This window comes from Schistocerca gregaria, chromosome 8 (assembly GCF_023897955.1).
Source record: "Schistocerca gregaria isolate iqSchGreg1 chromosome 8, iqSchGreg1.2, whole genome shotgun sequence".
NCBI lineage: Eukaryota > Metazoa > Arthropoda > Insecta > Orthoptera > Acrididae > Schistocerca > Schistocerca gregaria.
Window position 1 is genome coordinate 288,851,688 of NC_064927.1, and position 72,089 is coordinate 288,923,776.

General features: G+C 41.9%; 1 protein-coding gene across 1 annotated transcript; it reads left to right on the forward strand.

Moving 5' to 3' along the window:
• The first annotated feature begins 4,038 nt into the window (after positions 1–4,038).
• LOC126284304 (endocuticle structural glycoprotein SgAbd-3-like) lies at positions 4,039–33,212 on the forward strand. The gene is made up of 3 exons (XM_049983136.1): positions 4,039–4,103; positions 27,070–27,191; positions 32,831–33,212. Exons 1-3 carry the CDS (start codon positions 4,089–4,091, stop codon positions 33,030–33,032), a joined length of 339 nt encoding a protein of 112 aa, XP_049839093.1. The 5' UTR covers positions 4,039–4,088; the 3' UTR covers positions 33,033–33,212.
• The last annotated feature ends 38,877 nt before the right edge of the window (positions 33,213–72,089 follow it).

Consider the following 72,089-nt stretch of genomic DNA (forward strand, 5'->3'; position numbering starts at 1 on the left):
GTACATGTACTCAAAGAGCGAGTGCGACTCTATATTGAGTCCTTGCGATTAAGCGTTGTTCACTGTTTTGGCCACCACACTTATTATGCAGTGTGAACGAACAGAGTTATACTTAAACGCTTGCGAGCGAATTTTTGAGTGGCATCGTGGTGGACTGGTTATCTGACTGGTGTACCATGCCAGTAGTTAGACTAGGGACAAATAAGAGTCCTTCACTTTGTCAAAGTGTAGGGAGAGTTTGACTGGCGAAGGTCAATCCAGACAGAACGAGAGTTACCTTATTTGTCAGCAGCAAGCGGCTCAGACAGCAGTCATCGCAGCTTACAGTATTGTGTGCTACAGCTCTTGCGAGCCCCATATTTCGTCCACAGCAGTACACTTCACTACATTTCACATGCGACATCCTCGACCGTACGTAGCAACATTCTAATGGACAATTATTCAAGATGTGCAAATGCGGCTCTCAACCATTCTGCCAAGTCAATAACAACCATAAACATTGTACAGAAATTTCATTAGCGATTCCTATCCTTAAGAGGTAACTTCACATTCCGAAAACAACCCGCAAATAACTTGTTCCGTTCATAGCTAAAAGTGGCATTGTGATTTCTCAGAATTTTTGCAAAATAAATAATAATTTTGGTTAGTTTCATATTTTTCTTACAGTAACTAGCACTACTCCAGTACCCAAGTATCCCACTACTTACATAAGAAGTTTTGTGAATTTTTGTGTCATTTCCTTACAGCAGACGGCTCCAGAAGAGGCATTTCTGTTTAGAACGTTAGGAGCGTCTGTATGACTTCTGTAGCAGGAGCCACATGGTAAAGGATACATCTTACATTAATCCGTTGCGCAGAATGACAGAATAGTACCCATACGCTCACAACCATCATCATACTAAAGCCAAACTTATAAAATATCAGAAAAACCGTAGAAGAAGGCATTACTATTCTCATCAGTTTGTGTATTGTATATTATCAAACTTAACGCTATTCATTGCTATTTTAAAGTTTTCTAGCAGATCAAGTTCCCTGACTTCCTTATTCACTCGAATCATGTCTAAGTCTTCTTCTATACCTCTCAGTGGGTGACCCGTCTCATATATAAAGGGTGACCCCTTGATAGTGACCGGTCCAAATATCTCACGAAATAAGCGTAAAGCGAAAAAACTACAAAGAAGGAAAATCGTCTAGCTTGAAGAGGGAAACCAGATGGCGCGATGGTTGCCCATGGCGCTGCGATGGGTCAAACGGATATCAAATAGGAACCTCCATTTTTAAAACATATTCATGTAGTACGTAAAGAAATATGAATGTTTTATTTGGACCACTTTTGTCTCTTTGTGACAGATGGTGCTGTAACAGTTACAAACGTATAAGTATGGGGTATCACGTAACATTCCGCCAGGTCAGACGGTATTTGCTTCGTGATACATTACCAGTGTTAAAATGGACCGTTTACCAATTGCAGAAAAGGTCGATATCGTGTTGATGTGTGGCTATTGTGATCCAAATACCCAACGGGCTTGTGATATGTATGCTGCTCGGTATCCTGGACGACATCACCCAAGTGTCCGGATCGTTCGCCGGATAGTTACGTTATTTGACGAAACATGAAGTGTTCAGCCACGTGTGAAACGTCAACCACGACCTGCAACCCAAGTAGGTGTTTTAGCTGCTGTCGCGGCTAATCCGCACATCAGTAACACACAAATTGCGCGAGATCTGGAATCTCAAAAACGTTGGTATTGAGAATGCTACATCAACATCGATTGTACCCGTACCATATTTCTAAGCACCAGGAATTGTATAGCGAGGACTTTGAACGTCCTGTACAGTTCTGCCACTGGCACAAGAGTAATTAAGGGGTGATGAGATACTTTGTGCACGCGTTCTTATCGACGAACGTAAACCGGCATAATATCCACTATTGGGCAACGGAAAATGCACGATGACTGCGACACGTGGAACATCAGCGACATTGGCGGGTTAATGTATGGTGCGACATTATGGGAGGAAAGATAATTGGCCCACATTTTATCGATGGCAATCTAAATGGTGCAATGTATGCTGGATTCCTACGTAATGTTCTACCGATGTTACTACAAGATGTTTCACTGCATGACAGAATGGCGATGTACATTCAACATCATGGATGTCCGGCACATAGCTCGCGTGCGGTTGAAGCGGTATTGAATAGCACATTTTTGATGACAGGTGGATTGGTCGTCGAAGCACCATACCATGGCCCGCACGTTCACCTGAGCTGACATCCCTGGATTTCTTTCTGTAGGAAAAGTTGAGGGATATTTTCTATCGTGATGCACCGACAACGCCTGACAAAATACGTCAGCGCATTGTCATTGCATGTGCGAACATTATGGAAAGCGAACTACTCGCTGTTGAGAGGAATGTCGTTACATGTGTTGTCAAATGCATTGAGGTTGAGGCCCATAATTTTGAGCATTTATTTCATTAATGTGGTATTTACAGGTAATAATGCTGTAACAGCGTGCGTTTCCAGAAATGATAATCTAACAAAGGTACATGTATCAGATTGAAACAACCGAAATATAATGTTCAAAACTACCTAGGTTCTGTATTTTAATTTAATTTAATAAACCTACCTGTTACCAACTGTTCGTCTAAAATTGTGAGTCATATGTTTGAGACTATTACAAGCTACACGAGTTTCATTCTTTGTAGTTTTTCGTTTGATGCTTATTTCGTTAGATATTTGGCCTGGTCACTATCAATGTATATATTTGGTAACACCGGCTTGCCGTATTTTCCGCACTTTTCAGAGAGTTACCCGTCTTATATATATATATATATATATATATATATATATATATATATATATATATATATATATATATATATATATATAGTAACCACTGGTATGCCGTAGTTGGCGTATCTTTCAGTGGGTAGTCTAAAGACTTGAGCTGCTTTGTCGACAAGTAAAAATGGTTAAAATGGCTCCAAGCACTATGGGACTTAATATCTGAGGTCATCAGTCCCCTAGACGTAGAACTACTTAAACCTAACTAACCTAAGGACATTACACACATCCATGTCCGAGGCAGGATTAAAGCTGCGATCGTAGCAGCAACGCAGTTCAGGACTGATGCGCCTAGAACCGCTCGGTCACAGAGGCCGGCTCGTCTGTTGACTGACAGAGACCGCCAACGGTTGAAGAGAGTCGTATAGCGTAATACGCGGACATGTTTCCAGACCATCACACAGAAATTCCAAACTGCATCAGACTACACTGCGATTTTACTGCATAAATAACGCAGGTGATGCGGTTGGTTAATACTACAAATTCTGAGAAATGAAGGAGTCGTCAGGTTGGCAATGGAACGAAGTGTGGAGCGTAATAGGTCCAGGTGAAAACCAAGACTTGACTACGGTACTGTAAGAAGGTTCACACGGATGCAGGCTGCATTAATCACTTAGATAAGAAGAGGGTTGCACGTGATATGCAAGCTAAGCTAGTCTTCGGACTGAAAACTACAACACAGGCATATGATTATTTTCGCACTGGCACTCATATTTACAAATAAAATACCGCATATAACACAATTTTGTCCTACTTGATTGAGATCTCTGAAAAAGGCTCTGAGCACTATGGGACATAACATCTGTGGTAATCAGTCCCCTAGGACTTAGAACTACTTAAACCTAACTAACCTAAGGACAACACACACATCCATGCCCGAGGCAGGATTCGAACCTGCGACCGTAGCGGTCGCGAGGTTCCAGACTGAAGCGCCTAGAACCGCACGGCCACTCCGGCCGGCAATTGACATCTCTCCTGAGCTCGTCTCGCAGGCATACAATGCAACAAAGCGCAGAATTATGACCTTGGATGAGTCCTTACCTGTCTGCTGGCCAATCTACAAAGTGAATTCGTGGGGCAATACTGCAGTTTCGAGAAGCAGTAGCGTTGTTTCGCCTACAACAGAGCTGCGTCACGAATACTTTCACAGAGCGATCATATAAAAGAAGCCCCGTGAACTATTGCTGCTCATACCAGTAACTGCCTCGCACACGTCGACACGTCCTGCCACGTTGCACGGATAATGAGCACTCCAGCGGTAAGCTTTCTCTTCTGCCTCTAGTTCTTATTTTGTACAAGTAATCTCGCGCATTCTCTCAGGATATTTCGGGTGCAGCCAGTGCTGCAAAGCACAGCACAAAAATACGTAACCATTAACACCACTTACGCATTGATCTTAATTCTGGTACGACTGGCCGACTGCTAGATTAGATTAGATTAGATTAGTTTTTCATTCCATAGATCCGTGTTGAGGAGAGCCTCGTGGATGTGGAACATGTCACCTTTTTTTTATTTTTTATTTTTATTTTTTAAGCTGAAATAACAATGCTAATAGTATATATATATATATATATATATATATATATATATATATATATATATATATATATATATATATATACAACATTTCATTTGTTCCTATTAAGAAATTCGTCAATGGAATAGGAGTTGGCCACTAGTAAGTATTTCAGGCTCCTTTTAAACTGATCTGCATTTGTAACTAAATTTTTTATGTTTGCTGCCAAATTATTGAAAATGAGTGTTCCTGAGTAGTGGACCCCTTTTTGAACTAAAGTAAGTGCTTTTAAGTCCTTGTGCAGATCATTGTTGTTCCTGGTATTGTATTTTGAACTGAGCTGTTTGTTGGAAAAAGAGATATATTATTTAGGACTAATTTCATTAAGGAGTAAATATACTGAGAGGCAGTAATTAGTATACCCAGTTCATTGAAGAGGTTTCTACGAGACGTCCGTGAGTTTACTCCACAAATAATACGTATTACACGCTTTTGGACTCTGAAAACTTTTGTTTGACTTGGAGAGTTACCCCAAAATATTATACCATATGACATTATGGAATGAAAGTAGGCAAAGTATACAAGCTTTTTCACTTTTATGTCGCCTATGTCTGCTAACACTCGAATTGCAAATACAGATTTGTTAAGGCGTTTCTGCAGTTCTGTGGTGTGCTCCTGCAACTGAATTTATTATCAAGTTGTAATCCCAGGAATTTAAGACTGTCAACCTCTTCTATCTGCTCTTCTTCGTACTTTATGCATATGCTGGGTGGAAAGCTCTTACAGGTTCTGAATTGCATATAGTGAGTCTTTTCGAAGTTTAATGTCAGTGAGTTGGCTTTAAACCATTTATTAATATCCATGAAAATATCATTAGCAGATCTTTCTAGAACTACACTAAACACACTATTTATTGCAATACTTGTGTCATCTGCAAACAAAACGAACTCTGCTTCTGGCAGTGTAACTGATGAGAGATCATTAATGTACACAAAAAAAGCAATGGCCCTAAGATGGAACCTTGTGGGACACCACATGTAATTTCTTCCCATTCTGATGATGACTGATGACTTAATTCACTAGTACCTTGCACTGACACCCTTTGTTTCCTGTTAGCGAGGTATGACTTGAACCATTTTGCAGCACTGTAAGGTACTGCCAGGAGCAATGTATGATCGTGTAGCATGTGGTCAAAATGTCACCATGCTCTCCAGCGGTTACAGCCAGTAAATGTGTCCTGATGATGCCCTGGTTCTTCATTCAAGCAGTTCCACATTTAGTATCAGGAGACTTAGTGGATACCATTACAGAGGTTCCTACCTCAAAGAAATGTCAGAAGATAGCGGGAATACAATCCGAGTCCTTCCATACCGAAGGCAGCAACACTAATCATTCGAATACAAAAGCAGCCAGCACAAAAACGTAAAATTAAAAGATTATTTGTTTTAATATTGTACTGAATGGCCCATTGTAATCGTTAAATTCGTTGACATAATTATTTTATGTGGAATCATCCGAATTAATCTCTCAGTGCACAATGGATCGGCTTCCAGCACTATAACTTCGCACTCACTCGAGTGCCGCCCGTAAAACGCTTAATTATTCAGCAGGTAAAATCAAAATGAGTTATACAAGAACTGTTAAAGAAATTCTGGTATTTCAAGTTGCGTTATTAGAGTCTTCATTAGTATGAAGTCGAGGCGCAAACTAAGTAAACCTAAAACGAAGACATTTAGTACTGATCGCAACGGCTGTTGTTGTCAACTTAAGTAACGCTAACAGAGACAAGAGTTCATCCTGCAAGTCTCGGCTGGTAGTTTTTGGTGCGTACTGCAGGTCCGCGAGTCGGCCCCACATGACATTAAGAGGTCTCTGCTCTAATGATGGCCACTTCTCACTGAAACCGCTTACCAAAATCAATAATAAATATTCGATGCTATCTGCATTGAATGTTTTGTTATCCTGTTAAATATGGTCGCTGTCATTCTAATAAGGCTTCAAAAATTAGAATACTTAAGAGACTATTAGAAACTTTTATTTTATTGCATGCTGTTTGAGAATTTAATCAAAAATTAACTAATAATTTAATTATACATGGGTAAATTTTGCTTACTTGTTACATTCATTTTGCTATCTTCAATTTGCCTACAAGCATGCCTCCTTATAGCTACGACGTGTAATTTTCGAAAATCTAGTAGGAATTTTTGCATGAACTTCTGCCTCTACTTGCCCTTTCTTTGTAGTATACGAGTTGCAGGCAGCGGTTTAAACGATCACTTAGAATGCCTTAATAAATCCTGTTATTTTCACTTTTTATACTCATCACTTTAAAAAATCGAAAATTGTGTGGCAAATGTAATGCAGTTTAAATAAATAGCTTAAATGCTGTGTATGAGACATTTCTTTCTGTTATTGCTTTAATAAGCTGTCTTTGTGTGTTGGCTATCACGAAATTTCGCCTGCTAGGGAGCTCACGGTAGGTTCACCCGAGGGATGCCTATAGGTCCATATTACGGTCCTGTTAGTACATACGTTTATAACCAAGTAATGCTCGCTTAAAAAGGTGTTGGTAATACTTCCTGGTAAGTTAAAACTGTGTGACGGACCGGACTAGAACCCTAGGAGGTTTACCTTTCACCGACTGAGCTAACTTTTTTTTCTTATTTTTAAGTCAATTCTTCCAAACAAAAGTGTCTGGTATGTGAAGACAGTATTTCTCCCTTCAAATAATTGTGTGTTTCCTGTAAATACGAAAAAAATAAGGAAAAGGGGTACTTTTTAGTGAGAGACGGAAGGTATCTTAAGTAAACGACCTTTCTTCTTGTTAGAGTTACAGCTTTGTCTTAAAGTAAAACAGAATTTCATCTTCAAATTAACACATCTTGTTTTCCAGTAGGACCAAATAACACCTTAAAAGTGGAAAAACTTTAAAAGGAAGCTTTCAAATTGCACAAATTTGAAAATGAAGGGAATGTTAAACTAACGTCCTTATAACATGTTTCACAACTAAACTTCTTTTTTTTTAAGCAGAAAGCTTCAGGCGATTTATCCCAGCATTACAAGAATGAAACCTAGAAATGACAACTGAATATTCAATGGTATGTTTAACTCCCATTACCAATTTTCGTGTTTTTGGGGTCTCGACCTAAAATATTTCTGAGGCTGAGTGAACTTTGTGCAAGTACTAAATGTGAAAGTCTCTTATTTTAGATAGCAGTAGAAACGAGGTTGCTTTACAATGTCTTTGTTCTTGAGGCTATATAACTGCGTATGTGCATGGTTTGTATTTTGTTCCCAGTACCGAAATTTTTTTGTATTTTCCAACTTTTCTTCCTGGACACCTTTAAATGTTGCTTCATTCTATATTGTTAAAAATGATTTGCGAACAGACAGATTCCATATTTTTAGATTACCGAAAAATTTTTGACACGGTATCGCACAGCAGACTGTTAAGGAAGGTGGCTCGAAGTAAACGGACGCATGGCGTTGTCCTCAATCGCGTGTGTTCATCAAACACAAGAATGGCGTCAGGAGTATCCCAGTGAAGTGTGACATGACCGCTGTTATTTTCTGTACACATAAATCACCTGGCGGGCAGGATGGACAGCAATTAGCGGTTGTTTCCTGATGATATTGTGGAGCACTGGAAGGTGTCACCGGCAGCTGTGTCCGAGTGATTTTAGGCGCTTCAGTCCGGAATCGCTTTGCTGCTACGGTCGCAGGTTCTAATCCTGCCTCGGACATGGATGTATGTGATGTCCTTTTGTTAGGTTTAAGTAGTTTTAAGTCTAGGGGGCTGATGACCTTAGATGTTATGTCCCATAGTGCTTGGAGCCTTTTGAACAACTTTTGGAAGGTGTCGAAGGTGAGTGACTGTAGAATGATAGAGAGGACTTAGACAAAACTTCTGGTTGTGTAATGAATGAGACATAGGTCCAAATCTAGAAAAATGCAAGGTAATGCGGATGAGTAAAAAAACAAGCCGGTGGTGTTCGAATAGTCTGTAGTGTCCAATTATTAGTGTCCTGATTAATATAATCACGTCGTTTTAAATATTTCAGCTTAACGTTGCAAAGCGATATTAAACGGAACGCAAATGTCAGGATTGTGGTAGGGGAGGCGAATGGTCGACCTCGGTTTATTGAGACATTTTTAGGAAAGGTTGATTCATCTGTAAATGATACCTCATATATGACGCTAGTACGACCTGCTCCAATGTCAGGTGTCTATACACGAGGTCAGGTTCAAGGAAGACATCGAATCAGTTGATAGGCAGACTGCTAGTTTTATTGCCGGTAGATTCGAACAATACTCAAGTGTTGCGTAGATGCTTCGAGAAATCAAATTGGAAGGAAAGAAAGTTTAAATTTGATATCGTGTCGAGAACGAGATTACCATAGACCGAGAATAAGCCTTGATTTTTTTCAAACGAACCATCTCGGCATTTGACTTGCGCGATTTAGAGAAAGCACGGAAAACTTAAATCTGGATGGTCGAACGCGAGTATGAATATCGTCCTCGCGAATGTCGGTCCAGTGTGGTAAACAGTGCGTCACCTCGATCTGTATCTCAAATAGGAATCCCTGGGAGGAAGGCGACGTGGTTTTTTGGAGGAACACTATTGAGAAAATTTAGAGAGCCGGTATTTGAAACGGATGGCACAACGATGCTAATGCCATCAACATACATTTCGCTTAAGGATCACAAGGGCAAGATAAGAGAAATTGTTGATGATTCGGAGATATATAGACATTAGTTTTTCCTTCCCTCTATCTGCGAGTAGAGCGGGAAAGGAAACGACTATATCAGTGTCACAAGGAACCCTCTCCCGTCTTGCGAATTGTGTAGGTGTGTAGGTGCTGGTGTAATGACAAATGAACCATGTTAATGTTCTCACTTTTGCCAACGGGCAAACGGAAGGGCTAAAGCGTGTAGGTGAATGAGATTCCTGTTAGGTAGATCTTGGGTCTTTCCGTATAGTAGCTGTGCACATTGTACATTTTCATATGTCTTTGGTTTCCGAAAATCCCACCAGATTGCCGTATGCCTCCTCCTACCTTCGAACTGACTTTCTCAGTTATTGGGGAACCTAATATTCCGCCTGGATACATTCTTAGGAAACAGACTAATGGCTCATGAGAGATACCAAGGATGACGACCCACCTATAATTCTGTGTGACACGAGGCGATTTATCTTAAGAAAGTGACAACATTATGGAAACAACAGCAGCTGCCACGAAGGGATGAACACGCATTTTAGAGGTACTCAACCAAGCTGAAAACAAATGCAATTACACTACCGGCTTTTAAAATTGCTACACCACGAAGATGACGTGCTACAGACGCGAAATTTAGCTGACACGAAGACGATGCTGTGGTATGCAAATGACTAGCTTTTCAGAGCATTCACGCAAGGCTGGCGCCGGTGGCGACACATATAACGTGCTGATATGAGGAAAGTTTCCAACCGATTTCTCATACACAAATAGCAGTTGACCGGCGCTGCCTGGTGAGACGTTGTTGTGATGCCTCGTGTAAGGAGGAGAAATGCGTACCATCACGTTCCCGACTTTGATAAAGGCCTTATTGTAGCCTATCGCGATTGTGGTTTATCGTATCGCGACATTGCTCCTCGCAGTGGTCGAGATTCAATGCTTGTTAGCAGAATGTGGAATCGGTGGAGTCAGGAGGGTTAGTACGGATCCCAAAGGCCTCGTATCATCTACATCTACATCTACATGAGTACTCTGCAATTCACATTTAAGTGCTTGGCAGAGGGTTCATCGAAACACAATCATACTGTCTCTCTACTATTCCACTCCCGAACAGCGAGCGGGAAAAACGAACACCTAAACCTTTCTGTTCGAGCTCTGATTTCTCTTATTTTATTTTGATGATTATTCCTACCTATGTAGATTGGGCTCAACAAAATATTTTCGCATTCGGAAGAGAAAGTTGGTGACTGAAATTTCGTAAAAAGGTCTCGCCGCGACGAAAAACGTCTATGCTGTAATGACTTCCATCCCAACTCGTGTATCATATCTGCCACACTCTCTCCCCTATAACATGATAATACAAAACGAGCTGCACTTTTTTGCACCCTTTCGATGTCCTCCGTCAATCCCACGTGGTAAGGATCCCACACCGCGCAGCAATATTCTAACAGAGGACGAACGAGTGTAGTGTAAGCTGTCTCTTTAGTGGACTTGTTGCATCTTCTAAGTGTCCTGCCAACGTAACGCAACCTTTGGCTCGCCTTCCCGACAATATTATCTATGTGGTCCTTCCAATTGAAGTTGTTCGTAATTTTAACACCCAGGTACTTGGCTGAATTGACAGCCTTAAGAATTGTACTATTTATCGAGTAATCGAATTCCAACGGAACTCATGTGGATCATCTCACACTTTTCGTTATTTAGCGTCAACTGCCACCTGACACACCATACAGCAACCTTTTCTAAATCGCTTTGCAACTGATACTGGTCTTCGGATGACCTTACTAGACGGTAAATTACAGCATCATCTGCGAACAATCTAAGAGAACTGCTCAGATAGTCACCCAGGTCATTTATATAGATCAGGAACAGCAGATGTCCCAGGACGCTTCCCTGGGGAACACCTGATTTCACTTCAGTTTTACTCGATGATTTGCCGTCTATTACTACGAACTGCGACCTTCCTGACAGGAAATCACGAATCCAGTCGCACAACTGAGACGATACCCCATAGCTCCGCAGCTTGATTAGAAGTCGCTTGTGAGGAACGGTGTCAAAATCTTTCCAGAAATCTAGAAATACGGAATCAACTTGAGATCCCCTGTCGATAGCGGCAATTACTTCGTGCGAATAAAGAGCTAGCTGCGTTGCACAAGAGCGATGTTTTCTGAAGGCATGCTGATTACGTGTCAATAGATCGTTCCCTTCGAGGTGATTCATAATGTTTGAATACAGTATATGCTCCAAAACCCTACTGCAAACCGACGTCAATGACATAGGTATGTAGTTAAATGGATTACTCCTACTACCCTTCTTGAACACTGGTGCGACCTGCGCTATTTTCCAATCTGTAGGTACAGATCTATCGGTGAGCGAGCGGTTGTATATGAGTGCTAAGTAGGGAGCTATAGTATCAGCGTAATCTGAAAGGAACCTAATCGGTATACAATCAGGACCTGAAGACTTGCCCGTATCAAGCGATTTGAGTTGCTTCGCAACCCCTAAGGTATCTACTTCTAAGAAACTCATGCTAGCAGATGTTCGTGTTTCAAATTCTGGAATATTCCATTCGTCTTCTCTGGTGAAGGAATTTCGGAAAACTGCGTTCAATAACTCCGCTTTAGCGGCACAGTCGTCGATAACAGTACCATCGGCACTGCGCAGCGAAGGTATTGACTGCGTCTTGCCTCTTGTGTACTTTACATACGACCAGAATTTCTTCGGATTTTCTACCAAATTTCGAGACAATGCTTCGTTGTGGAACCTATTAAAGGCATCTCGCATCAAAGTACGTGCCAAATTTCGCGCGTCTGTAAATTTTAGCCCATCTTCGGGATTTCGCGTTCTTCTGAACTTCGCATGCTTTTTCCGTAGCCTCTGCAACAGCGTTCGGACCTTTTTTGTGTACCACGGTGGATCCGTTCCATCTCTTACCAATTTATGAGGTATGAATATCTCAATTGCTGTTGCTACTATATCTTTGAATTTGAGCCACATCTCGTCTGCATTCGCATAGTCAGTTCGGAAAGAATGGAAATTGTCTTTTAGGAAGGCTTCTAGTGACACTTTATCCTCTTTTTTAAATAAAATTATTTTGCGTTTGTTTCTGATGGATTTGGATGAAATGGTATTGAGCCTAGCTACAACGACCTTGTGATCACTAATCCCTGTATCAGTCATGATGCTCTCTATCAGCTCTGGATTGTTTGTGGCTAAGAGGTCAAGTGTGTTTTCGCAACCATTTACAATTCGTGTGGGTTCATGGACTAACTGCACGAAATAATTTTCGGAGAAAGCATTTAGGACAATCTCGGAAGACGTTTTCTGCCTACCACCGGTTTTGAACAAGTATTTTTGCCAACATACCGAGGATAGGTTGAAGTCCCCAGCAACTATAACCGTATGAGTGGGGTATTTATTTGTTACGAGACTCAAACTTTCTCTGAACTGTTCCGCAACTGTATCATCGGAGTCACTAGCAGTAACAGTTCGTACAGCCACGTCTCGATCTCTGAGTCAACAGATGGGGACGTTTGCAAGACAACAACCATCTGGACGAACAGTTCGACGACGTTTGCAGCAGCATGGCCTATCAACTCGGAGACTATGGCTGCTGTTACCCTTGACGCTGCGTCACAGACAGGAGCGACTGCGATGGTGTACTCAACGACGAACCTGTGTACACGAATTGTAAAACATAATTATTTTCGGATGAATGGAGATTCTGTTTACAGCATCATGATGGTCACATCCGTGTTTGGCGACATCGCGGTGAACGCACTTTGGAAGCGTGTATTCCTCATCGCGATACTGGGGTATCACCCGGCGTGATGGTATGGGGTGCAATTGGTTACACGTCTCGGTCACCTCATGTTCGCATTGACGGTACTTTGAACAGTGGACGTTACGTACATATTTGGAAACATTCTAAAACGAAATCATATGTGATTTTTAACACAAACATGTTTTTTAAATCGACCTCCTATATTTTTTCTTCAGCAATCCATAGCATGATAAAGCACATACACAATGGCGTTGACTGCATCGCAATATTCCCATTACATCCCGAGATATTGAGACGCGAATTTGACGCTTGAAACACCCGACATGCGCTGCTAGCGCACGTCCTGAGGCTCAGGCGTGGCCCCTATGCTGCTCGTAATCGCGATGTGATTGACATGTGTAATCACACCTCCATACTTATGAAGAGGTCCGAAACGAATAATACGTACTGCTGCTATCAACATAGCACATTATGGTTTACCTCTTGCACTTTTTACGTATCTATGTACACAATATGAACCAGTACCGATCTGTGTGCACCCGTCAGGTTGTCTTATTAATCCTGCACACCCAAAATAAGGTTTATCTAATGCGTTATATGACGCATTGTGCCTGTCGCGCAGGGCCTGGCTCTACCTAGTCTAGTGTCCAACTTAGTTCCCACTACTACCACGGTTACCACGTCGCCTTGTTTATGATTTGCGACCCATGCAAACTCCTGTACTCCACCACCCTTCGAGCATCCTATTTGTTGTTGCTTTGGCGTGCAGTACACCGATTGCCAGTGTAGTCGTGCATCAGAGTAATCTAGTGACGGCACGGAGGTAGTACACATTGTGAATAAACGTTGTGTTGTGGAACTTATACTGTACAGTGTAATGCATACACATAAAGATATGGTACAAATGCTGCTGATCTATGAAGAATGTACGTTGACGGTAAATACGTTATGAGATTGCGTGAAGTTGGTGTGTCGAAATCAAGTGCACAGAGTATTCTTAAACGTCATAAATTTCATCCTTACCATATTCATTTCACCAGGATCTTCATGGAAATGACTTCCTCAATAGGGTAACGTTTTGTCGGTGGACTGAGCGAAAACTTCTGACTAACCCAATTTTTTTTTTTCAGATGTTATCTTTACCAACGAAGCATCATTCCCCAACAAAGGAATAGTCAATATGAGGAATATCCATTATTGGTCCGCAGACAATCCAAAATGGCTCCGTCAGGTAGAGCATCAACGTCCGTGGAAAGTTAATGTTTGGTGTGGGATTATTGGAGATACCATTATCGGACCTTTCTTTATAAATGGCATCCAAAATGGCAGACAATACTCGAGATTTGTACGACAAAATCTTACTGTTCTCTTGGACACCGTACCTCTGAAACGGAGAATGGTCATGTGGTATCAGCATGACGGACGCCCTGCACATAACGCCTTACGAGCACGACGACTTGTGAACTGTAAGTTCCCTGGTAGGTGGATTGGACGAGGTGGCCCAGTTAGGTGGCCTGCCCGATCTCCAGACTTTACACCGCTGGATTATTTTCTTTGAGGAGCAGTGAAGGGTGCTGTTTACCAACATGAACCAACAACGCCAGAGGACATGAAGCAACGCATTATTGATGCTTATACAGCCATCAAAGAGGAAACAGTAGCACGAAGTAGAGCATCCTTCATCCGCAGAGTGACCCTATGTATGCAAGCCAATGCTATCACATTGAGCATGAGATGTGAACGCTATGTTTAGTATGTAGTGCTGGTATCACAGTGGAAATTTCTACAAAGGGCCATTTTACCCAGTGATGTTGCAACAATTTGTCATTTAACGCATTAGATAAACATAACATTGATAATTATGTGATAAGAAAATTAATTGGTTAAACATGTTTACATTCATCTTCTATGTCCTACCTGAACTTCCCAAATCAAAACATTTTTCCCTAAACAACGGTAAAACTTTTAGTCCACTTGCTCGTTACACTAAAACCATCAACATGAATTTTACTATTACGAGTTTATGATTAACTGTCACTTGCGCTAGATCTACAGTGAAGTAATGTTTTAACGTTAAACGGCATTACCTTTTTAATGACGGATTAACGATAGGCGAAGTTAACTTTGTGACTAACGTTGCGGTACACAGATATGTTACAGAACCGCATCACCCTTAGCCTATGGGATAAATACCTGCTGGAATGTACGACGTTAATGCAGACTGGCAGCAGACCGTATTATTCGTTTCGGACCTCTTGATAAGTATGGAAGTGTGATTACGCATGTCAATCACATCGCGATTACGAGCAGCATAGGGGCCACGCCTGTGCCTCAGGACGTGCGCTAGCAGCGCATGTCGGTTGTTTCAAGCGTCAACTTCGCGTCTCAATATCTCGGGATGTATTGGGAAAATTGCGATGCAATCAACTCCATTGTGTATGTGCTTTGTCATGCTCTGGATTGCTGAAGAAAAAATATAGGAGGTCCATTTAAAAAAACATAAGTTTGTGTTAAAAACACATATGCTTTCGTTTTAGAATGTTTCCAAACATATACATTCATTGATACCGGTGAAAGTCGTTTTCCAATAGCTGTTATTGTTCCAGAGATATTTTGGTTGGACAAGATAGCTGGGACATCCTATATATAACGCTATCTTTTGATTTCATAGGATAACACAGGAGCCGCCATTACTTCATAGAATTTCATGATTTTGGGTACTTTATGGCCCAATGTTCTGCTATTGGTCCTACTGACAGCTTGGAATTTACGTATTTTGTTGTCAATATCAGAGTCGAAATTAAAACTGTATATTTTTCCAATGAATACCCGTTCATCATCTGCATTTCTTCTTGGTGTAGCAGTTTTAATGACCAATAGAGTAGATTTTCATTGAGAATTCCTGTATTCTAAATCAGCACAATTATTAAAGCTAGATTTAGTTTAACATTAATGTAAGAAATAATTACATAATATGTTTTATCTTGCCACATTTCCACTGAGAAAATTCTACAAATTTGTACAAACAATTACGTGTCCTACATCGCAGCCACAAGCTACGCGTTGCTAAAACATGTTGACGATCTGCTCAATGTGTTGTTGGTCCACCTCTGGAGATGAACACAGTGGTCATTCGGTATGGCATCGATACAGGAAGTCCTTGGTAGCAGCGACGGCTCATGCAAAATTATACCAATGTCCTGTAATGTAGCGGCTGTAGTCCTTTGACTTTTTGGTTCGGGTTCGCATTCGAATTGAAATGGCGTAATATTAGTAAGACATTCACAGTGAGCCGTAGCAGGTTAGCCTCTGGTAACCGGCCATCGCTGCCTCGTCAGTTTCTGGTGTATGTGGCACCAGAAGTCTATGTGCACGTACGGCAATTATCTTATAGTAGAGGTCCGCGCCTTCAGTGCGCAGAGCTGGTGGCCAGTAGAGTCCCAGAAAGGTTCCAACCGGCAAGTACTGTGAGAATTTCGCTGCCAAGTACTTTATTCAGTTCATTATAATTCTCTTCGAAAACCAGTGTAGCAGTTCTACTTCTTGGTGTTTCAGATAGCACCTTGTTAGTGATATCAGAAAGTTTGGTAAAGTAGCTACTTACATACGAATTGATGAGTAGATAGTTTTTTATGTTTGGTCTGGATATACCACGAAGCTAAACAATTTTCGTGTGACTATAACATGTGTTTCAAATCGTTAAAAACTCACTTACCCATTCCATCACCGAACCACGCGTCGCAGTTCGCGTAAGGCGAGTACTACACAATTTGTGACCCATATCTGTGTGATTCTCAGTGCAGCTCGTAAATTGCTCCTATCCATTAGCGCCTTTGTGGAGCAGTGCATGTTTCAGCCACCTGTTCCCCTGCATGTCGGTATGTGCCCATAGAAAACATACCTGATGTAACCGGAAACGTGTTTCATCTGACCTGGTGACGCGTTTCTGTTGAACTACGATACAATATCGACAATTTCACACACACTGGAATGATAAATGTGGACATCGTTGGACCAACATGGAAAACCCTAGACGTAGTCGGATGTCAAATCCAGAGTTGTACATTGTGCACTAGACGTTTGCTCTGGAACACGTGTGTGTGCGTCAACACTGCACTCTATGATCATATCTGCCACAGATCGTCACCCATCCTACTATATGCAGAGGACAAGCATACAATCTCCAAGTTCTGCCTTGCCAACTCATCGTTTAATCGCCCTTCAATCATTTTCCGGAGCTGTTCACACCGATAGCGCACAAGAAACCGACCAGCCATTCCTGATGCCCATTCATTGTCCTTACACATGGGAGCCATGTTAAAGTCACGTGTGTAAGTGAACTTCCCCATCTACGGCCCGTATCCTCGTTAGAATGACTCCCCACTCTCCCCTGTTCAGGATGTGTACTGGGTGGTTATAATTATAGCTCCAGTTTCAAAACTTTGTGAAAAACAAACTACTGCTCAGACTGACGTCACGTTTGAACTGAAAATTATCGAAGAAGGGAAAATAGTTATGGAAACAAAAAACGTAACGAAAATATCCCACTAGTTGATGCTGTAACCGTCGTAACGAAAATGGGTTCCGCTAAAAATGACAGGTGAATCGCAACACGACGGCTATGGTGTGAGTTGGGCATTAACCCAACCATACTGTGCAATGTGCATCATCTCTCATGTTTGACAATTAACAATTGCGCACTGATACGTAGATGAGACCATCCACCACGACTAGGCGGTACAAATATCGGAAGGGAAAAATTGGGTTTTGATTGTTATGAGGCCAAAAACCACATAAAAAGCAACAATGACAACGATGTTTAACTTTCGAGACAATGGCGCAAAATACACTCCTGGAAATGGAAAAAAGAACACATTGACACCGGTGTGTCAGACCCACCATACTTGCTCCGGACACTGCGAGGGGGCTGTACAAGCAATGATCACACGCACGGCACAGCGGACACACCAGGAACCGCGGTGTTGGCCGTCGAATGGCGCTAGCTGCGCAGCATTTGTGCACCGCCGCCGTCAGTGTCAGCCAGTTTGCCGTGGCATACGGAGCTCCATCGCAGTCTTTAACACTGGTAGCATGCCGCGACAGCGTGGACGTGAACCGTATGTGCAGTTGACGGACTTTGAGCGAGGGCGTATAGTGGGCATGCGGGAGGCCGGGTGGACGTACCGCCGAATTGCTCAACACGTGGGGCGTGAGGTCTCCACAGTACATCGATGTTGTCGCCAGTGGTCGGCGGAAGGTGCACGTGCCCGTCGACCTGGGACCGGAACGCAGCGACACACGGATGCACGCCAAGACCATAGGATCCTACGCAGTGCCGTACGGAACCGCACCGCCACTTCCCAGCAAATTAGGGACACTGTTGCTCCTGGGGTATCGGCGTGGGCCATTCGCAACCGTCTCCATGAAGCTGGGCTACGGTCCCGCACACCGTTAGGCCGTCTTCCGCTCACGCCCCAACATCGTGCAGCCCGCCTCCAGTGGTGTCGCGACAAGCGTGAATGGAGAGACGAATGGAGACGTGTTGTCTTCAGCGATGAGAGTCGCTTCTGCCTTGGTGCCAATGATTGTCGTATGCGTGTTTAGCGCCGTCCAGGTGAGCGCCACAATCAGGACTGCATACGACCGAGGCACACAGGGCCAACACCCGGCATCACGGTGTGGGGAGCGATCTCCTACAGTGGCTGTACACCTCTGCTGATCGTCGAGGGGACACTGAATAGTGCACGGTACATCCAAACCGTCATCGAACCCATCGTTCTACCATTCGTAGACCGGCAAGTGAACTTGCTGTTCCAACAGGACAATGCACGTCCGCATGTATCCCGTGCCACCAAACGTGCTCTAGAAGGTGTAAGTCAACTACCCTGGCCAGCAAGATCTCCGGATCTGTCCTCCATTGAGCATGTTTGGGACTGGATGAAGCGTCTTCTCACGCGGTCTGCACGTCCAGCACGAACGCTGGTCCAACTGAGGCGCCAGGTGGAAATGGCATGGCAAGCCGTTCCACAGGACTACATCCAGCATCTCTACGATCTACGAGAATAGCAGCCTGCATTACTGCGAAAGGTGGATATACACTGTACTATTGCCGACATTGTGCATGCTCTGTTGCCTGTGGTTCTGTCAGTGTGATCATGTGATGTATCTGACCCCAGGAATGTGTCAATAAAGTTTCCCCTTCCTGGGACAATGAATTCACGGTGTTCTTATTTCAATTTCCAGGAGTGTATGTTCAACTTCAATTGCTGACCACCATTTTCTGCCACAGTTTGAAATCGAGAAAGAACATGTGCCACAACATATGTGAGTGTCCCAAGCGTGGCGTTCAGAATGCTTTACGCAATATGCGCCTTCAGTTCAGGTACGTTTATCTTTCAGTTAACCCCACAGCCAGAAATCAAACGGATTATGCTCACGTGACCTGGACGGCCAGGCTATAGGGAAATGACAGCTGATAACTTTATCATTTCCACAATGCCTCTGAAGGAGCTGCTTCACTGGCTATGCAATGTGCAGAGGAGAGTATCCTGCATAAAATGGCCCTACCCACATATCCACACAAAGGTCCTATCTCCTCGATAAAATATGGCCCTAAGGTAAACGATGCCGTGAACCCGCACCACAAAGTCACATTTTCAGGACAAATCCGTACCGATTGATGTGCGAGCGGATTTTCCTTTGTCCGAGTTAAGCAATTTTGTATACTGACATGCCCTTCGAGATGGAAATGGGTTCAGTTGGTCCCGATAATTTTCTGTGGCTATTCATTGTCCACTTCCGCGCAAGGAAGGAATTCTGGAGTGAACGTTTGTCTTACTGCCAGCTCACCATGAAGTAACTCTTGAACATAGGTAATTTTGTTTGGATAGCAGTGCAGGATGTTTCGTATAGAATATTATGCGCCGTTCTCACAGGAATGTCCAACTTTCAGGCAAATCCTCGTGCACTGCACGTTAGCACACCACCGCTCGGCCTCTGCTGCAGTGCTGTGGCCACATCTTCTACTGACATTGCATCGATTGTTTTCGTCCCTTTGCCACATCGCACTTCAAAAGAAGCTGTTTTCTAATTTTTAAGTGTCCAGAACTTCTGCAGAGCTGCTGGTGCACATTCTTGAAAAAGAGCTGTACCAGCAGCGCGCGATTCTGCGTTCAGACCGTCATGCCGAGCGTCTCATACCCAAACTCAGGAGCAGTCGTGTAGATCGCGCCGTTTGCTTTGCATATACTGCAGCTTGACAGTACCATCCCGTAGTAAAATTTTCGTTAGTTATTTCTGTTGAGAGAGTTTCCTTGTGCTCAGATAATGTTTCGTTCAAATTTAACGTCATTCTGAGCACTGATTTCCTTTGTACGGCGTTCTGAAACTACTTCCTTCAACGCGTAACCTGCTACAACGTAACTAGATGGCATGCAATTTCACGCTAGGTGGCGGACCCAGTGTCTTTGGCTCTTCAGTGTATGATTCGTAGAATAAGAAAATAACTAATCCAAACTAAAATTCAGCAAGTTTGTCGGACATGTCAGATTTCTAATGAAACTAGAATGGAAAATGCGTGGGAGAATTATTACCTCTTGGATGTCGTAAATAAATTAATTGAAACTCACCAGATTCAGCAAAGTAGTCGGTAGAGATTATTAATTACTTTCGAAACTACAACACATAAAGCGTAGTGGAATCAGTGGCTCTCGGAAATCAGAAATCAGCGCCTAAAGAGGCAGTCAACTTTGACAGAGTTTATTGTCATCAGATCAAATGCCCAGGTGATCAAGTTTCGTAGTTGTTCTACATTCGTCCAGTTCCTTTTGAAGTGAAGTCTCCTTGTAGACTTGCGTGGGTGCTAGAGATTACAAGACTCTGGAGAAAGTACGACGAATGTACACGACTGGCTTTTAAAATCACAGTACTAGGGAGGGCAGCAAATAGTCAAATATTGCTTATTATGTGTATTTAGTAAACTAGGAAAACTATATTATATATGTGGGTGATTTGTGAGTATAAACGGAACAAAGTTTAATGCATGGAGCTTCCGGCTGTAGCAGGAACACACTCTCTAACCTGAGTTGGCATCAAGCCCAGCCGATCGGTTCTAGGCACTTCACTCTGGAACCGCGTGACCGCTATGGATATGTGTAATGTCCTTAGGTTAGGTTTAAGTAGTTCTAAGTCTATGGGACTCATAACCTCAGATGTTAAGTCCCATAGTGCTCAGAGCCATTTTGAACCATCGATCCCAACTGAGCGCCGGTGACTTGTGAGTTGTGACGTGTTAATCTCTCGCCAGCCCGTGGTCAGGTGTTTTCTGCAGGTAAGATATGGGAAGAATGTGCCGGCCAGGGCAAACCTCGAAGACCTCCTGTACAGAGGGAGGTTGAGAGAACACGCGCCATGTGGAAACTTGAGTTACTGTGTTGAGGGATTGTGCAATGAATATGTTGTTGATTGAGCACACCCGCCACCCTTGACACACCTGATCAAACTATCGGAGACTGGTTGTGCGAATCAGGGATGTTGTGCATCCAACCTTCAGGCCTGGGCCCTTAACAATTCGACGCCGGCCGCTGTGGCCGAGCGGTTCTAGGCGCTTTAGCCCAGAACCGCTCTGCTGCTACTGTCGCGGGTTCGTATGTGACACGGCTGCACGAACATGTACGACCCAAAAGCAACACGTAATCCGTTTATGGTACAAGTCGTTTTGGGTGGTTATTTTCATGCATTATGTTGACTGGGTTTTCTCCTCAATACAGCTTTTACATATTCGCAATACAGTCATGGAAACAACAACGCGGAACGATAAACTGCATGCGGTAATCTTTCTTCATTATGCAATGTGATGCTGGTATTACGGCGTTGTGAATTTTGAAGACGGTCGCAGGTTCGAATCCTGCCTCGGGCATGGATGTGTGTGCTGTCCTTAGGTTAGTTAGGTTTAAGTAGTTCTAAGTTCTAGGGGACTAATGACCACAGCAGTTGAGTCCCATAGTGCTCGGAAACATTTTTTTTGAGTGTATTTGCAAAGGCGACAGTTTCTCGTGAGCATGCAAAAGACAGCATGCAGATGCTGAAAGGGGCAATGCTGTACGAAATGCGAGAGAGCAGATCAGTTGTTTGGTAAATAACCTGAGGAAAGTTGCTGACAGTAATTTAAACACTGCTGTGAAATGAATACTTTACAAAGAACAAGTAGTTTATTAACACGTGCGATAAGAATTTTGCTATTGTATTCCAACAGAGTGCACAAACGGACAAGTTTTTACTTCGTAGCGTGTACATAACGCCTTGTACAATCAGTCATCTCAAATACTTTATTAATATTTCTAAAGTCGTGACTCTTGTGTAACTGCCGTACGATTAATATTAGGTAATAATAATCATCTCACTGTTCATCTAAGTTACATAGTCATTATTATCTCGTCCGGGTTCTCTGTTGTGAGTAGATCAAACGTCAATTCACGAAGCCACTCTCATGTCATCCTTGTTGTTGCATTTTTAGCATCAGCTGAAAATGAGCTTCACCTTTCACTTTCTGCAGCCTTATTCTATACTTTTGGATGATCAGTGCTGTAATGCAATTACCAATGACTGTTAGTACTGGAGAAGACGATTATCAAAAATCCCGGTAACATTCGCATTGTTCCGTAGTTAATTTACTAAAAAGATATACTCCATTTACCCACGTTGAGCTATAATTAAATTATTCCTGAATGATTTACCTTCCTTCTTTGCAAATAGTAGTTCTTATAACACTGTAGCCGGCCGGTGTGGCCGAGCGGTTTTAGGCACTTCAGTCTGGAACCACGCGAACCGCTACGGTCGCCGGTTCGAATCCTGCCTCGGGCAGGTTAGTTAGGTTTAAGTAGTTCTACGTTCTAGGATACTGATGACCTCAGATGTGGAATCCCATAGTGCTCAGAGCCATTTGAACCATTTGAAACATAACACTGTAAAGTATCGTTAAGTTTTGCACGTAAATGAACTACACTCATTGTTTCCAAGAGTTTTTGTTATCGGACAGTCGCAACTGTGTAAGACCATTATGTATAATGAAGAAACCGCGCAACAGTTGCTTAATCAACAATCCTTTTTGTGTACACGACTGGTTTCGCAACATTTAAATTCCATTATCTGGTGTAAAACATAAAATCGATTACTCATCTGAGGGCATCGTCACCCCAATGTTGTCATGAGAGCAAAGGTTCCACGCCTGAAGAATAAAAGGTTCATAAATTCCATAAAAACCATATCTGGTACCTTCCAAATTTCACAAATCTTATCTAGTACCTTTCAAATCTCTGGGGTTCGAGTTCTGCACACAGTTCTGATCTGCTAGGAAGGTTCATATCATCGCTCAATTGGCTGGAAAGTGAACATTTCATTTTGCAAACAAACCACCAGGCTCAGGCTAAGCCATGTCTCCGCAGTATCGCTTCGTCTAGGAATGCTAATCCTGCAAACTATGCAGGAGAAGTTCTGTGAGTATTCGAACAAAAGGAGATAAGGTACTGGATGATCCGTTAGTTGTGCTCAAATAGCTCAGCTGTTAGACCACTTTCCAGTGAAATTCAAAATTCACTGGTTCGAGTCCTAATCCAGCATACAGTTTTAAACCTTTCCTCTCAGTGCACATTCCGCTGCAGAGTGAAAAATCCAGTCTGTAATGTTAATGATGGGCCTTAATATTTGTGGCAACACACTGCCACAGAATTTCACGTAAATCATGGCAAGGCATATAGCTTGATATTATTTTTTTCTTTCACATTTACGTGACAGGCAACAACTTTTCATGCGCATTTTGCTCAGTAACACATTCATGACCTTTACTTCAGCCGTAGTTATCCACATCACCCAAGACTTTCTTCATCTCGTCGCTGAAAAGCACTTTCCTTGTAAGAGCACCACATATGTTACCACAACTGGTTTCCATGGTTCACCGTGTTTAAACGCACACAACACACAAAGTTGCTATTAAGACGTCGGCACATGGGACGAGGCAGCTAACGTTGATGTGCACGCAAGCGGGATATCCAACTACACTAGACACACACAGCGCCGTCGGCACGCGGGACTATCTGGTTCACTCTTTCGCCGTATCCTAGGTATTATGGAAGTGTAGCGCGCTCCGCTTGGGTTTTCCTGTAGTGCTATTGACATCTAAATGCGTCCTAAACAACCGACCTCTCACTGCTGGGGATAAGTTACTTCCAAATTTCGGTGAATAAAAAAGCTTGGAGAATTTAACATAAAACATAAGTACCTCTTTGCATGCTATCATTTCAAAAAACATCATACCTATATTTACAGTTGTTTATGAGATATGATGAGTTCTTAGGACCACATAATTCGCGGTGTGCAAGGACGTGAATAGGTAACGTCCTTTGGATATAAAAACCAATAACGGGAGAATAAAAAGAGATACTCTTCTGCTCTCAATTATTAACGAAATTTCGATATCTTATCTACATTTCATTTCCTGCTATGTCTTGGCTGAAATTAATCATACGCAAAGTACAGTATATGCAATGGGTTTTTTCCTCAGTGAAATCCTTAAAATATCGCGCCCTGTTTTACATAACCTGATGCTGCACGATAAATATGGCATAAAACGGTAAGAAATTAAGTGCTCTGTGAAGCAATAGTATTTGCGAAAATCAGCTCTTTTTCACTTAATAGTTTTCGAAATATCGGATGATAAGTGTATAATACAAGCTGGTACGCCATCTCTCAAACAGGCACCAGCATTTGGCTAACTGGAAAGCCATAACAAGAGACATCTGAGAACATAATGCGAAGAGCACATCTGTACCAGTGAAAGAATCAATGTGACATTGTGCTCTCGGAGGTAGATGTGCGGTCTTGGGCGCCGTGTCACGGTTCGTGTAGCTCCCCCCGTCGGAGTTTCGAGTCCTCCCTCGGACATGGGTGTGTCTGTTGTTCTTAGCATACTTTAGTTTAAGTTACATTAAGTAGTGTGTAATGTTAGTGACTGATGACCTCAGCAGTTTGGTTCCTTAGTATTTACCACCAATTTCAAATGTCCATTGTGCTCTCAATGTTCTCCAGCAGAAGTTGTCTGCTATATTTGTCTTCTAAAATCAAACAGTTCCTTCTTACCAACAGTAGCTGGGCTTGTTCCCCTCGCCCCTCCCCAGAGCCCACTTTTCCTCTCCTCTCCGCCGGCCAGAGTGGCCGAGTGGTTCTAGGCGCTACAGTCTGGACCGCTATGGTCGCCAGTTAGAATCCTGCTTTGGTCATGGATGTGTGTGATGTCCTTAGGTTAGTTAGGTTTAAGCAGTTCTAAGTTCCAGGGGACTGATGACCTCAGCAGTTAAGTCCCATAGTGCTCAGAGCCATTTCAACCTCTCCCCTCCTTCTCCCTGAGCGGATTTTCCTCCTTCCTCCCCTGAGTTCCTGTGCCCCTTCCTCGACAGTTTCCCTTCCACGTTCTTCCCTCCCCGCCCGTCTTCCCCTCACTTCCCCTCCTCTAGCACTACCACTCCCCCCTTTCTTCCCTTCTCCCTCGCCTCCATCCCCCTGGCAGCTCCGCTCAGTTTGTTCAGCGGCGTCGGCGTGCTAGTCAGTGTTGTGTTTGGTGCTGTTCTCCCGTGATGTCTAGAGCTGCGATTTTAATCGTGTGCGGAACTTGGACATTGTGTGGCTGTCAGTGATTTTTATGTGCTAAGCCGCCCATCGCTACTTTTATGCTCCAGCCGTACTACGCCTTGTGTTTCTTTTACTGATTACAGTGTGTGGTTTTTGTGTTCATTTTTTAGATTCTTATCACCGTTTTTACACTCACCCCTTTTTTACGTTATCATTCACTATGTTTCCCCTTTTATAGGTCTGTTTCGCCGTGTTTCATCCATTATGTTGTTTTAAATACCTCCATGTTCTGTACATACTGTCTGTCTCTCGGCTGAAGAGCATCACCTCTGCTGCTGCCAGCCTGAACCACTTGAGGCACTGAAACACAATTAATAAAACAAAAATCATACAGGTCGTTGAAGAAAATGGACGTGCATAGAAGTCTTGCATTAGCTCTATTAAAATAAGCATTTCCTTTCTTAACCGTTTGCAAGTTGTGCTGTTCTGTCTGTGGTAAGCACAAATAGAAAATGCAGTATCCGTGAATATGTAATAAGACATAAATGAAAGATTCATGTCCACCCACTGAGGACATCAGCTTATAGAAGTTCGCCAAACGGAACTAACTAAATCCTGACACAAAGTGCACGCATTTGCATAACATCAAATACTACAGAAATTATTTCTATTAATTTCGTAGAATAGTCCCACAAGCTTTTAGGAAATACGAAGGTGAAAAAAAAGAAATGTATATAGCATGAACATAGTGTACATTTCTGCCACTGGCACAAGACTAATTAAGGGGCGATGAGATACTTTGTGCACGCGTTCTATTTATCGACGAACGTAAACCCTCATCTAATCCACTGTCAGATCCGTAATTTGATGCCTCAGAGAACTACACTACGCTGATACTCTGTGCGTATTTTATGTTACAATGTTCTTAATTGACACATAACTGTAAGAAATCCTAACAAGAACGACACGTGTTCATGATTCCTCAATGATATGTTGCTTTTAAACGACTTACTCTCTTAAGACGCAACATATAACGCGAAAATTACTAAGCAAATTCTTTATCCACCAGTATGACGCTTGTTGCAATAAATCGAACCGTTCCCATAACGATTCATTCAAGAAACATTAAATATGCTGGGAAATAGAAACAGCACACTTCATATTCACAGGTTACAACGTATAACCTCTACCGTATACGAAAAAAACAGCATTGCGTCTTGCTTTCTGCTTGTGACATAGTGAGCGTTCTTGTTTCCTATTGGTCCTACTTCACGTGGCACTTTGACGAAATATCGCAGACTTTGTTTGTGTTTCACGTGACGAAATGGATCCTCAATGTCAAATAGCAGAAAGTGACGTCGTTAAACTCAAAGAGCGCCACGCCAGCGTTAGCTAATTGGTGGCGTGTGGCTACAGCCTTAGCGAGAATCTAAAATTAGAGATAGAGCTGTCATTTCTCCGATTATTGTGCAACTGCGACATATGAGTAAAGCACGTACCATGTTTTCCATGCATTAAAACTTTACGACTGATTACAGCCGAGATCCTTATTACTAAGCTGTGGTTTAATTTGATTGTTTTGTTTCAGCTGTTCCTGGTTGCTATAACGCTTCATACTGTCTTATCGGCACCACAGCAGATTGGTTCGCAACAAGCTACCATTTTGGAACAGTTCAACAACTTCAATGGCATCGGTCCCTGGCGCTGGAGGTAGTTTTACTTGTATAGCGAAATACGTAGACTTGGTGGAAAAAACTTCGCCTGAATATTAACCCTCTTTCGTGTACACCCCATTCCTATGAGCAGATTGGGTAATCTCTCTAAAGGACACTGCCTGCTAAAATAACTTAAGCAAATGGTCGGAAATCAATGTAACTTCATACACCTAGAGACCATTTGAGAGATTCGAGTTAGAAATTTCTTTGACATGTAGAGCGTCGACCAAAGTGGCTTAGTTTTGTATGTGTTAAATGTTATTATCAGGCATGTGCAGAGTCGAATATTGAGAGATCACTCTGAACGACACGGAGAAGCCGCATACTCGTGTGATATAGTGTTATCAGACCCCGACGGAATTTTGAGAGATCCTCATTGTGTATTTTCATGACGCTGGCTGATGGTATTGTTCAGTATCCACATCTGAGGGGCGTTCGGATGTGACAGGAGCCTGATGTTCGACTTCATGAGAACGGAGGGTGGAACCACTGTAAGATGGCTCTGATATGATGATGTTGTTGGATGTGTTAATATTTGTAAAGAAAGATAATTGTTTTCTTTGATAAGTTCCTTCGTCACTGAAATTTCAGTACTAAGTTTGAGTCACTATGAACCTAGTTTCCCTGGGCCCACTATAGCTAGTTTTCAGCAGTATTTTTGTATCTGCTGCGGTATCTTGCGTGTTGCTGTTTCTGGCAGTACTGCATTTGGCAGATGAGATTCATATAATGTGATCGTTTCGTTCCCTTTTCGCAATGTAGGAGCTGTCAGTTTATTTTACCAGTGTAGAAATTTTCGTGTGCTTCAGGTTATATTCTTAATGCAGGTCAGCATTACCGTTTTCTTTATACAGGTACGAATTTTAAAACAGTTCTCACTGGCCAAGTCCACCGAGCGTGAAATTACTAGTTTACTTATTCACTTACTTATGAATGAGATCAGTGTTCATACACACAGGATTCTTTTTTGTTTCATGTAAGTGAAGTGTTTTTGATCTCAGTAGCACATTTAGGTTGACAGTTCACATTCCCAGGTTTGTATTTCCTTTAACACACACAAGTAATGGATACTCACTTACACCCCTCCATACGCATTATGATCAACGCAAAAGGTCTATTGCCATCTTTGCATAAGGGTTAGTGTTCACTAAGTGAGGCCTTCGCAGAATGAGGGAGCTGCGAGTTTTGCGTACTTCTGTTTACGATTAACTATTAAAATGCTGTCATCTGGAGATAAATTCGGACGAAAATGGAACCAAGGGTAACGGTTGAAAGGGCAGAAGGAAAAATGTGCCAAGGTAAGAGGCAAGAGGAAAAAAGACCTTTGCGAAAGTCGCGTTGGGTGGTACGACCAATAACTGATTGGTTGTTATCTTCACAGACCATGCAATGGTTGGACAAGTTAGTGGTGGGTATCATACGGACGGATAGCTTTGAAGTTGAAAGGTATTATTACTCGGCGGCTGCAGCCGTTTACCGGGGTCCGCTTCAAGACCAGAATCAGCATACCTCTAACAGTTGAGACCATCGTCGGCTATGTCGGATAGGTCATACACCGGATGTGCAGTGCAGCGTACTGTAGGCTGTTTGTTTGAGCGTTAGTGTGCGAGTTTAGCGACTTTCTGCTGTTGCCTGCCGGCCGGAGTGACCGCTACGGTCGCAGGTTCGAATCCGGCCTTGGTCACGGATGTGTGTGATGTCCTTAGGTTAGTTAGGTTTAAGTAGTTCTAAGTTCTAGGGGACTGATGACCTCAGAAGTTGAGTCCCATGGTGCTCAGAGCCATTTGAACCATTTCTTGCTGTTGCCTGTTGGTCGGCTGTGATAGCAGCCGGCCATGTCCGGTCAGTGCTGCTGGATGTGCAGGGGCTCGAGAGCGTAATTGCTGGCGTACTTATGTAAAGATTCTAGTCAACGACTAGAAGCCACTAATAGGCGGCGGGTGGTGCGACCAGCGCCCGGCCGCATTCTACTTCCGGGAAAGAGCCCTGTGCATATTTGATAGCCAGTTGAGTGGACCTGGGACCATGACAAACGGAATGAAACAAGGGGAATGAATCCAACACCTCCAGGTCTGGAGTTTGCTCTAGCACACCACGCTCACAAAGATTAGATGTACTATCTTTGCCTGCATAACAACATGCTTATACAGAACTTGGAATTAATCTTATCGTCTGGCACAGACTGCTGAGATCATGTATCAAGCTACTGCTTTACTGTCCTCACAAAACTAGAGGTGACGAGTACTTTCCCTCTACAGGGAACTCCATCTCAGGAACCAGAAAACTACATGAAGAGCAGACGAGCAAAAAGACAGCGTTACTTATCCGTTTTTAACAATAAGTAATCTTCATGGCCAGCTTCGGCCAATTTTCAGCAGTTTGCCATGTTCTCGGCTGGCCAATGTGACCGAGCGTTTCTAGACGCTTCAGTCTAGAACCGCCCGACCGCTACACTCCCAAGTTCGAATCCTGCCTCGGGCATGGATGTGTGTGCTGTCCTTAGGTTAGCTAGGTTTCAGTAGTTCTAAGTTCTAGGGGAGTGTGACCTCAGATGTTAAGTCCCATAGTGCCATTTGAACCATGCATGGGGGCTTAATTAAATAAAATGCTAATAATTTAATTTTTGTCGCTGTTTGTCCGGTTACACAGTCTCATAACCGGTTGGCCCTGAATAATATTAGTACGCAATCAGACTGCATAGAATAACAACAAAGAATGAAAGGAAATTTCCGTTAACACAATTCATTAATTAAGTCCCCAGCAACTATAAAATCTACGAAACAAGAAAGCATAAGTGCAGCTGTTCTGTGTGTGGAAGTGTGATTGAGCGTACACATCTGGCACGGTTCTTCCTCAATACGACAAGATGCCTTAAACGCCATTTACAATAACGTAATTAAAAAAAACAGAAATACTATGATAGCACATAGAACCCAGAATTACACTCTAATACATGAACACAAGCCAGATGCTTTGATGACTGAACCTGTGACCAAGAGGCATTGTTATTTAGGATATTTGAAGTACAAAATTTTTCTCTATTACCTCATATATATTGACGAAAAATACACTCTGGTCATTACAACATCCCCAATCGAACAGCATCAGCTGTCTAGCCCCTCAGAACCACTGCACACGACAGGCTCACAACTAGCACTGCAACTATGGATACCTCAGAACTACAACTGCCCACAGCAACTTCTCAACAAGTGTAAGTAGGCTGTTTAGGTTTTTTACATTGGTAACGCCACGTAGCGCTCTGTATGAAAATCACTGGCTGTGCTGTGTGCAGTCAGTGGCTGGTTGGCATTGTTGTAATACTCGCCATTGTAGTGTTGGGCAGCTGCGTACCGTTGCGCAGTTGGAGGTGAGCCGCCAGCAGTGCTGGATGTGGGGAGAGAGATGGCGGAGTTTTGAAATTTGTAAGACTGGATGTCATGAACTGCTATATACATTATGACTTTTGAACACTATTGAGGTAAATACATTGTTTGTTCTCTATTAATACCTTTCATTTGCTAACTGTGCCTATCAGTAGTTAGTGACTTCAGTAGTTTGAATCTTTTATTTGGCTGGCAGTTGTGGCGCTCGCTGTATTGCAGTAGTTCGAGTAACGAAGATTTTTGTGAGGTAAGAGATTTGTGAAAGGTATAGGCTAATGTTAGTCAGGGCCATTCTTTTGTAGGGATTTTTGAAAGTCAGATTACGTTGCACTAAAAAATATTGTGTGTCAGCTTAAGCACAGTCTTGCTCAATTTTTGTAACGGGACGTTTCACAAGCATGGAGGCGGCTGAATAATACTCTTTGGCGCAATCTCTGGCGCTGTGACTCAGTGTAGCCACCTTTCAACCATTTGCTATGTTCTCTCAGCCCTTTTTCTCCGAGTCCATCGATGGATTTTCTTCGGACTGCGTTCTCGTATTCCGCACATTTGCTACAAATTTGCTTGCCGACTAGCATGTTTGTCCTTCTGCTCACCAAATTTCTACAACATAGTATCAGATTAATAGAAAAATGCTTAATATAGGAATGCATACTACAGCGCCAAAGGAATTGGTATAGGCATGAGTACTCAAACGCAAAGATACATAAATATACAGAACACGGTTTTGCGGTCGGCAACGCCTGTTTGACAAGTGTCTGACGCAGTTGTTAGATCGTTTACTGCTGCTACAATGGCAGGATATTAAGATTTAAGTGAGTTTGAACGTGGTGTTATAGTCGGCGTATGAGCGATGCGACACAGGTTCTCCGAGGTAGCGATGAAGTGGGGATATTCCAGTAGGACTCTTATACGAGTTTACCGCGAATATCAGGAATCCACTAAAACATCAAATCTCCAACATCGCTGCGGCCGGAAAAAGATCCTGCTAGACGGGACCAACGAAGACTGAAGAGAACCTTTCAACGTGACAGAAGTGCAATCCTTCCGCAAATTGATGTAGATTTCAATGCTGGGCCATCACCAAGTGTCAGCGTGCGAACCGTTCAACGAAACCTCGTCGATGTAGGCTTTCGGAGCCGAAGGCCCACTCGTGTACCCCTAGAAGACTTCATGACATAAAGCATTACGCCTCACCTGGGCCCATCAACACCGACTTAGGACTGTTGATGACTGGAAACATGTTGCCTGGTCGGACGAGTTTCTTACCAAATTGTATCGAACGGATGGACGTGTACGGACACAGCCTCATGAATCCATGGGGCTCTTTATGCGGTGAGGCGTGTGCAGTTGGAGCGATATGACACCCTGATGCACCTAGATACGACTCTGACAGGCGACACGTATGCATGCATCCTGTCGACCACCTGCATCCGTTCACGTCCCTTGTGCATTCATATTGACTTGGGCAATTCCAGCAGGACAATGCGACACCTCACACGTCCCGAATTGCTACAGAGTGGCTCCAGGAACACTCTTCTGAGTTGTTACGCTTCCGCTGGCCCAGTCATGAAAATTATTGAGTATATCCGGTATCCCCTGCAACATTCTGTTGACAGGAGATCTCGACCCTCTCGTACTCTTAAGATTTATGGACAGCCCCGCAGGATTCATGGTGTCAGTTCCCGTTCCCTCCAGCACGTTGTGCTGTTGCACTTCTGCGTGTTCGCGGGGGCCCTATACGATATTAGGCAGGTGTACCAGTGTCTTCGGCTTCCAGCGAACGAATGATTAGATATTCCGTCTTTTCCAAATATTTGTAATAAGACTGTGTGTGGTCGAGTAGATATGGGAGTTCAACATGAGAGTTTACAATTATTCTGGGCGATGACACTCCATGTGGCTCGGTATTGTTACTAACTTGATACTTGGTCATATATTTTTGTTAAGGATCTCGAAAGAAGCGGCACAGTGGTTCGCGATAACTGATATTATATCTTTATCTAAAGTTTCAGAACGAGAGAACATGTTCCAAACTCATTTCTGCGTTATCTTGATTTGCCCGTTTCATTATGGCACACTCTTTTTATGCATCTGCCAGTCCAGCGTTATCTTGATTTGCCCGTTTCATTATGGCACACACTCTATATGCATTTGCCAGTATTGTTAAATTGCTTGTTAAATCTTCCCATGCAAGTAGGTTATCCTTTTATTTTGCTCAGCTTAATGAATGAACTCGTTTCTTTTTCAGCTTCACTCTGAGTGACGGTAGCCGCCGCGATGAGAATGGGGCCGTGGAGGACGGAGCGCTGGCGGTGAGAGGTTCCTACAAGTGGAAGGACCCGGAAGGCTCTGTCCACGAGGTGGTCTACGTTGCCGACAGAGAGGGCTACAGAACGTTGCCGGCGGTAGGCCTGGGTACGAACGCGGCACTCACTCTGGTCGGAAAATGATCGCATACTAATCGCTGAAGAAACATTACTCAGGCATGCATCAGACAGCGTGCCTTAATAGATCACTGGATAAGAGCTGCAGAACAGTCCCTTGTATATTCCAGCGCTAAGAAATTAGCAGAATCCACCAACTGACAAGTGGTATGTAGTACTAGACGAATAAAAGTGAGTATTAACAGCTGTGGTTATATTTAACCGCTGGGTCGCTGAAGGATCCTGTGGTCTCCTTCTGTATCCATCGAAATATTGCCACTTATTCATTCATTCTTTCATTCTTTCGTTCCTAGTGTTTGAAGACAGTGCAGCGTTCCGAGCCCAAATAACTAATTACCTAGTGAGGACAGATATGGAGTTGTTACGACTTCTGCACCATTTGTTAGCGATAGACACAGTGGCTGCGCCAAAGACTGAGGCGGCGTGGAACTTTCTTTACAATTTCTCCCTCGCCGTCGCTGCCCAGCCCTGCGGATCCCTCCCCCTGGCTGCTGCTGTGTAGATTCTCCGACAATGCGCTCAACGCACGCCGCTGATCGCACTCGGAAGCCTCAGGCCACCAGTGCTCCGCTGAAGCCAGGATGCCCTGTGGTTGAGATGAACTCGTCGCCGTGAGGTCAGCTGCCGACGCCTGCTGCACCGCCGGCTGGAAAGCCGTCAGTCACGATGTCCACGAGGTCCCGTCATGGACGGACCACGCGCCGTGGGGCCGGGTTGCCGTGAAGTCCGGGCGTCAGTCCCCGGCGGCGACTGTGACCAAGACCGCGCTGCGCCGTTCCTGCTGGAAGTTCTCGCTGTAGTTAGTCAGCTATGTATTTCGAGAGGAAACACACAGTATTTTTTCCAGAGGCCCTCATGCCTGATACGGGAGAGGTATTCTTACCCCGTCTCTCTCATAGGTATCTTGTAGTCACCATTGGATTTCTTCTTCGTCAGACAAAGTTTACTAACATGCATCCATGAAACAGTGGAATTTGGGACTAGTATGTGGAAATATTTCGATACTAAGGGAATAAAAGTTCAAACTACTATGACACCACGTATTTTTTTAAATTATTTCAATTTCAGTCAGGAGAAAAGTGTTATAGAAGACTTTATTTTCAGAGCCAGTATAACAGTAAAGTTTTCATCAAAGGTCGCCTAGTACATGGTGTATCAAAAAGAAATATCAGATTTAAAATAATATTTCATATATGTGGGTAACAACGTACTGTTCGAAATAGCAAACTCTTGAGTTTTACATGCTTTCCGCTAGGTAGCAACAGTCTGCGCCCACTTAGGATCTAGTAAAAATAGTGTCGGGACAAGAGAAAGAGTTTTGTGATCTGCGTTTTACGCAACATGGGTCAGCAATGACTGTTCAGGGTGACTTTGGTACTAGGTATGGTGTGGATCCTCTTACAGCACAGAACACTAGACGACCGCATGAACAATTCAGATAAACAGGTTGTTTGAGTAAAGACAAATCCCTGGCCTTCGCCTAGTGGCTGACACAGGCGTCGAATGCATCCGCCATGGTTTCACAAGAAGTCCACAAAATTCCGTTCGCTGTGCAGCGCGACAGCTAAACATGACCCCGATGTCCGTCTGGCATTTGTTGCGTCGACGTTTACACATGAAACCATGCAAAATTCAGTTACTGCAAGCTCTTCGTGAAATTGACAAACAACAAAGTGTGGAGTTCTGTAATTTAGTTCTTGGCAAGATGGAGGATGGCAGTTTTCTTCCACGCCTAGTGTTTAGTAACAAGGCAACATTCCATTTACATGAAAAGTTGAACCGTCATGATGTAAGAATGTGGGGCAAAAAACAACCACATGAACTGGTACAACATGAGATGGACTCTCCGAAGTTTTTTGTTTTTTCGTGCGGTCTCACGTGGACAGGTGTATGGTCCATTTTTCTTCGAAGCGAACACTGTTATAGGTAGCACATATCTCGGTATGCTTTCCTTTCCCAGAATTAGAGACTGATTCGAAAGACTTCATTTACCAACAGGCTGGGGCACCACCATACTGGCGTCTGGAAATGCGGGAATTTTTAAATCAAAGGATTACTGAACGATAGATCGGTCGTAGTGAACCAGATGATTCGCCCTTACATTACTGGCCTCCGAGTGTATGTGATTATTCCTTGCGGGGGTTTATAAAGGACTCTGTTTATGTGCTTCCGTTACCAACAACAATGAATGGACTGACATCGCATAATAGTGTCTGTGGAAGCTGTAACTCAAGACATGCTCGCTGCAGTGTGGGAACGATTTGAATGCCGCACTGATATATCACGTGTATCTCAAGGGGAGCATACTGAGCACTTATGAAAAAAGATTTTTGAGTTTCCCGTTCATCAAAAAACAAAATTCATTATATTATTAGTTTCAGAAATGTAGATGTTCCAAACAGGATGACTCCTTGTGATACTTCTTGTATAATTATCAGTGGCTTCTTAAGCTCATTCAGAAGATGGCTAAAGAATACACAGACGAAATATTAGAAGAAGCCGAATTTATTTAGCCAGACACCCGAATCTTAATGGAGCACTCAATGAGCCGTGAAAATATGGAGATGTCCATAATTATCAATTGTGGAACACCATAATAATATGTAACAACGTCAGATATTGAAACCGCACATGAACATTTCCAAGGAAATTTTAATCTACGTTTCACTTTTACGTTGAATAACATAACTTCGTCGGTACAAGTGTACTGCAACTCGGATAATTAGTCCTAGACTGTTTTTCCAAACTTTTTCCGAGGCTAGTCTGAATTTTAATTTATCAGAATACGTTGCTGGTGTGTGAAAGATAGTTCAAGAATAAGTGATGAGAGAGCTTCACTGTTTCGTGCCTGCTCTCTCTGACCGCGCTCGTGATTGGTCGTTGCAGTCCCTCAGTCACATGTGACATTAAACGAAAACACCAACTGTGCTGAAAGTGTGACGATAAAGTTACTGAAATTACAATAAAAAAGCTGTCATTGCAGATAACAAGATAGATATAAATTATCTAAATTGTGCGCTCTAATTCTACCATGTGGACTACGGCTTTATATGCACGCATCAGCAGGACCTTCATACACTGCATCGCCATTTACGATGAATAGTGGTCTGAAATGGGGTATAAATGCCACAGAACCATGACGCAGGACAATGTTGGGAATATGGGACGAGTCTATATTGAACTTTTGAAACAGGCTGCTGCCTCCTCAGTAATGTAGTCTAGCTGCTGGTTATATGCTACTGGTGGCTTAATATTTCATAACAATAACATTTTTTTTAATATTTACCCACTTTTAGGACACTGAGTCCTCTTCAGAGAGCATTACTACTTCTCAAACAGCTTTACCACGAATGTTGCTACTTGATATGTACCAAACAGAACTTTTCAATACGAGAACCTAGACATTCAAATAACATGTAGAAAGCTTGACTATTGAGACATTTTCGCAATTTTCCTTTCAGTTTGTTAGGATTTTCTGTTTCTACCTTTATGATAGATAGCAGTATGTTGAACATTTTCGAACCAGAGAAAGTAAATCCAGTCTCAACTCTAGACAAGGAGGCAGGATGTACATGCAAATTACTTTTATCTCTAGTATTATGAAACTATAACTAACAACTCTGCTCAAACTGCTTTTTATTATCAGCAAAAAACCACAAAGGGGTAAGTGCATAAAGAATTTGCTGGAAGAGTGCCAAGATCCTTAAAAACAGTTGTTAAATATATAAAATCGTCTGCGAGCCAACAATATTCTTACTGCTCGTTTCCACAGAATAAACACTGTTTGCCTTTAGAATACTACTCAAGAACACAATGCCATGAGAGATAAGAAATAAAAATATGCTAAATGTGCCAATTCTCTTGACTAATGTGAACACGTTGCGAACTTCCTGTAGTGGTATTACACGATTAAATGAGCGTCTTAACTGGTTTATGTAAGTGTTGATCTCTTTTTAACTTGGTACCTAATTGCACTGCAAATAATTTTACAAAATGTGTTTCGAATAGTGTGTTAAAATTACAACTACTTCTGCTGCTAAAAGAGTAGTGTTCGTTTGTCATCGCATTAATCTTTGATACTAAGTTTTAAACTGTTAGTCATTGGTCTAGGTAGTGCTAAGCCCATTACTGTCTCATGTTTACATAGTGGACACGGGAACCAAGTTTGCAACAAGTACTCAAGTGCTTCAGTGTGCTGATGATGTATGTACAATAACTTCTGCTGTCTACCTTGAAGAAACGAGGAGAGTAATTAGTCCTCCAATGTCAAATTAAAGAAATGATTGGCATATTAAGACTTACTGCTTTTCCGTTCTCAAGACAATAATTGTTAATTTCGGCAGGTGAAGTGTTTCACAGGGACTAAACACAGTAGAGATTAAATGCACATCTTTTTCCGGCGAAGAGTCAGAATACATATCTAAGAATGATAATAGAATCACGTCTCTCTTAGCGAAGATTCAGTCTTGTCCTAACTTCTTGGGCTCGGTTGCAAGACTATGGAGGACAGCGGGTCACAATATTCTGCCGTTAGCATACAGTAATTCTAAAATCAACTACTGTAACATGTTGTTCTGCAAAGGTAACAGGAAATCAAATTCGAAACTAGAAAAATATTCATTTTAGCTTCATCAGGACTTGCCTCGGAGCCTTGACTTCCACGCCAATAAATGCATTATTAGTGGAAGCTGTAGAACTGCCCTACGCCTAACGATGGAAGTTTTATTTCTGATAATACTTTCTGAGATTAAACTCACCGACGCAAAAAAATCGACAGACTGTCTCGAGGACAAATTAAGGGAGGACAATCAGAATAATGCACTCGTTTCACATGTTTAAGAGAAATCTCCGAAGAACAACACTTTCTGCTACCTCGGACTACCAACATAAAGATATAACTTCAGCGGTCGTCAATGTCCACATTTCAACAAAACCATACGCGGGAGCAGGGCAGATAATAAAAACCTGTATCGATGATGATGTCCCAGAGAATCTCCGGATACTTAGTGGTGTCTCCAAAGCCTAAGTTAACGATATAGTGGGTTGCTATTGCTTGTGTCCAAGAAAGCGTTACCGGGAACTGATTTCGCTTCTCAGTGAAATTTGTGGTTATCTTGCAGAAGCTGCAGCTTTACGCGCAACTTGCCTGCAGCAGGTCGCAGCGTAAGACATTTGGATTTTAACGGCCTGTAGGCGCTTACTCCAAGATACGCAATACTTCTCAAGAAAAGTAAACCAGCAGAAATGGATATTATGATAGCCAGAACAAATTAATAAAAAAATTTATCAGAAACTAGGTAAAATTTATTTTCGTCAGAGGTTACATTAAAATTACATGTAATGGTCGATAAAGTAGCGAGACGGCCTCTCACAATGGCCTGAAGGCAACATTATATAAAAGCACAAGGGCAAAGGGAAGTTCAATATTTATCGTTAATATGCAGTTATGCAGCAATACAACAAAATATTCCTCCGAATCCAATATTCCAACACAATTAAAGTCAATAAAAATTCATGGACGTCATAATTCACATGGGAGTTAATTACGGATAATTCCATAGGCATCTTCACCTAATATAAGTACGAGATAATAAGTCATGTGAATGTGTGGATCAATCTTAAACCATAAAAATCACATTGTTGTTCGAAAGTAAATGCAAAAATGTAAAAGTGGAAGCTGTGAACCGATCGTCTGCCTTTTAAGGTATGATCTCAGCTATATCTATAAAGGTTCACGTTAGGTCCTAGCTCATGCTATCAGCTAACATTATAATTTTTAACAACATTGGAAAGTGGTTGGAGTTTTGTGGTAGGCACGAGCATTTTGTCATCACAGTGAGAACGTGAACAAATACACTGAAATGCCAAAGAAACTGGCATAGGCATGCGTACTCAAATACAGAGATATGTAAACAGGCAGAATACAGCGCTGCGGTTGGCAAAGCCCCTATAAGGCAACAAGTGTGTGGCGCAGCTGCTACATTGGCTACTAGCACATTATCAGGATTTAAGTGAGTTTCAATGCGATGTTACAGTCGGAGCTCTAGCGATGGCACACAGCATCTCCCTGTAGCGTTGTAGTGAGGATATTCCCGTACGACCAATTCACGGGTGTACTGTGAATATCAAGAATGCGGTAAAACATCAAATCTCCGACATCGCGGCTGCCGGGAAAAGATCCTGCAATAAAGGGACAAACGACGACTGAAGAGAATCGTTCACCTTGACGGAGGTGCAACCCTTCCGCAAATTGCTGCTGATTTCAGTGCTGGTCCATCAAAACGTGTCCGCGCGCAAACCATTCAACGACACATCATCGATATGGGTTTTCGGAGCCCAAGACCCACTTGTATACCCTTGATGACAGCACGACACAAAGCTTTACGGCTCGCCTGGGAACGTCAACACCGAGATTGGACTGTTGATGACTGGAAACATTTTACCTGACAGGACGAGTCTCGTTTCAAATGGTGTCGAGAGGATGGTCGTGTACGGGATAGAAACAAAATCATGAATACACGGACCCTGCATGTCAGCAGGGAACTGATCAAGCTGGTGGATGCTCTGCAGTGGTGTGGGCGTTTGCAGTTGGAGTGATATGGGACCCCTGTTACATCTAGAAACGACTCTGACGAAAGTATCCTGTCTGATCACCTGCATCCATTCATGCCCTTTGTGCATCCCGACAGACGTGGGCAAGTCGAGGAGGAAATGTGACACCCTCATGTCCAGAATAGCTACAGGGTAACTCCAGGATCACTCTTCTAAGTTTAAACACTTCCGCTGGCTACCAAACTCCCCAGACATGAACATTATTGAGCGTATCTTGTATGCCTTGCTACGTGCTGTTCAGAAGAGACCTCCACCTACTTGTACTTCTACGGATTTTGGATAACCTTGCAGGGTTCATTTTGTCAATTCCCACCAGAACTATTTCAGACATTAGCTGAGTCAATGAGACCTCGTGTTGTGGCACTTCTGTGTGCTCGTTGGGCCCCTACACCATAATAGGCAGGTCTACCAGTTTCTTAGGCTTTTCAGTGTACATTTTGTGGACACTAAATTGTAACTTCATGAACATGGCATGCAACAAACACCATATTGGTGTGGAGTTAAGACATGCTCGGATATGCAAATAATTACCATCTCAGGAGCAACTACACAAAGTGTCTAGGAGTACCGCCATTTTCACTCTGTATCTAGTGGAAGATTATGCAACGGATTTCTCAGTGAAATATTTCACTTGAATGTTGGTTTTGCTGCACGGAGGTGGTGGTATACCTTGGAAAAGATAGATGTCGTTAGGTTAGTTAGGTTTAAATAGTTGTAAGTTATAGGTGACTGATGACCTTAGAAGTTAAGTCCCATAGTTCTCAGAGCCTTTTTTGAACTTCATGAGGACCACATTCTTACACAGATCTTAGTAATCTAGTGCACGAGGGGCCTAAGTTATTTATTTCTCCATTGTGCAGAATGGTACATACGTGTCATCTATCTTGAGTAAGGGGACTCCCTTGTTTGCAGTAAGAAAGAAACCATATCGATTGCTATTTATTTATTTCCTGTCATTTCTCTAGTTTTATACTTAGGGACAAACGTAACCCACGTTGCTACCATAATAGTCATATAAATGAAGATAAAAGAAGAAAAATTAGTCAAATAGCATATGGAAAAATGTCAGTAATAAAAACTGATATTCGTACTAAAGTCTCCAAATAGTGGCAACGAGAACTTGAATTTGACTGTAATATTTACTATGCCACAATATGTTCATTTTACCAAAGCATGGTCTCCCGCTCTTATTCACGATGACATTTATCGTTGCCTCCTAAATGCGCTGTGTATGTCATACATATTCAAATGAGCTCTTCATCGAGGCACAGAGGTACCAAGGGATGTCGACTGGCCACCGTGTCACCCTCTGCCACTTGTAATCACGTAGACGTGGTCTGGAGGAGCGTGTGGTCAGCACACCACCCTCCCTGCCATATAGCCGACTTAGACCTTTGAGCCGCTAGCACTTATTCAAGCATAGCTTCTCAATTGGCGTCATGAGATTGAATAGGCAACGTTCACTCGTCTTAAGAAATAAAAATTCTTGGCAGTACTGAGATTCAATAGCAGGTCCTTCGTACACCAGCATACACTGACAGTTCAGTAACAAAAACTGTTCAAATGTGTATAAATATTAAGGTACTTAACTTCTATGGTCATCAGTCCCTAAGCTTACACACCATGTAACGCACATTATCCTAAGGACAAACACACACACCCATGCCCGAGGGAAGACTCGAACCTCTGCCCGGACCAGTCGCACAGTTCAATACTGCAGCCCCTCAGATCGCTCGGCTAATCCCGCGCGGCCGTTCAGTTACAGAAGCGGACTACAACGCGCAATACCTGCGTAGTGGCGGGACCGGGGACGAGTGTAAATGTGCTGGGCTGAAAACACTTTACACATTTTACCAAAAAATGATCTATTACGCGAAGAATTAAACGCCGCATACTTCATACTAAAGTTTCTAAAGGCACCATGTTACAAGAATAACAGCTTAACAGTTTGATGGAAACGCACATGAATTCAAAACCAAATTAGAAGTCTTACAGACTGATTGTAACTCAAGAAAAGGAGGTTTCATAACTGACCTTAGTTTCACAGGACATGGGTAACAACTATATAACCTCAGTTACAAAACGTCATTGTGCTTTCACAAATTTCGATGTAAGCCAGTCTCAGTACATTGAAAATTCAGTTACCATATAAATTGTAAAAACTTGTAAAAGGCGCAATAGCAAAGATAACTGCAGTGAACATATTTTTAAAAGAACTAAAATAATTGTGTAACTTTAGCCAGTAAACACTTTAAAATTTAAGCTTTGATACACAAACACAAGTAACGTAAATTTCAGGCACACGGACTTTTCAAACAGTATCTACCTACAGGAGCTCACGCACCTCCCTGGAAAGAGTAGTAATTCCAAGAAATGTGTACTTATGGCTTAGAATTAAAGAGCGATTTTTTTGGAACTAAGTAATAATTACTGTTGTTTTTGTTGTGCTCTTCAGTCCTGAGACTGGTTTGATACAGCTCTCCATGCTACTCTATCCTGTGCAAGCTTCTTCATCTCACAGTACTGCAGCCTACATCCTTCTCAATCTGCTTAGTGTATTCTTCTCTTGCTCTCCTTCAACGATTTTTAACCTCTACGCTGCCCTCCAGTACTAAATTGGTGAGCCCTTGATGCCTCAGAACATGTCCTACCAACCGATCCCTTCTTCTGGTCAAATTGTGCCACAAACTTCTCTTCTCCTCAGTCCTATTCAATACTTCCTCATTAGTTATGTACTCTACCCATCTAATCTTCAGCACTCTTCTGTAGCACCACATTTCGAAATCTTCTATTCTCTTCTTGTCCAAACTATTTATCGTCCATGTTTCACTTCCGTACATGGCTACACTCCATACAAATACTCTCAGAAATGACTTCCTCACACTTAAATCAGTTTTCGGTGTTAACAAATTTCTCTTCTTCAGAAACGCTTTCCTTGCCATTACCAGTGTACATTTTATATCCTCTCTACTTCGACCATCATCACTTATTTTGCTCCCCAAATAGCAAAACTCCTTTACTACTTTAGGTGTCTCATTTCCTAATTTAATTCCCTCAGCATCACCCGACTTAATTCGACTACATTCAATTATCCTCGTTTCGCTTTTGTTGATGTTCATCTTATATCCTCCTTTCAATACACTGTCCATTCCATTCAACTGCTCTTCCAACTCCTTTGCTGTATCTGACAAAATTACAATTTCATCGGCGAACCTCAAAGTTTTTATTTCTTCTCCATGGACTTTAATACCTACTCCGAAATTTTCTTTTGTTGCCTTTACTGCTTGCTCAATATACAGATTGAATAACATCGGGGATAGGCTACAACCCTGTCTCACTCCCTTCCCAACCACTGCTTCCCTTTCATGTCCCTCGATCCTTATAACTGACATCTCGTTTCTGTACAACTTCTAAATAGCCTTTCGCTCCCTGCCACCTTTAGAATTTGAAAGAGAGTATTCCTTTCAACATTGTCAAAAGCTATCTCTAACTCTACAAATGCTAGAAAAGTAGGTTTGCCTTTCCTTAATCTTCCTTCTAAGATAAGTCGTAAGGTCAGTACTGTAACTATCTAATAATTAACAATGACTAGCTTACAGCACAAGAAACTTCCACCAACATTACTTACGAGCCTGGTTCACAAGCCCCACTAACAAATGGCTGCTTTCTGGATTTTTAACACATCAGGCATCAAAGTGGACTTTGTTAACAAAGAAGAACATTTGGCTAGATATACGTGAAACATAGATTTGCTACCATTAGCAACCAACGTGACTAAAATACAGGGTGACTCTGAATCACAGGAAGGTTTGAAATGCGTAGTGGCAGCTATTGGCAGGTCGCAGCACTGCGGGTTCGTAACGGCGAGTAAACAGTCCGCCATTTTATTATTCATGGATCAGTGGAACGGACAACAGCGTGCGTTAGCCATAAAAATGGTTCATAGAAACAATGATAGTTCGTAGTGGTGCAGAGGGAGTTTAGGGCGTCATGATTTTCCGTCGAAACACGCTATAAAATGTTGGATAACAACTTTAAAGAGACTGGATCTGTCCTCAAGAAGAAACCAACAGGACGACCAAGAAGTGTGCCTTCTCCAGAAAAGTTGTACTGGTGTCTGTCTGACGGAGCCCACGGCGATCGGTTCCTAAGCAAGCAGCAGTGGTTGATCTTTATTTAAAATTTCATCCGTACAAACTACAGATGGTGCAACAATTGCAATACAAAGATCACCGGTTACGGTTACGATTCTTTCAACAAATGATAAAAAAATAAACAATGACGAGAAATTTCTAAACGATTTATGGATGTCAGATGAGTCACATTTTCATCTGACAGGTTAAGTGAAGAAACAGACCTACCGTCACTAGGCAAAAACAAATCCTAATGACCTTAATGACCGCCCTTACACCCTAGTAATGTGACCGTATGGTGTGGTGTTTTATCACACGTGATTATCGGACTGCACTTTTTAGCAAATGAATTGCGAAACACAACAACTGCCAATACCGATCGTTACGTGATGTTACGAACTTTGTTTACACCTGCATTGAAAAACTTTCCAAACGTTCAAGATGCCTTGTTTCAACAGGACGGAGCGACATAACACACTTCAGTGCAATCAGTGGCATATGTGCCTGAATTGTTTGACAGCCGACGATTCGGTAACATTCCCTGGCCCACTAGATCGCTAGATTTATGCGTTTGTGATTTTTTCTTGTGAGGCTATCTTAAGAGCAAAGTCTACATAACTCGATCAAAAAACCTGGATGAGTTAAAACAGAGAATTCGGGATCCAATTCACAGTATCCCAGCTGAGATGTTGGTCAAGGAGGAATCTCAATAGCAGATCTCACGACCGTATGTCCTATAGGAGAACGCTATCTAAAGGACGTAATTTTTAAAAAAAATGATGAATGCCATCAGTGTTCGTAAATGGCAAACTTGTAAGGTTTCAATTACGATGAATGCACTTTCTTTCCTTCATCGCTTCTAGTTTCATTGGATTGAATAATGTTCCTATTTTTCTGTGTCGCCCTGTATAAGGGAAGGTACTTACATATATGTAACGTGTAATAACTGTTGATTTTAATGTTAACAGAACACGACTGACTTGAGGTGCAGCACTATTTAAACGTTGACTTGAGGATAAACAAAATTCGGTCTTCAGATGCAACCAGGGCGTGTGAACATTGTACGTAATGCTAAAATTCTCACCGCTTTCTGCAGCACTCTAGAGAAGAGAGCCACCGGCACATAGCTCAGCTGTCTAGACCACCTAGAATTAACACGACAGGATGCTAGAGTGAGGATAATTGAAAGACTTGTGACTAAGGGAATCGGAATAAGGGGTTCACTTAGCATGGAAGGTCAAGACCCCTATAATGCCACTCCTTAAACATAACAACTACCAAATCAATAAATTAACAATTTATTCAAAGACAAACTAAGAGACAATCAACACGTGGCCATCTTAAGACAATACCAAAATATCATAGTAGCCTGCCTCTCAAGCAAGGCAGCAAACCTCAATTACGAAAACCCACTTAAAGAGATGAGCCACAGAGATTTCAATACTTAAAGGAACAATAAATTACAATCAGAAAGTGATTTAAAGAAATGTGTCACAGGTAATTTATTTAAAAGGGCAGTAATTTGCAATATGAAAGTGAAGTCGTTAAGAACCCAAATAACACAGGCAGTACAAGAAATTGCAAGTTAATACAATTTATTGCCAAGCAAATAAAAAAACGTATGTTTTTTTTTTAAATATTCATGAAACACGTTACATAATTACCAAACGGGCAGTGACGTCAGGCTGCCCTGGGCAGATGGTGGCTTAAATTAAAATACCACAATTAGCAGACCAGCCGTCCAAAGCAATACCGAAACCCCAGGGCCAAACCGGGAGTCACTTCCCAATAGACGGCACGTCACAGCTTCTGTGCACTGAAGCGGAACGTGGCTCCACTCCCACGTACCGCAACTCGTAGAATTCTGGAACACAAAGAGACCGCAGAAGACACGGCAAACACGAACCAAACTTCAATTAATACAAGTTAAGAGGTCGATAAACAACAAATAAATACTAGTAAACAGTACTAATACTGAATGAGTGCATTCAAACAAATGCACGCGTATAAAACTATATGTACAGCTGATTGCCTTTTACGGAATACGAGGCTTTATTAACAACTGAGTGAGTGCTTTCAAACAAATGCACTTATATAAAGGAACTACGTACAAATGACTAGATTTACAGAATATGAGTCTTTACTAATTAACTGAGTAAGTGCTTTCAATAGAAGTGACCCAAATTTTAAGCAATATACAAGGGACGTCGATTTGATGGCAATCAAAATACACTGAAAATCTCATACAGACAATACATAAACTTCTGGATACTGTCCAAAAACAAACAAAATATAACACACATACACGTTCGAGCTAGTCAGCTTGCTAATATTAATCAGGGCAGCGGATTTTTAAAAAGAAATAATAACTGCTGGTCTCCATGCGGTTACACGCTCTGCCGGCTGGTCTTACTTCAACAACACTTTCATTAGGACCACCAATCAACAGGTACACTGGCTGCAACGTATATCATTCAGCGAAACGAAGGCACCAAAATCACTAACACCTTGGATGAAGAGCGTTGTTCGAGATGGTCTCCATGGATAGGTCTCTCCGAGAAGACAGGCACCAAAGAAATGCGACGAACAGCGCCCGGGTTGACATCAGGTAGGTCCACCACAAACTCGCGACCGCCTTACGAGGTAGGCCCGGCGTACCGCTGCTGGCCGAGCATGCGTGTTTTTCTCTTTCTTCCACGCAAGCACGTCCTTGTGCCTCGTAGTGAGTCTAATCCCAACTGCCCCGAGCGCCAAAACCCAGCGAGATCACAACAGGGTCAAAAAGCCGGGTAATCGATAATGTCGCGCCAAGGAACTGGTGTGCCAGAAAAGGCGCACCACGGCTCAAGACTCCCACAACGCTTTTCCACAATGTCACCAGTTCATTGCAGGTATGTGAAGTGTCCGTCTTGCATATTGTGCGTGTACCACATTTGTTACAGTTACGTGAATGTTACAACAGCAGCTGAGATAGAAAACATAAGAAGATCATTTCAGCTTATCTTCTTGGGATGTCACTGTCCATGGGCAGCTAAATTCCTTTCTGATACTCCGTCAATGAAGATCGGGCTTGCTACAAGATGAAACACTTTTCTGAGAACTCCTCATTTTCAATAATAAATTTGCTGGAATACAAGTGCCACAGGAGCTCACAACTCTTTCATGTAACTAGCCTAAATCTTTAAACAGTTATATGGACAGCAAACTCTGATCATAACAAGTCCATTACATTGCCAACACAGTCCATATGCTAACCACGACTAAGGACAACTGCTGTCTGCCAATTGTCAACTGTAACATCTATTTAGGAATATTTAGAAACTGAATTTCACATTTTACTGCTGAATGTAAAATTTATTAATGTTTATAATTATAATTTTATTGAATTCTGTTTTAATTAAAAGTAAGCAGCTCATGATGACTAAACTTTCAAGAGTTACGTAGCTGTGTCATCTAAGCACATGCAAAATTCTCACATAAACTTCAGATCTGTCCAAGGGATACTAATAATTTACAATCATATGCAGAAAACTTATTCCTCAGCAAAATGGAGATCCGAACGAAATTGTACGAAACGGTATGGGTAGTTTCAGGTGAGAAAGCAGATATTCAGGGGTTCAATAAAGATTAGAGGACCTCATCCAAGGCTCGTTCCTGTGGAAACATGAGGACAGGCATACTCTTCGTTAAGCTTCCGTCGATTACATCGGACCACCAGACGGAGGATGCCGCATTGTGACCCAAGCACATCGCAACCCTTTCACATCTGCCCCTGTCATCGAAGCACAAGTAATGGAGTCGGCGCAAGATGGTGTGTGTCCCCCCCCCCCCCCTCCCCCCCACACCGCTGCTCGGACACCAGCAAGAGCCCGACTAGGGAATTACTGTCCCATGCGTAGACTTCCTTTAATATCACAACACTAATACTTACAGACATAGTAATATCTTAAGATGTGCTCAGTTTTAATTGACTTTTCTGATTTGGGGCTGTGAGGTAAGTGAAATTGGCTGCCTTCGTCAGGGGCGGAGTCCGAAAGAACAGATAACATCTTAGTATATATACAGAGTTAAAGCTCACCGGCCACTTGACCATCTTCTTCCTCTGTGCGAGTGCAAAAACAGTGCCCAAACTCTTACGGAAATCGGCAACGCGCCGCGAGTAATGAGTATAATGGGCGAGGGCACTACGAACGTAGAGCGGGATAGTACGTTGAGAATGTGGGTTTCGCGGGAGGCGTGCCAGAGATAAATCCCTGCAGTCGCGCTATCCTCTGTGTCCTTTGTGGCCCAGATGGATAGAGCGTCTGCCAGGCAAACAGGAGATTTCTGGTTCGAGTCACGTCGGGGCACACATTTTCATCTGTCCCCGTTGACGTATGTCAACGCCTGTAAGCAGCTCAGGGTGTTCATTTCATTGTAATTTCATTCTAACGAGCTGCATGGTCACCGAAAGAACAGATACCATCTCAGTGTATATATATATATATATATATATATATATATATATATATATATATATATATATATGATCTACCCATTTAATCTTCAGCATTCGTCTTGTCTAAACTATTTATCGCATACATGACTACACTGCATACAAATGCTTTCAGACACGAATTCCTGACACTTAAATCTATACTCGATGTTAGTAAATTTCTCTTCCTTAGAAGAGCTTTACTTCCCATGGCCAGTCTACATTTTATATCGTCTCTACTTCGACCATCATCAGTTATTTTGCTCTTTAAATACCAAAACTCATTTACTACTTTAAGCCTCTCATTTCCTAATCTGACTCCCGCAGAATCACACGATTTAATTCGACTACATTCCATTGTCCTCCTTTTGCTTCTGTTGATGTTCATCTTATATCCTCCTTTCAAGACACTGACCATTCCGTTCGGCTGCTCTTCCAGGTCCTTTGCTGTCTCTGACAGGATTACAGTGTCATTGGCAAACCTCAAAATTTTATTTCTTCTCCGTGGATTTTAATACTTACTCAAAATTTTCATTTGTTTTCTTCACTGCTTGCTCAATATACATGTTGAATAACATCGTGGAGAGGCTACAACCCTGTCTCACTCCCTTCCCAACCACTGCTTCCCTTTGATGTCCCTCGAAACTTATACCTGCCATCTGGTTTCTGTACAAATAGTAAATAGCCTTTCGCTCCCAGTATTTTACCCCTGCCATCTTCAGAATTTGAAAGAGAGTATTCCAGTCAACATTGTCAAAAGCTTTCCCTAAGTCTACAGATGCTAGAAACGTACGTTCGCTTTTCCTTAATCTATTTTCTAAGATACGTCGTAGGATCAGTATTGCCTCACGTGTTCCAACATTTCTACGGAATCCAAACTAATATTCCCCGAGGTCGGCTTCCACCAGTTTTTCCATTCGTCTGTAAAGAATTCGTGTTAGTATTTTGCAGATGTGGCTTAGTAAACTGATAGTACGGTAATTTTCACATCTGTCAACACCTGCTTTCTTTGGGATCGCGATTACTATATTCTTCTTGAAGTCTGAGGATATTTCGCCTGTCTCATACATCTTACTAACTAGATGGTAGAGTTTTGTTAGGCCTGGCTTTCCCAAGGCTGACAGTAGTTCTAATGGAATGTTGTCTACTCCCGGGGCCTTGTTTCGACTTAGGTCTTTCAGTGCTTCACGCAGTATCATATCTCCTATTTCATCTTCATGTACATTCTCTTCCAATTCTATAATATTGTCCTCAAGAACATCGCCGTTGTATAGACCCTCGCTATACTCCTTCACCTTTCTGCATTACCCTTCTTTGTTTAGAAATGGGTTATCATCTGAGCTCTTGATATTGATGCAAGTGGTTATCTTATCTACAAAGGTATCTTTAATTTTCCTGTAGGCAGTATCTTTCTTACCCGTAGTGATATGCGCCTTACATCCTTACATTTATTCTCTAGCCATCCCTGCTTAGCTATTTTGCACTTCCTGTCGATCTCATTTTTCAGACGTTTGTATTCCTTTTTACTTGCTTCATTTACTGTATTTTTATATTTTCGCCTTTCATCAATTAAATTCAATATTCCTTCTGTTGCTCAAAGATTTCTACTAGCCCTCGCCTTTTTTCCTACTTGATCCTCTGCTACCTTCACTACTTCATCTCTCAAAGCTACCCATTCTTCTTCTACTGTATTCCTTTCCCCCATTCTTGTCAATCGTTCCCTAATGCTCTCCCTGAAGCTCTCTGCAACCTCTGGTTCTTCCAGTTTATGAAGGTCCCATCTCCTCAAATTCCCACCTTTTTGAAACTTTCTTCAGTTTTAATCTACAGTTCATAACCAATAGATTTTGGTCAGATTCCATATCTGACCCTGTAAATGTCTTACAATTTAAAAGCTGGTTCCTGAATCTCTGTCTTACCATTATATAATCTATCTGAGATCTTCCAGTACCTCCAGGGTTCTTCCACGTATACAACTTTCTTTTATGATTCTTGTAGCCAGTGTTAGCTATGATTAAGTTATGCTCTGTGCAAAATTGTATCAGAAGGCTTCCTCTTTCATTCCTTAATCCCATTCCACATTCACCTACTACGTTTCCTTATCTTCCTTTTCCTAACATCGAGTTCCAGTCACCCATGACAATTAAATTTTCGTCTCCCTTCACTATCTGAATAATTTCTTTTATCTCGTCATACATTTCACCAATCTCTTCGTCATCTGCCTAGCTAGTTGGCATATAAACTTGTACTGCTGTGGTAGGCGTGGGCTTCGTACCTATCTTGGCCACAATAATGTGTTCACTATGTTGTTTGTAGTAGCTTACGTGCATTCCTATTTTCCTATTCATTATTACACTTACTCCTGCTTTACCCCTGTTTGATTTTGTGTTTATAGCCCTGTAGTCACCAGACCAGAAGTCTTGTTCCTCCTGCAACCGAACTTCACTAATTCCCACTATATCTATCTTTAACCTGTCCATTTTCCTTTCAAATTTTTCTAACCTACGTGCCCGATTAATGTATCTGACATTCCACTCTCCGATCAGTAGAACGCTAGTTTTCTGTCACCTGATAAGAAGTCCTCGCGAGTAGTCCCCGCCCGGGGGTCCGAATGGGGGTGGGGGACTATTTTGCCTCCGGAATATTTTACCCAAGAGGACGTCATCATCATTTAACCACAGAATAAAGCTGCATGCCCTCGGGAAAATTACGGCTGTAGTTTCCACTTGCTTTCAGCCGTTCGCAGTACCAGCGCAGAAGACCGTTTTGGTTAGTGTTAGAAGGCCAGATCAGTCAATCATCAAGACCGTTGCCCCTGGAACTACTGAAAAGGCTGCTGCCCCTCTTCAGGAACCACACGTTTGTCTGGCCTCTCAACAGATAGCCCTCCATTATAGTTGCACCTAAGGTACAGTAAGGTACAGCCATCTGTATCGCTGAGGCACGCAAGCCTCCCTACCAACGCAAGATCCATGGTTCATGGTTGGGGGGGGGGGGGGTGCAATTATGTCGAAAAGGAAAGGTGAAAATTAGATTTTGATAATGCTATGCATTTAGAGAATGTTATGCGAATAATAAATGGTAGCAATGATGAAGATAATTATGAAAGAAATGTTGTAAGCCTGGATTCAGAGAACGAGAATACTTTAAAACAAGAAGAGGGAACTCCAGAAATACAAGAATGAGGAAATGTCAGTGAAGGTATAAGTGACCGAAACAATTAACACAACGATGTTGGGTACCTCATTGCTGAAAGTGGCGTCGGCTGATCCGCCAGAGACAAATCAACAGGCTGTGCATAGTGTAATTACTGTGCCTCCTGGTTGAAACACCTCTTTTCAAAGTATGTAGTCGGCAGGAAAGCTTTCGACTTATTCATTGATGAACATATGGTTTCAATTATTGCGATTACACTAATAAAGAGGCTCAATGTATTTATGGCGAATAGAATGCGGAATACCCCAACAGACAGAGTGAATGGCAGCTACAAATATTGATGAAATGTATGGCTCTTTTAGCATTCTCGTCACAAAGCGATCTCTGGAGGCTAAAAGGGAGTCCGTAGAGTATCTGTACTCAGCAGTTCCTCTCTACACGACCGACGGTTTCCTTTTCACAATGTCTAGAATTAGGTTTCAACAGTCTTCATCATTTATGAGATTTAGTGATGTGAGTGCAAGAAACGAACCAAAAGGACGTAATAGAGTAGCAGCAGTTAGAGTTATGTTTGACTTTTTTACTACCCATTGCAAATGGAACTGCAATCCTGATTCACATGTGCATTGGACCAACGAAATCTTGTTTCCTCAGGGGAGAGCAGGATGTCCATCTGCTCAGAGGTTATATGAAGTCGAAGCCGGCAAAATAATCATATGACTCTGGGCCATGGTTGATGTGATCATATTGCATAAACTTACAGATTTATACCAGAAGATTGGGAAGTGCGGACAAGAAGTAAAAAGTGCAACGAACTGTGATTGACGTAACGAACTGTCTTCAAGGGGGCACGGTGTCATGACAGAAAACTTCCTCACCTTGTCCCTCTTTAAGAAGAATTTGACTATCTGTCGTACCCTCAGAAAGAACAAGACAGAGGCACCGAGAGTCTTGCTTCATGGAGTCCTCCACTTTGGCTTTCAAAGATTAATCACAAGTAACAATGGTATCCTATGCCACCAAAAACGTGCAGCTGTAATTTTGCTAACAGGAGAAACTCCCCACCGCACCACACTCAAATTTAGTGGTGAAATGCCGCAGTGGGTGGTAGTAGTAGTGGTAGTGGTAGTGGTAGTAGCACTAGTGGTATGGTGTTCCGTCTTACGGCAGGTCTTGTCATGGTTAAGCCTCTTCCTCTTTTGTCTGTCCGTAGCCAGTCTCTTCATTTCTGGATATTTTCCAGTATTTGATATCTTCTTTTTCCCTCCACAATTTCTTCTATTCCGTCCTTGAATGAACAGTCCCTCCTCAAACAATGTCCAATCCAGTTCTGTTTTCTCTTTCTGGTGACTTTCAGCATGTTTCTTTCTTCTCCAACGTTTCCTAATACTTCTTCATTTGTTACTCGGTCTTCGCATCTCACGTTTTCCATTCTTCTCCGTATCCACACCTCCAATCTTCTTTAATATTCCTCCTCAATGTCCAGGTCTCCGCACCATTTAGTGCAATGCTCTACATCTAACATTTGGCAAGTTTTTTTTCTCAGATCTTTGTTTAGTGGCCCAATAAGTAATTTCCTTTTCCTCTTGAATCCTTCTTCTGCCATTGAAATTCTTTTCCTAATTGCTGTTGAGCAATACATATCATCCATTGCCACACTTTCCAAGTAATTAAAGTTATTCACTTGCTCTTTTTTCTCTCCTCCTATTTTCATAAGGCGTTTTCTCCCCTTTCCTCCAATTACCATGCTTTTCGTTTGCTTCTTGTTAATCTTCATTCCATGTTCTTCTAATTTTGTGTTTAGATTGTCCAACATTTGTTCCATCTCTCTTGCACTCTCTGCCATCACAACCATATCGTCTGTAAATCTTATACACTCCACTCTGCGACCCCTATACATACTCATCTTCTTCCATCAAAACTTTCACCAATAATTTCCTCCAGATATATATTTAACTGTGTTGTTTTTGCCAGTTCAATTTCTTCACTCATCACACCTCCTGTTCTTACTCTTGCTCTCTCTCTCAAATATAAATTACTAATTAGCTGTCTATCCCTCCAGCCAACTCCATGTTTCCTTAGGATTTCCATCAGTTTGTCCCATCTGACACAGTCAAAAGCCTTCTCAAGATCAATGAACACAACATACACCTTCCTCTTCTTCTCCATGTACCTCTCCCCTGTCACTCTCAGTAGCCCAATAGCATCTCTAGTTCCCACTCCCCACCTGAAACCAAATTCTTCATGTCCTATTACGCAGTTCAGCTTTCCATATAGCCTTCTGTTGAACGTCCTCAGCAAGACTTTGGCTGCGTGCGATATCAGGCTCCTCAAATTTTTGCTGTTCTTTTTCTTTTCTATTGGTGTGAAGATACTTTCTGTAAAGTCCTTCGGCCATTTTCCTGTCATGTACATTTGATTAAATCTCTTTTCCCTTCTTTCCCCAATGACTATGACAGTTCCGCAGGATTTTCATCAATTCCCATTACCTTTCCATTTTTCATCTTCTTCATAGATTCCTCAATCTCGCTAGGCTCAAATTTGAATACAGCGAACAGACTCGTCAATGACCGGACAGCCAGCTATAATTTTGTGAAAAAAGGAGGCAGATGCGCGAGTTCTGAACATGGAACTCTCCCTTCGCATTCCATCACCGTGGCCACATAAAGACGAAGCCATGGATATTCCAGTTAATCAATGTCTCACATTTTGAGCTGTGACTGTTCACTGTTTCTGTTTTGCTGCTTTTTTCACAGTTCAGTACACCATCTTCACGTTTTCATGCTTGATCTATGTTCAGCTTTTGACGGACTATGCACTGGGCCACCTTACCACAAAATCTGAGGGAATAGCAATAGGGAGGTTCCCTTGTAAGTACTCAGCACCATGTCAAAAAAACTGAAAATTAAAAACGAAACCTTAAACCAGATGTAACTCTCCATTATAATCAAACAAATGGCGCTGTTGATACAGTGGATAAAATGATTGGCGAGAATTTCACAAATCGCACAACAGCAAGATAGCATTCTGTACATGAACTTGTTTGAAAAAGGATCCGTAAATGTGTTCACGTTATGGAAAGCGAAAAGCTCTACCTGAAAAGCAAATTCTGCAGACCGTGTAAGGCGTTCTCTTATAGAACTAGGAAAGGAATCGGCAATTCCACATGTGAAGAAAAGGGTACAAACTGCAGTCCGCCTACACAGAAGTATTGCTTGTGCCTTTAGAAACCATATCCCAGAAGAGAAGAATGTTGAGACTGCAGGAGGTGCAATAAAACTAAGAGGACGTTCTCAGTTACGTACAAGAAAAATGATAAAAAAATCGAAACAAAGCGTTAGAGTTTGCAAGAGGTTTTGACGATTTTAAGTACTTCATACAGTTCATCCATTGTCACCCTGTGTGTATAAATCGACCAGTAATGAAGGCAATTCTCTCATGTACCAAGCTCTCGTTTTATTCTATTCAAAGGCATTATAAAAGACAGACAAATAAACACCTCTTCCAGTAAAATCCTAAACACTATGAAAGGAAATAGAAGAAATTATATACACAACTTTATATACAGAAGTTTCCGTTTTTGAGAACACAGGTATAGTAATTTGAAACACAAAACATCAAAATAAGTCTACTAAACTTAGTGATATTCTATGCTCAAGTAATGACTATCTCTGTTGACTCTATTGAATGCTACGGTAGGTTATTTTCATGCCATAGTTTAAAGTTTATTCAAGATACACACTACTACTTATAATGTCATATTCCCACCACCTGTTATCTATAAATATATACAATGTAATCAGGCATTGTGTTATAGAGTCTGTTCTGTTCCCAGTATTTAGTTAATCTGATGAGTTTGAATATTGTCTCAAATATTGCTTATCCTACGAATATACACTACTGACCAATTATATCCGTTCCCAATAGTGCAGATAGTACCGCTGAGAGAAAATTTTCCCAGTCCACGTGGAGTCTAAGTTAAATAAGACTCCATGATTTTCTTCCATTAAGAGGGACGTTCCAAAAGTAGGTTTCGTCATTGTTTTTGAAATGGAAGGTAACGCAAACAAACGCCATTTGAAATCATACTGGCATGCTGGTTCTACTACGGTCGGGTTGTCAGTGGAAGAGGAATGACCCATGCGCAGAGCGCCGAAGAAGAGAAGATATGAGCAATCCTGCGTGCCAACGTTATTGACGGACACATCATGATGCCAGACCGATGAGTACTGGCAGCATGGTTGCCAATGAAAGCGCGTGCTGTTATCCAACATGAATGGGCACACGCGGCTCTAATCTGTCAATGCCTACAGATCGAGTATGGTGAAGAGGTCACGTCTCGTCAGATGGTTGGTCCCTGGTGTTGCATGTTCAGAGAAGAAAGGAAAAGTGTGGAGGATCAACTTCGAAGTGAGCGACCCCCCCCTCCCCCACATCCGCAAATAACAGGGTACAGATTGCAGAGTACAGCTGCATTAAAGTGTCAGACATGTTTAGGCTCATCACATGCTCCATGATGTGTTGGGTTACCGGAAGATATTTTGGGTCATCACCACGAAGCTCAGTTCAGCCATTCGAGGAAGGAGACCAACGCTCTCGAGCAATGGTATTGTGCTTTTAGAAAGCAACACAAAAGAACACGCAGCAAGATTCATACAGAATGTATGTTCTTATTGTTGTCCAGCAGATCATTCACTATAGTAAGATAGTTTTTGTCTTTTCTGTTACCCATAACACCCTTCACAATTACTTTGAAAGAAGACCAAGCGGCTGATTGGATATCTGGAATAAAAGGTTGGACTTTTCAGCAATTTTCGTATTTATGGTCCAACAAATATACCCTCTTTCAACTTTGTTTCACTTAATTTGGGAATTTTTCTTTTACGCAATTGAAGGCCTCATCTTCTTTATCCAGAGTTCTTACAAGTTCTTGATAAGGCCCAACTCCATACGAAGGGGAGGGAAAATGTTTGTATCGGGCTCAACCAATGAGGTATTGTTCAGATTTACATTTCCAAGAGTATATTACTTCTTCATAGACCATACCTGGCCTTTATGGTGGTTCTTGGTGTCATGGCTGTCTCAAAGGTACAAAAGCAGCTGTATTTTGTGAATTCAGCCTGTAAACCTGTAAGGAGTGCAACAACTTTTAAGTCGCAGCAAAGCTGCCATTCATGATCCTTATATTTGATTGCCTCTAGCAGCAAAGCCATGGTTTCATAAGTTTCATTCATGTCTACTGTGTAAGTCAAACATACCGATGGAAATGCATTGCCATTTTGCAGTAGTACTGCTTTCAAGCTGGTTTTACTGGAGTCAATAAATAGTCGCCACTCCTGTGGATTATGTTGTACATCTAGCTATATCATCAGACCATTGCATCTCTACATTCAGACATTGAATTCTGCATAACGAAATACTGAGTGAAGGAATCACCTCTTGATCTGAAATAGGAAATTTTAGTCGCCCGAGCTAGACAATTCCGTTGTTGCAATGTCGACCCCAAGAATTCAGCTTGCTGTTTCGAAAGTTTTTGATCACGAAAGAAATGTAATTTTTTTTTTTTAGATTAAAGAGCTGTGGCGAGGTGTTCTCGTTTTGATGGCAGTACTCTTCTATACGTTCAATACTTTCTGACTCACTTGACATGGTGTCTGGTTCCGTGGCTTTCAAGTTACAGACAGGAACAGGCAACCCCTCATCAGAGGGCACACGCAGATGAACTGAAGATATATTCTGATACTTTATTTTGTGTTTAGTTTTGCTTGAATGTCCCGAAATGTTTGTAATATAGAAGTAACAGTCTGAATAATGGTCGTCAGGGTCACACCACACCGTCAGAACAGTGAATGGCATGGCTCGACATTTTCCTTTTAACCACTTGGTTAAGCATGTTGTAAAGGCTATGCAGGCAATATGAGGTACAAAACTTTTATCTTAATAACCAAAAGGAAAATCGAAATACAAATTATATGCCTTCTTAACCAAATCAGTGATTGGTTTTCTTTTGGCATTTGGAGTGAGTTTCCCTCACACATAACAAACGCTGTCGGGGTGGTCTGGACAGCAACGAGATTTACTGGTTGTCATTTTTCTTAGAATAAGTTTTAAAAACAAAAAGTTTGCTCTAGCTTCCACAGGAAACACTCACTGAGAATATCTTTCACACCACTGGATTACTACACCAACCATTTACTGACGGTTTGTAAATCTTCTACCTCTTCTCTGGAAATTAAAAACAAACAACTAAACATAAAAACAGAAGAACAGCAAAAAGCGAAATACTGAATACAAAAAATAAAACGCCTTTAAAAACTCAGAAATAGTACGTGCTAGAAGGCTTTGAAAGGTATATATATCAAAATACATACTTGTTGATGTTTCTCATTCCAGATGCCAAATGGCTGTTGAATAGTGTAATTATAGTTGTGGTAGCAGATTTTTTGGTATGTAAACCGACATATTTTGAAAAAAATATCATAAAGTACCTCTAAATCTTTGAAGTCGCAACAAGCTGAATACAGGGGACCCATGGTATCGATAGATACCATCTGCTATAGTTTGGTTATTAGTATAGTGGGCATTACTTATTCACAATATTTGTTTGATGGCTTTGTTTTCTGTCACCTCATACAGGTTTTTAATGACTGTCGCACTTGTTTCCACATGTAGCGAAAATAAGAGGAAAAAATTTGTCATTCTAGAACATTTTGGCACTCTGTAATATCCCCATGTGTGATGTGCGTATCAAATAAAAAGTATCTTGACAAGCATTGAAAATACAAATACACCAAGAATCGGACTGCCCAATTCACATGTGGAACAGTAAGTATATTATTCTGTATTTTGTTGTGATGGGTCACTTTTCCAATAGGATTACCATGCCATTTCCACGTGGCGCCTCAGTTGGACCAGCGTTCGTGCTGGACGTGCAGACCGCGTGAGACGACGCTTCATCCAGTCCCAAACATGGTCAATGGGGGACAGATCCGGAGATCTTGCTGGCCAGGATAGTTGACTTACACCTTCTAGACCACGTTGGGTGGCACGGGATACATGCGGACGTGCATTGTCCTGTTGGAACAGCAAGTTCCCTTGCCGGTCTAGGAATGGGTTCGATGAAGATTTGGATGTACCGTGCACTATTCAGTGTCCCCTCGACAATCACCAGAGGTGTACGGCCAATGTAGAAGATCGCTCTCCACACCATGATGCCGGGTGTTGGCCCTGTGTGCCTCTGTCGTATGGAGTCCTGATTGTGGCGCTCACCTGCACGACACCAAACTCGCATACGACCATCATTGGCACCAAGGCAGAAGCGACTCTCATCGCTGAAGACGACACGTCTCCATTCATCCCTCCTTCACGCCTGTCGCGACACCACTGGAGGCGGGCTGCACGATGTTGGGGCGTGAGCGGAAGACGGCCTAACGGTGTGCGGGACCGTAGCCCAGCTTCATGGAGACGGTTGCGAATGGTCCTCGCCGATACCCCGGGAGCAACAGTGTCCCTAATTTGCTGGGAAGTGTCGGTGCGGTCCCCAACGGCACTGCGTAGGATCCTACGGTCTTGGCATGCATCCGTGCATCGCTGCGGTCCGGTCCCAGGTCGACGGGCACGTGCACCTTCCGCCGACCACTGGCGACAACATAAATGTACTGTGGAGACCTCACGCCCCACGTGTTGAGCAATTCGGCGGTACGTCCACCCGGCCTCCCGCATGCCCACTATACGCCCTCGCTCGAAGTCCGTCAACTGCACATACGGTTCACGTCCACGCTGTCGCGGCATCCTACCATTGTTAAAGGCTGCGATGGAGCTCCGTATGCCACGGCAAACTGGCTGACACTGACGGCGGCGGTGCACAAATGCTGCGCAGCTAGCGCCATTCGACGGCCAACACCGCGGTTCCTGGTGTGTCCGCTGTGCCGTGCGTCTGATCATTGCTTGTACAGCCCTCTCGCAGTGTCCGGAGCAAGTATGGTGGGTCTGACACACCGGTGTCAATGTGTTCTTTTTTCCATTTCCAGGAGTGTATTTGTAACACATCTCTGTACAAACAGGTTCTTTCCATTTTCATATTTTATGTAAATACTTTTCGAATTATATCACTACTGTGAAATGGCTCAGACGGCTTCAGCGCAATATATGGTTTCATTTAAATTCTTTCAGAAATATTTTCAAAAACTGTGTTCTCTACTGTGTAATGGTACCAGGTTGAACACTTTTTTCCATATTCTTTCCTGTACGCAGTTTTACAAATACTTCGACAAGAGCGCTTTCTGAAAAGGTCCATAGGTTTGGAAGCATTCGGCTGTTTCAGTTGCCCAAACAGTGACTTCCTCTAGGATGTAGCAGGTAGTGAAATGTATTTTCTGTTGTTGCGACGAAGATCTCGGTTAGTTCCCTCAAAAGATTATATTTACACAACAAGATGAATATTTCAATAAACCCCCATAAAAAAATGGGTCATAAAGAAAAGATGCCCCCCACCGTGTGACATACGATTTTCTGAGACACTAGTATGATATATTTCATCTCTATGCATTGCATCATATGGTTTTGGACGGTTTTAATCACCACTTGGCCTAGCAATAGAAGGTATCGTGTCATATACCATGTGATTGATCATGTCCCAGTTCTCTGACAGCTAAAAATCCCTGTTGCGTACTGTTAATCGGAGAAGTTACGCTGTCACACGAATCAGACAGATCTCTCCTTAGCTTTGATTTGATTGAACTTCAGTTTAACTGGTTCCTCTCTCAGATATCACGTTGGTAACAGAGTGTTCTGTAATGAGATGTAGTTAAGAATCTAATTTACGTTGATCTGAATGTGAAACACCTTCCCTCTGTACGTCAGACTGTGTCTTTAATTCGACTTACTATTCAGCAATGAAGTTATACTCCGTTTCACATTCCTTCTGAATAAATTCTTTAAAACAAGTTAGTGTGTTAATATTCGTATTGCCGCGGGAGTGCCCTAGTATGAGGTCTCCAATTCCTAAATCTCTGTTGTGTGGGCATCCTGTTGCGATTCCAATTTTGTCAACTTCGATGACACCTTGCTGTTGCCTCTATACTTAGATATAGTGACGTAATTCGGTCTTGGGCAGGGCTATCTGATGGAATAATTTTTTGGCTCTCAGCTTGCGACTACACCTACATCAGTAAATTCGCTAGTAGCGGCGTATGGTTCCATATCATTATGTTCTTCAGGTTCCATTTGTATAGGTTTTCTCGTATTTGCAATAACAAAGACTGAAACTGACTGAGTAAATTATTTTAATTTAATAATAGCACACAAATAGTAATAATAATAATAACAGCAATAATAACTCAGAATGTGAACTTTTCAGGAAGAAAACATACTCTCTTGAAACAATGCAACAGCACTATGGCATGTTGTGCAAACGTAGACAAAGTCACAAACCGTGTGCAGGTTTGAAAACAGCGGCTACCTAGGCAGTGAAAATAAATACTTTTCGTTTCAATGTCTAAAGGACGCCGGCCAAGCTAGCAACAGAAACACAACAGAGCTTCATGGAGCGGTAGCACACCATGTAAGAGCAGCCCCGCTGACAAACATACCATGCGGGAAAGTATGGTAATCGAGCCTCGAGTGCAGTGCTGAAGATTAGGTGGACAGGTCACGTAACTAATCGAGAGGTGTAGAATGCAACGGTTAGAAAAGAAATATGGGCCACAACCTGACTAAAAGGCTTGATCGGACGATAGGACACATTGTGAGACATCAAGAGATCTCCAGTTTAGTACTGGAAGGAACTGTGGGGTGTTAAAAATTGTAGAGAGAGACAAGTAGATGAATACTATAAGCAGAATCGGAAGGATGTAGGTTGCAGTAGTTATTCGGAGATGAAGAGGCTTGCACAGGACAGAGTCACATGGATAGCTGCATCAAACCAGTATTCGGATTGAAGACCACAACAACTGTATACCAAGATTACTTAAAATTTAGTTTTTACCACCCTTCTAGTGTTGAATTTTTGATAGTCAGCAGTGTAGACAGAAATATATATACAATTGCAAGTTGGTGTTACAACAAGAAACCCTTTTTATATGATGGAACTTTTTATGCAACACGAGAGAGGAGGTCATGAGGCGAGTGAAACGTTTATTACTTGCCTTTCCTTACATTAACTGGAAATTAAAGCCATTCAGTTTATACAACATTGTATAAGTAGGTGCTGTTTCCAAATACCATGGGCGAATGATACAGAATGGACAGAATATTTTACTGATAATCAGACATATAGAAACCTAAGGGAGGTACCTGGTGTGTAGATTCAGTTATAGAGTGTAGCGCATGTTTCGTTTAACATACATGTCGACATTGAAAATAATGAGACACCCTTACACAGACAAAACACCTGTTTCGAGAACAGTGGCCCTTACCTTTTTTATGCGTTTCCTTCCCTCTTCCCAGTTTCTGCCTCTCCCTGTCCGTCCTTTGTGTGTGTGTGTGTGTGTGTGTGTGTGTTTGTTTGTAGTGCATGTCTCTTTCTCTAAGTAAATAGAGCATAGAGAGTACACTGGTCGGCGACAGTTGTAGCAGAATGAAAAGGCGGTTCACTGCAGGAAACCTGTTTGGTACACGCAGTACGTAATAAGATACCAGTCTCTCTGCCAGACTCATAAGGTGGTGACCTCCAGAATAATGTAATCACTGTCTACCAATAATCTGTTGACCATCTCTCTCATCTCGTGCAGGCTTTGAAAATTATATGGCTCCCTAGCTATTATGTGAATCCCCGCGTACAAGAAACAATAACGACTCAAAAAAAGTCAAGAGTTGTGAGAGTCATCATGTAAAAATGTAGTTTCTGATATATCCGCCACAAAACTAGGCAACAACACGGTACTGTAACAAGACGAATGAAAATAATATGCAAGACGTTAGTAACAGAAGCGTGAATTTGTATGAATATCGCCAGATGAAGATATATCACTTCAGTGGTAGCGATATAACCTGAAGATCACAGTCAAGATGTGGAATGCATATCACTAATAAAAGTTCAGTACATTTTCTTTACATTAATAAAACCAATCTTATAAATATTTTAGGGGCAGTTGAGAAGACGATTAGAAAGCTCTGAAACTACTGCGGTTAGAAAATTTATGTGTATGAAAGAGATTTGTCATGGTACACAAGTCCACAGTGTTAACTGCTGCTCCAACCCGCTCGGAGCCTCTAGGCATTCAAGAGTGGACCATACCAGGCGCTGTTTTCCTGTACGCCACTGACTCGTTATACAGTAGTTGATAAGCCTGTTAGCTACTTAAGTCATGTATCATTTACACGATAAATATCGTAATGCGAAATAATTAGCAGAACAAACAAAAAACATACATATATTTTAAAAACTGAAAAGATTTTTTTGTGGCTACATGCTGGCCATTTACAGGCTTTCCCGGTAAAAATAACAGGTTATTTATATCAAAAAATTTCCTCTTTGACACAGAAGGTGTTGTTAAAGACGTACAGCCTTCATCTACGTTTGAAAACACCTATGTTCTTTGTCAGACATTTATTTCTGTTGATAGTTTTTCTCTTCCTGCACCAAATTTGGATTAATTAAACGGTAAAGTAGATCATTTTCCTTCTAGTGTTTCAGTAATTTTACAAATTCAATATTTGGTGTTTTTTCTGTTGATTATTTTTGCTTTGCATCACAGAAAATGCTTGTATCACCTGTAACCAAAACTAATTCTGCCTCCGCATTCAAATATTAGGTTTCTGCATAAATTCGTAGAACTTTTGTTTTCAGTTTTGATATTCCAGTTGATTTGGGTTTAACTATCGATTGTCATTTCCATTTGTAGCTAACTGCTGTTACTTGAGTTAACATATCCTCATTTTGTCATTTGGTGGTAGGGAGCGGAGCTGTAAGTGCTAGAAAATGGAGTGGCAGGTGGAGACATCGATACATTTCCGACGTACCCCATTTGATTTGAGCAGAGCGGTGAGGGCAGTGGAAACATCCAGAAACATTTGAACCTTGTATGAGGATAATATCATTAGTCAGAGCATGGCCAAAAAATGGTTTTCTCATTTAAAGGAGGATCTGTTTGCCATTAGTGGCTTTCCACCTTCACTAATACCATCGGGGTTCGATGAAAATCATATAAACGCACTGATTCACACTGATCCACCTCAGTGTACTCGAGGGCTGGCATATGCAATGAATTGTGGTCATTCCACCATCGTGCGGTATTGGCATGCAATGGTGAAGGTTAAAAAATTAGTTGTATAGGTACAGCATGTTTTAAGCCAAAACACAAGTATCAGCTGGTGAACATATGTGCACCTCTGCTAGACTCGTGAAGAATATCGATTCCTATACTTTTATACGTTATTGGTTACGGTGATTGGCGTCTTTATCTGAACATAAGGGAGAGAAAAGAATGGTTAAGCCCAAACAAAGCAGCAACACCCAGTATAAAGACCTGCGCTCATTCACAAATCATAATGTTATGCGTCTGGTGGAACAACGACGGTGCAGTATACTACGAATTGCTTTCCCGAGGTGTAGACGTCACTCTTGACCTTTATTGAAAACAACTGCGGCGTCCTGCAGACGCAGTCCAAGAACAATGACCAGGAAGACTGCTTGAAGTCACGACACTTCTTGACGAAGCCGGCTCACATTCTACTAGAATGACCAAAAACACTGTACGGGAGCTGGGTTGTGAAGTCATTCAGCATTCACCTTATTCATGAGAGCTTACGCCCTCAGATTTTCACCTTTTCCTCTCCTTATCCAGCAACCTTGAAGGAACTTCTTTTCCATATGGAAATGCCTCGAGAACATGGCTCGGCAAGTTCTTCGCCTCTAAATCACGTGATTTCAACAGTCGTGGAATCGAAAAGTTACTCCAGCGTTGTAAATAGAGACGTAAAGTATATTACTGGTGACTAAAGTCTCTGTAGTGTGTATCTGTTGTGTTTATTAACGAAACCTAAAATGAACGACTCGGCAGATGATCTTTCACGTCAAATAAACACCTGATAGGAAGCGGCGAATGTGTATTTTATCATTTTCGGCCAGGAGAAAGGTGATGATCGTGAAAGGTTTTGGGTAACCAGTTGGACATTTCGAAATGGAGGGAAGACAGCTACAGATGACCCATCAAATACCTTGGCAGTGTTATGTCCGACACGGTTTCCATTAACGAAGAAATCACTCACAGATTGAAGCAGACAGTGGATTCTAGAAGATAGTTAATGATCTAGTATGGTAGAAGAATGTACCACTAAATTGCAAAAAGAGTAACAAATGAAACCTTTTTCACGTGAATGATCGTGAAACATCGAACAAGAGATGTAATGATGTGTACGGAATTCAGGCGACTGAGATGGGACTTGTTCGTCATATGTTGGGGAAGAGAACAAGAGGAAGAAGGAGAGAGTAAGAAATTATGAAATCCGAAAACAGTCTCAGATTGTAAGACTACATGACAAAATGAAGTCTCAGTGGCAGATATTTAATGATCATGTGCGACATATGCATCCTAACATGCTACCAGATCTAATCTATGTTCTTGAACTCGGAAATAAAAGACCAACATGAATACTATATCTCAGATACAGGGACACGGGGAAATGTGACATCGAGCCGGGAGTACGCACCTGGGACGCCATCGAATAAGGGAAGAAGCTTGTGGATCATAATTGATGGAGAAGCTTCGTTTGTTGACCTGTCGCATACGGCTGAACGACGTCGGATGGTGGTGAATAAATTAGGCATTATTAGGTTACAGAAATTTGATTAATATATCATATGTTAACACATATTGAACTAGAACATTAGTTTCCCAGTAACACTTATGAATGCCTAGTCTGTGTACGTTGCATTCGTCTCAAAAATCCCAATTGACAACTTGCTTGGCACGTGCAGTCTTGTGGTTAGTGATCCTTTTATTAAGCCGTTCTACCACTACGACGAATGCCTTATTCAAGAATCATTATTAGTGAACCAAGCAATAGCGATTATACAAGCGATAAAAAATTATATTAAAATATCGTCGTCAATCACACGATAGTCTGTCCCCAGCAGAAGGCTACGGTAGATAGAAAATTGTGTAAAATAACAATTGTTACAGTCTATGAGCCGTGGCTATGTATATATAAAGGTAAAGCGTGAAAGTGTGTGTGTGTGAGTGTGTGTGTGTGTGTGTGTGTGTGTTTGTGTGTGTGTGAGAGAGAGAGAGAGAGAGCCAGAGAGACAAATCACAAACGTATGCTTCATCACCATTTTGATTCATGTATAGTAAATTCAGGAAGTATTAATTATTAATTTTAAACCTTATAACTGCACTGACTAAGATCACATGATTTTAAGCGACTTCAAAGAAAGTAATAATAATCTTTCTCGCAAATCCAAGCCGTCCATAAGCATCTTGTTTTGGTCGATACTTTAGTCCAGAAAAATCATAGCTTACGCTGTACAGTTTCTGAGACGTACAATCATCGAGCAAAATTCGTATCTGGTATTCAGCGTGATTGTTTCCGCAGCGACTCTGGCATTACCACGTGTGAGCCCCTCATCTGCAGACCGGTCTGCTGGGAGTGGGGTCCGCCAGCAGCGTCGCCGGCAGATTATAACTTGGCAAACTCGTCTAGTTGCGTCCACAGTGCTCGACAGCCGCAGAGATGAGCTCAAGTACTGTAAGTCGCCTGGCTACTTACTCACCTTCACTATGAAGTTTCAAACTTGTCACATGCGTCATATTCTTCCTCTATTTCTTTCACTCTCTCCCTCACTTTCTTACTCTGTCTATTTCTCCACACACACACACACACATACACACACACACACACACACACACACACACACACACACACACACACACACACGCGCAATGGCAAGGCTACATATCACGTTAGTCCCGCGTGAGTAGGAAGTACCTGACATCAGCTCGTGACACCGAGTGAAGAATAAAGCTATAATATGCTACATATAACAATTTTTTCTTTGTTATCATTGTTGTATGGTAAGTATCTTTACTCTAACGACTTCAATCGATAAACAAAGATGTTAAAATAAAGTGCTGTCTCTGGTCAGTAGTTGCTACAACAACGACGAAGGCCATGTTAACCCTTTCTATCAAATTATTTGCCTTCATATGTCCATTTTTGCCGCCCGTTTGATCAGTTTTGTACAATAACTCGTTTTCGTGAGCACAATATTCTTTTACAACAGACCCCACCCACTCTTACTGCAGTCTCAACGTCGCGAAGAAATGTTTCTGCCCGTAGGCCGTTACGTCTGATGGAATTTCATTAAAAAGTTCCGTGTCATCAACAGGTTCCACGTCCCTTAGCGGTTAAATCCACTGAAATTTACAATAATTACAAGGAAAACACTTCAGCTATCACATCAAAACTGTTCTGAAATTTATTGATTTTAAATCTATCAGTTAAGCTCTGAATCTGTGTAGTTTCTATGTTTGAATGGCAACGAAACTACAGATTAACAGAAGAACACGTCATTGAAGGAACAGTGCCATGTAACTGACAATTATACCAAGAAGTTGCACATGGATGATAAATTAGGCATTATTTGTCTACAAAAATTTAGTTAAGATAAGATGTTAATACATTCACGCTCTCAAATTTCTCCAAGTGTTTGCCTTTTGGTCCTACGTTCTTCCTTTAACTCGTCATCTAAGAGCAAATACAACGTTCAATGAGGTGATTAAAATACTGTTGAAGTTAGCAGATCCTGGGAAAAGCCTGGAATTTATGATCACTGCTGCTTTTGATTCTCGACTACTTCTGCGGGGATACAACGAAAATGGTCTGTTATGTCCTCTTGTTGCTCTTGTTTAGGTCTGTAACGAAGTGCTTTTGCCTTGCTGACCAATCTGCTGAGAGAAGTATGCGGCGAAACTGCTGTCCAAAGGAAGAAATGAAATCGCTAGACACCGATTTAACATTACGAACTAGCAATATAGGCAGCTAATTTGTATCTCTTAGACATATAAGCTGCGTCACAGTTGACAACTTACAGAGTAAGACTGTTGACTGTAGACGGGCAGATTTTATTGCCCGGTGCTGATCTGCTGGGGATTATGTGAAGACTGGTAACTGTGGATCAGAGTTTAAGCAACGTCAGTTAATTAACAAAGGTAACGGAATAAGCAAACAATACCTGACTGAGCTGCTATTGACAAACGCTGTAAACCATAAGAATGGCAACAAGCGATATCGCAACAGCGAAGGAAAGATATTATAGGGTGGTAGGAAGTTCTTTTACTGACAAAACGTTAGTCGAAGTGAACAGTCCAGACTTACTGGTATGAACTGTGAAGCTTAGTGACGGATGTGCCATACTTTTTCCCTGAGTAATCTCCTCACAGTAATTATAAATGGCAAAGTTTATGTAACTGTCCTGTGTGACTACTTTAATTTCATGAGATTTGTGCTCTCTCCAGGAGGAAACTACAGCTCTTAACACGAATATTTCATAACTCACGCTACAAAACCTTCCTCGAGCTCTCCGGCTACACAGCATTGACTGGGTGAACATATATTTTGTCCAAACCTTGAAGAGGTCATCTATTACCTAAATTGTATTTTTGACTGTACTCCTATCAGCTGTAATTAAATAGTCGCACTCATAATTTCGTGATCTAAGAACCTAGCAGGAAATGTATTGAACAATTTCACATTTTACAAAACAATATCTTACAAGTGGTCCGTAAGACCTGTCAATAACCGATTGTGATGAGCCTCGGGTTTTTTGTTTGAAAGAACACCATCTCCATATATATTGATAAGGCTCACCGGCCATTTAAATATTTAAAAATCTTCTGTGCGGATGCACACAAATTGCCCGAACTCTTACGGGATCGGTAAAGCCTCCAGTAATGAGTGTCAGGGGCAGGGACACTACGAATATAGTGCGGGACAATAAAATGGGAATGTAGGTCTCACCGGAGGCGTTCCAGAGATAAGTCCCTGAAGTCGCACTATCCTCTGTGTCCTCGGTGGCTCAGATGGATACCGGCACGGTAGCTCAGCGTGTTCGGTCAGAGAGCTGGCTGGATGGCCTCTGTGATAAAAAAAACTGAGTGAAAGAATCAACAACGAACTTGAACGGATGTCATGTGACGTCCGCAACGACCAAACACAACGATGAAAGAAGGAAAAAAAAAGAAAAAAAGAGGGCTGCTCGCCCTCCGTAATAAAAAAGCTGAGTAAAGGAATCAACAATCAACTTGAACGTATGTCTTGTGACGTCCGACCAGACTAAAGGCAACGAACAAAATCGAACAAAATAAAAAGGGAGGAAAAAAAAGATGGATAGCGTGTCTTCCATGTAAGCAGGAGACCCCGGGCTCGAGTACCGGTCGGAGCACCATTCTCAACTGTCCCTCTAGACGTATATCAACGCCTGGATGCAGCTAAGGGTATTCATATCATTGTATTGATTTAACTGTAATTTCATGAATGACTTTTAGCTGTAAATTCCCTGTATTTTATGCCAGGATAAGCTGTTGATTCAGTGTGGGTGGCACACATTCCATGTTGTCATTCTATTTGAGTGCTGTTGCAGGGATATCAAGGTCTGCTACATTTGCACTGAGTGCACCGTCTTCAGACGCCTATGGCCAAACGCTTCTCCAGCTACAATCAGTTGACCACTATAGACTGTGGTATAGCTGCTGGCACTGAGTCGTCTCTTCCAGCGACATTCATGTTGAATTACACTTATGGCCGAGGATATGTGAAATGCAATAGAAATGAATACTATTCTATAGAGTGAATAAATGAGCCCCGTACTGGCACAATTACTGAATTGCAACTACCTTCAAAGGCAAAAAATAGTACACCCCAAATAATATTTCCTCTGGTTAACTTCTTAGGGTGGCGGCACACAGTCTTGAAAGATTTCATACTGACCATTGACTCAAGAAAACGTTTTTTTTCCTATAGCATTTTCAACCTTAATCGAGAGGCAGACTACACTGCGTAAGGCTGTGCGTACCTCGTGTCAGGCTTAAAAAAATTTCTGGCATGCACACATCTCATCGCCGTGTCTGAGTTTTTTCCTATGTTTTAACATCTTTAACATAAATCCCAGCATATCACCCTTCCTAATTTGAACAAGAACAGTAGGTCTAGTATAAAGAAATACCAATTGGTGATATTACAAATAGAAAGTGCGATTCATATTAAAGACTCTGAGGGTAAAAATGTAAAACCAAGTACAGTTAGTTACCTACAAATTTGAAACTTTAATCCATCAAAGTGTGACCTTATTCTGAAACTGTACAGCCAAAAATTTCGCTGTTGGTATTACCGAATTGGTGTCATTGTTTTCGTAAATCTGTCTAAAACAGTACTTATGTTTGTATAATTCTAGTGAACCATACATGTGTTCTAGTTCATCATTGCAATTCTGGTGCTGAAAGGAGTCTGCTCAGCACCTACATCGCAGATAAAGCCAGATAAAGTTGCCATTCTTGGACAAGAGAACGATTTCAACGGCAACCCGTGGCGCTGGAGGTACTTATGTATTTCACTAACATGAAAATATATTCGTAAAAATAATAGCAGTCCAATTAGAGTTTTATATACTAAACATAATATTGTCAGAAAACAAATTTATGATAATTCACATTTCGATTCTCACTGTGGTTCCCTAAACGAGGTAAGGCTCTCTTTTATTTATACGCAGGTACAGCCAAGAGACTATTTTCCACGAAATTAAAATTTTCCAGTGGACGCGTTATCAGCTGGGAAATTTTCAGATTCTCTCTCTCTCTCTACTTAGAACAAATAAGTCTTATAAAAAAGGAGTTGTATGTTTGCGTAATAGCGACTTTACGTTGCAAAATTACGTATGTTTTCATTATTAATTTACAGACAGTGGCCAGGCTAAAGAGCAATCTTATATAACAAGGCTGTTATATACAGTGGAGTGGAAATACTGTATGTTTTAAGAAGGGCATGAAGAACTAGATACTACTTACATCCATTCTTCTGCATACCACAGAATACAAGTAATTTTCGTTGTTTATTCATCTCATGAAGTTCCAGGAATTATAGTTACAGCTATTTTTAGATTTCTTCCTAACAATGCTTTATTTCAATTTCGATATTAGTTGAACAATTAGTGCATATATTTAGGTTCTGCATCATTGGCTAACACATAAGTTAAAACTGGAACAAAAAATTACATATTGAGTGACCATGATTCTTCCCCAGATACGATAATTAAACAGTTAATTAAAATTATGGTTAAAGGTAATTAATGTAATCAGTGCTTCCTACACAGAACGAATCACCTAAGACTGGCACGGTAAATACAGCGGAAATGGAGAGGGCCATTGATGTGCTGTTTTCACTGAATGGGTTGCTAGTCTGAGGCTGATATTGTCAGATCTTAGTAATATTTTTACAGTGTATTTTTTTGTAAAAGCATACACTTTTTTAAATGGAGCAGTGCCTATTGATATTAACAAGATGAACTTAGAGCATATTAGAATGTACGTTGTCTTTGTTGTAGGATTCTGGTCCGAATCGTTTACGAGATATATTTTGAAAAGCTCCTAGACCGTCGTTTGTGGACTGCCCGTGGAAATAGAGTTCATACACTAAACAGCACAAGTACATACACTAGTTCTGTGCATTCTGCTTATTAACCTGCTGTCGATCCTACGATATGGAAAAAATATATGAAGACATGAGGTAGTATTTCGTGCACTATGGGCGGGACAGGCTTCACGTTGGTCGTATAGGTTCCTCCCAGTCTGCAGAGGAACCTCTTCTAGCATCCGTAAAAGATGGTCTGCTAGGAGACTGCTATACTTGTGCACGTTCAGTGTTCCGTCTATGAGAAAAGGGGCCTCTGAGATGACGCTTCACTATCCCACACCACACTTTAACCCTCCTCGGACGAGCACGTTCCACGCGACGAAGCCAATGGAGATTGTCAACACACCAATAGTGCACGTTGCACCGATTTACGCCGCTATGATTGGTAAATGTGGCTTCTTCGCCAAACAAGATACATGTGAAGTATCCTGTTTTAATGTCCATGTACAGAAGTTACACGATTCTCATAATCGTTTCCATGCAGCTACTATGGAGAGAGCTGTGACAGGGGTGGAATCTATGTCAATGGAGAATTCATAGAACACTTAGCTGACTCATGCCACTTCCAAGTGCGATTGAGCGGTAGCTTACGTGAGGATTAACAACAGCAAGATCATTAATTTCTCTCTCTTCTGATGTCACTTGTTTCCCTATGTTACAATGTCTACGTGTTGCATTTACCATCTTCAAGTAACTGATTGAAGAGGTCGATAAATAACTGTCGAGATAGTTGACATTACTGGATATCTTTCTACATACACAGTACAACTGTATTCTTCCTACACTCTCCATACACCATGAGTTTGTACTGCCATACACTAGAAAGTCGCAGTGCACTCAGGGAACACACAAGCACACTGTGAGTAAACATATAAACGTAAGAGCAACAAACCAGCAACTGCGCGGGTTCTATAGCATAAACAACTGTCGGTGTGAAAACTTTTCAACATACAGTGTCTCGTAAACAACTCGCACTATAGTCCTGTAACAAATACGACATTCCAATCTACTTTACTTTTAGTTTTTTAAATGTCGGTAGGCATTGTTCCATTTTAAAAGTGT

What these genes read in the sequence shown, in the direction of transcription:
- LOC126284304 (XM_049983136.1), top strand. An exon ending in ATCGGTCCCTGGCGCTGGAG is followed by an intron (nt 27,192 to 32,830) that starts GTAGTTTTACTT and finishes TTTCTTTTTCAG; the next exon opens with CTTCACTCTGAGTGACGGTA.